This window comes from Coffea arabica, chromosome 9e (assembly GCF_036785885.1).
Source record: "Coffea arabica cultivar ET-39 chromosome 9e, Coffea Arabica ET-39 HiFi, whole genome shotgun sequence".
Classification (NCBI taxonomy): Eukaryota; Viridiplantae; Streptophyta; class Magnoliopsida; order Gentianales; family Rubiaceae; genus Coffea; species Coffea arabica.
In genome coordinates, this window is record NC_092327.1 from 23,426,841 (window position 1) to 23,498,929 (window position 72,089).

The following is a 72,089-nucleotide window of genomic DNA, read 5'->3' on the forward strand; positions in this document are numbered from 1 at the left end:
AAAAGAAAAGATAATGGCAAGACTTATCTTGGTCAAGACCTCATGGATGCATGACACTTGTCAAATTCTCCTTAATGTCTATCTTCAATTAGCTTAATTCTTTCCAATTACACTAAACTCCTTTTCTCCCACTAAATTTCTCACACACCTCACTAAATTTTGCTATAACCTCGCTTACTACTCCAAGATAAATCAATTTAAAAAAATCATGAAGACTACTAATCACGATCAAATCTTTAGACAAATATATAAATAGCCAATCAAATTAAGTATTAAATGAGTACAATAAAATGCAGTTAGAACATATAAAACATGTAAAATGGAAAAATTTTCTCTCAAGTCCTCACACTCTCTCCCCCTTAAGAGAATTTCACCCTTGAAATTCCAACCTTTGCTCGCACAAAACTTGATTCTACAGGATTTTTCCCCAACTCCTAAATAACTTCCTCTCACCTACAAAATGTTATCTTGTGGAGGATCGCACTGACGCAATGGTAAAGCTGATATATGAAGGAAGTTCAACAATGGTTTAAAATAAACAAAGGGATATAGACTTGGAGCTTGGTGAATGAAGTCGTAACTACGCAACGTATCTACCATTTGTGCTAGAAATCATACACTATGCTTTGGCAACTAGCCCACAATGTAAACTCCGATCCTTGCTACACTTGAATCACTAGACACGTACTACGCTTTCACGTCGCAAGTCCTTCATTACTAACCACAAATGAAGAATCCTCGCTTAAGCCTAAAATAATACCACTTTGTCAACAGATACAACTATTGCAGGTAAAATATCACTAATTGCTAACTTCGACTATTCAGCTAATTCACCATTGCAAAATCCATTTATTTCGGATAGTCTCTCACTTGATGTCCAAGATTGCTGCAACTAAAATATGCATTAGGTTTCTGATAACACTGTCTAGTATGCGTCTTTTCATAGCCTTCACACTTAACAACTCCATATCTTATCTTAATGTGCCTCTTCTTTCTTTGTATCGTGGGAGTTTCTGTGATACCCCAACTTTTAGGATACTATTGTTGTTTAGTTTCAAAAGGAAAAAAAATATTATGCTTCCTTTAGTTTATTTTTATTTTAAGATATTGTTTTGTTTTAAAGACTAGAAACCCTAAATTCTAGAAATAAAGTCTAATCAAAACCCTAGTTTCATTTGTGATTGACCGTTTTCTCAAATTTCTCATATTTTAACCGAAACCCTAAATTCAATTTATGGAATTGTAAAACCCCTCACGTTTTCTTAAAAATGCCCTTTTTTATTGGAAATTATAATTTTATAATAGCCCTACCACCCAATCACCCCACAATAAGTGCAAATGAACATGAAAGTAAAGGTTTTCACTTTTCGTTTTCAAGTTGGAGCAAGTTAGGGTTTTCACGTTTTTTCGTATGGTGATTCTTCGGTATGGAGTAAGGATCAAATTTGGTACTTAAGAGTGAATTTTAGGTGAGAAATAATATGTGATTAGAAGCAATGATAAAAAGTTAGTGAATAGGAAGTAAAAATCCTAGTACGTGTGATTTAAAAAAAAAACGGTGCGAACCGACGTGTACCGTGTACTACCGATTGAACGCACCACTTGACCACCACTTTCTTACCATACAAGATCATTATTATTTGAGCAAAATATCTCCTTATTTCCAGCTGGCTTTGACCGAAATTTAGGGCTAAAAATGCAAGGAAAGAAAAAGAAATTTTGGTTGGCTTTGGTGGTGACAAGTGTCACTCACCTATGGCCACTTGACCAAGCCAAAAGTCCAACCTTCTTATCCTCCATTTTGCTCCATTCCCCTTCATTTTTCTGCTGGTTGGCCGAGACAAGAGAGGAGAAAGAGAGAGCAAGAAACAACCTTCCTTCATCTTGAGTTTGAGCCATCCAAGTGAGGAGACAAAATTCTAAACCGATTAATTTGTGAGTTGTGACCTTGGGAAGCTAGGGGAAACAAAAATTTCAAGAGGAGGTGAAGTATTACTCTTGTAAGCTTCTTTTGTTGAGGTATAAGGTCTAACCATGGCTTTGGTCCTTTTATTTTTGCTTAAGTTGTTATATAACTCATATTTTGGTTAGATTAGTAGTTATCCAAGTTGTTGGGATGAATTTGAGGTGATGAATGTAAGTTAGGGTTTGATGATTTTCTACCTAAACTTGTTGTATGGATAATATATGTTGTATCTAAGCTTATATAAGAGGTTGTGGTGATGATTGGAGCAAGAAATGAAGAAAGTTTCCATTGAAAACGAAAAATTCCAGATTTCTGGAAAAATGTAGCCCTGTTCTGTCCGGTTCCATTTCGTGATATTAGAGGCCTAATTAGGCTTAGCTTAAAACATGAAAGTTGTATAGAATGATGTTTTATAGTTGCCTACAAAATTTCAACTCAATCAGAGCAACGTAGGCTGTGAAAAGACCAAAATACCCTCGCTGCCCTAGGATGTTTCCAGTGATCCGTTTTAGACAGTTCATCTAGTTGACCGTGTCCATTCACTATGATCCCTGCTGATTTAGCCATTTTCCAAAACATGAAAGTTTTATTACTCTGTCTTAGCTTTTCAAGGCCTCAAAGAAGTCCTTAAACGGACTTTGGTAGCCTGAGATATGGCCATTTAAATGTAGTACGGTTAACTAGCTAGTTAGTTGGAAGTCGGTTCTGTGAATTGGGAATTTGACTGGGTTACACTGGAAATTTGACTAAGTGATCTTCATGAAACTTGTAGACCCTCTTCTTAGCTTCGAAACGGTATAAGTTTCACCCCAATCCGATAAGCGTAGCTTCGGTTGTGTCTGTTATGCAAAACTCTATGAAATCTGTCTTTTACTAAAGCTCATTTCCGCACTTGTTATTAGTTTGATTTTTGTCCTTGTATTGTCTTGAGCCTATGGAATGGCTGTTGAAATTAGATTGTTGTGTGTGTACCTTTGGGTTTGAATGAGGAAAATAATGAAGCCATAAATGGCTAGAAATAGGAAAATACAAAGGGCATGCTGCCCAAATTTACGCTCGAGGACTAGAGAAATATACTTGTGACTTGAGTAAGGGTTAAGAATGACTGCTACTTGAATCATCTAGGATATTTGCGTCTTCTTTTACCGAGGTATATAAGTAAGGATTTGGCCGAACTTGTACCCTTGAGAAATACAACTATGACTACTAGGAATACGTTTTCCTTGTACTTTTGACTCAAATGGCATTTCCAAGTATAAATGTTACAAAGTTATATAGTTTGAAAAGCGAGCGAGTGTTTCACGAATATTCTCCAAGTGAATTTCCATGTCTTGATTCTTATTGAACGAAACGTCTACGTTTCGAACCTTAGTTGATTTTTAAAGTTCTGAAACAAAGTTTTATCGCAGATTTGGACTCCGAACCCTGAGTATAACCCAGACGTGATTACGAGGGGCACTTCATTTTGGTGAGTGCTTCCAAATACCTGATTGAACTGGACACTTGTTTCCAATACTTGATCAATATGATTAAATGGTATATGATTGGCTTGATCGGGCAAGATTGTACTTTATCGCACTTGCCCTTTTTTGATATATACTTGTTTATTGTTGAAATTGAATTGATATACTTGGTCATGTTGTGCGCACTTCCTGGAATTCCAGAAACCCTGCGGCAAGTTACTCGGGTCGAGCCGGCAAGGGCTTGGTCGATTGGGTAACGAACCCTGGGTCTCTTGATTGTCGAATGGAGTGATATCTCTTCGACTAATCGGTATACTCGAGTATTACCACCCGTGTTTATTGAGGATTTTGGGCCCAGTAGGGGGTTTGAATGGTGGACGGAGAGTAGTGTAAGTGATGTTCTACTGGATTGGTTAATTACTTGAAAGTTGACGGAGTGTCAACTATTACGTGATCAAGCTCCTGATGATGAATGGAAGTTGGCTCCTGAGAGCCATCCGTATCCTTATGCTTTGGAATGATTATTGCTTATTGGATTATTGTTTATTTTGAAAAACTTTTACACTCGCTCATTTTGAGATTGCTACTTGACGTGTTATTGCTCCCTTTTATGAACTCTTCATGCTCGTTACTTTGCTATATCGAAAACTTGTACTTATAAATAATGGTCAATTTGCTATTTGGAACCTCACTGGGCTTTTAGCTCATTCCACTCCATTTGTTTTCCTTTCAGGGGTACGAGCGAGGCGTGAGATATGTAAAGACTAGCGTAGACTAGTTGTTTTTGACTTTTGATTTGTACTCGCGCTATTACTCGAATAGAATGTTTTGTATCTGGATTGCATACACTTTGAACCAGTTTGGGTATATTGAGGTTTTGTATCTTGATTGTGCATCAATGTAAATTATAAGCTTGAATTGCGATGTTATTTATTGTCGACGGTTGTATGCACGTGATACGAGGGAGTGAGTCCTGGCGAGAGTTGGGCAGGCGGTCCGCTAAACCCTAGGGTACGCCCAGGGGGAGGTGGGGCCGTCACAGTTTCCTTCACCACTTTTAATTTTGTTGCTAGGAATGTCTAGGATGGACAACTTGAGTAGGTGAATGCACCAAAAATTTTATTTTGTACCTTATTTCGCAATTTCTCTAGTTTCCTCTCGTATTTTCCTCGCCTTTTCATGTTCTTGTTCAGTAACTCACTCTTGTTTCCATTGTCCTTCCTAGTGGTTAGCTAGTTTCTTGTAGAACTCTACTTCCTTTCAACAAACCTCTCTTTCCTCACCACTTCACTTTAACTTAAATGACAGCTTGCCAGACAGACCAAAGGATCGATAAGAGTGGCTAATCCCAAGTTGAAACTCTAGCCATGTATCTCTTAAGGTCTTTTACTTCCAAACTAGCCATTAACTAGTCTCAACTTAGATAAATGAGAAAGCAAAATGCAAGGAGGAAAATACCTCGAGATATTACGCCACTTACTCCCATTTTGGGGTCTTATACACATAATGAAGCACTGAATCATACTCCTTAGATCACAAGTTCCACACATTAACTCACTTTCCACTATACACTCATCTTCAAAAGGCATGCTCAAGAAGAAACTATGCCGTCTTACCCCCAATAGTACTTTTTCCATCCTCAATAGGAACGGTCATCCTAAGTTTACCAAGAGGCTCTATATAAGATTAAAATCCAAACCCTTTTCCTCGGAATCCCCATACAGACCCCAGAACTTGCACTCTTAGAAGGATAGGAATCAAGGCCAAATCCATATATTTCTATAGAAGAATAGGTATTAAGAGAGTATAGGTAAGAGTAGTTAATCAAGAGCCAAAATACAGTTGTCTAATATCACAGGAGTGGTAGACATACATATGAAATTGCAGTTAAGCTGTTTCAAAGTCACGTGAACACATAAAAAGTCCACACAAACATAAGAGAAGGGAAATAGGTCTATAGTGCTAGTTTTTCAAACACAAATGACAGTCTAGCCATCATTCATAGAAACCCTAGCCAAACATGTCCACTCTCCTCGATCGGTTCACTCTCAGGTCCAAGACTAGAATACTCCATGTCTTGACATTTGCCATCACAATTTACCTCAAAGGCAGTCGTGCTATTGACTCTCATCCAAATGCCCTCAACTCTTGGGTACTCGGGTACAAGAATCCAAAACTAGGGTAATTCACAACTCGAGGTGGCCACTTCCAAGTGTAAATCAACCACATTTAAGATTTCTAACTAACGTACATATCTGTCTTCCCCAATTATCATGATAAAGGTTTTACGCCTATAACATTCATGATTCACAGCTTACGCTCAAAAAGAGCACTTAACCCTTTACACTCATTCACGTAATTAGGACTATAACACCATTTGGCCCAAGCCCACATCGTGCAGAGATCACGCAAGGTGGCTCTGATACCACCTATGACGACCCCACCTCCTCCTAGGGCGTACCCAAGGGTTTGGCGGACGGTCTGCCCAACTCTTATAAAGACTCACTCACTCACCATGAAATTTACAAAATATTAACCTCAACAATAAGAGCAATAACAATTACAACCTTAGATATATACAATCATGGGCGTCAAATGCCTATACAATCTCTAAATATAGCCAAGGAATCAAACTTACAAAATAAAACCAAACAAGCCCGTTAGTGAGCGAAGGAGTGCTCACGCGAGCAACTAATAAAACTTAGACAAAGACTATGTCTGTGACGACCCCACCTCTCCCTAGGGCGTACCCCAGGATTTAACGGACCGCCTGCCCAACTCTCGCCAGGACTTACTCGCTCTCATCTTCAAGAGAACAACTTATAACTTCAAAAGTAAATGAAACAGTAGTTTACAAACTTAGAATGTACATTTATACTCATGTCTATCTCAAATGTTCCTACTTTCCCAAATATAACAAAAGTTCAAGTTCTAGATAACTTCTAACCCTAATCGAGTATTAGCGCGAGTACAGTCACAAAAGTCAAAAAAACTTGACGACACCAGCCTGTACTAGCCTTACGCCTATGCTCGTACCTCCTGTAAGGAAAACGAAAAATAATAGGGTGAGCCAAAGGTCAGTGAGGTTCCAAAACATCATGCAAACCCACGTAGCGAGTTGACCATTATATAAAATTTGAAATATCAAAGTAGCGAACAAAAGTTCATAAAAGTGAGTAATAACACTTCAAATAGCAAATCATTAGATATCCAACATTTCCAGGTAAAAGGATACAGTAGCTCTTGCAAGCTAACTCCGCCATAGCTTCACCAAGTAGTAGCTGACACTCCGTCAACTTTCAAGAGAGTAACCAGTCCAGTAGCGCACCACTTAACTCCAATATCCATCCACCATTTAAACCCCCTACCAGGCCCGAACTCCACTATAAACAGTAGTTATAATACTCGAGCATACCAATTAGTCGAAGAGATAACACTCTACCCGACAAAACAGGAGACCTAGTGATGCGGTTGAGCACGAGGCCCAAAGTGTACAAGTAGACCCTGTGAAGGTGCCCCAAGGCCCAGTGAAACGAGCACGAGCTAAGAGATTCAAGGAGTCCCTCCAAGCCTTGGTACGTGCCATCCAAACCCAAGAGAAACCGGGCATTGAAGGAATTGAGTTGGAATATCCTTGCACGACTACTAAAATGCTGCTTACAATTGAAGATGCGAGTGTTCAAGCTCCAAACGGCGGGCTGAGCCGCAGTTAAGTACCCTCGCGGAGCCGTACGGGGATCTCGCTGTCCAGTCAGCGAGTCGGGGGTCCAAGGGGGCGACGCGCCCCTGGCTTGGGGGCCCGGGGGCGCAGCGAAGCCCCCGGTGGGGGTTCGGGGGCAACGCCCCCGAAGCTTATGATCTATAGTTAGTTGGGCTAGCTTTCGGTCAAGTATAGGGGCAAGGGGCTGGCCGAACTTTCCTTGTTATTTTTCCAGTTTATTAGGTCTTAGTTACGGCTATTAATAGCCTCAAGCCGCATGTTACATTCAGTTTTTGAGAGTATTGAATAAAATTTCCAGAATTTCGTCCATTCCTTGTGGCAAATTCCCTTAGCTTGTGAAAGCTAAGTTGAACATCCTAGAGTCGATCCTAGGCTGTTCTTGACTTATCAATCAAGCACACATACTTGATTGTGGCGTCCTCTACCGTTAAATCTGTTCTTGAGTGGTCCAAGTTCGGGTTCAACTCCATCAAATCTTCATCGTGTTCCTCTAGATCCGAAGTAGCTTCCGCGTCTCGCATCAGCTGGCATCAGAGCTAGTTAGAGGTATCACGAATATCCCTTTTTATCGTTTTTAGATCTATTTTAGTCTTCTAAATTCGTAGCTCAAGTGCTCGGGTTTGTCAAGTCCGAAATCTGTCTTTGTTGTTTCCTTGTCAGAAATCTGTCTTTGTTGTTTCCTTGTCAGAAATCTGTCTTTGTTGTTTCCTTGTCAGAAATCTGTCTTTGTTGTTTACTTGTTGTCTGAAATTTTCTGTCCAGTTTTGTCTTGTGTTTATGTTCTGTTTAAATCCAAAAAAAAAAAAAAATCTCTTCTGTTGTATACCTTATTGTCATTCCCTTGAGTCGTTGCTGGAATTAATTTGCTGGGATGCTGAATCTGTTTGCACTTGTTTCTTGAACCTTTGTGTTGTTGCTTTGCAAAACTCGAACATCAAAACCTTATTGGGGAAGTCTTGAGCTTCTTGGATCAAAGAGGTTAATCTTCGCAGTCTTGAAACCTGAAATAAACCTTCAACCGTGTTCTTGTTTTCATGGAACTTTGATCCTGAAACCAAATCTGTCCAAGTTGTTTACGTTAATTGCTGTGAAATTGTGGTCTAAACTAGCTGGCTATTGTGTGAAAACACCCCAACAGAAGTCAAAAAAAAAATTCAAGAAAGACGGCTCTAGTTTCCAATTCTTGACCAGCCTTCAAGTTTTACCAAATCTGATTCAAACTTGGACTTTCAAATCTGAACAGCCCTAGTCTTGGTCAGCCTTCAAGCCACCAAATCTGATTCAAACTTGGACTTCCAAATCTGAACAACATCCAATTCTTGACAGCCTACAAGTTTACCAAATTTGGTGCAAAATCTGACTTCCAAATCTGACCAGCCCCAAAATTTCGAATTTGGACCACTTGGGACTCCCAAATCTGACCAAACTCCAAGGTTTCTAATCTTGGCAACCCCAAGTGTCCAAATCAGATCACGGACCAAAAAGACCACGGACCAGCAGCTCAACACATTCCAGAAATTTGGGTTTCGGGTAGAGTTTTCTAGGATTTTCAAAATTTCAGCATTCAAGTTAATTGTCTTACTTTCTTTCGAGTCGTTAGTTATTGTCCAGCTATATTCTGAGTCTTGAGTCGTGTCTAGGTCTTCAGTCATTCACCTCCATTTATTGCTACTAGCTTGTGTGTCACTTGTTGACTAGTCAAGAACGTACACTACGGTGACGCCTCGTTTGTTCAACTCGAGCAACTAGCAAGCCAAGGAATTGCTTGGTAAGATTATTAGAGAGTGATACACTTGAGTGAAACACGAGTGTAAGTGACCTATACATCGTATTAAAAAAAAAAAAAAAAGAGAGAGGAAATCGTTTTTGTTTATTTGTTTTGCAGGTGAACTAAATATGTCTAGTGGAGTGGGTAGCCAAACCATGGACATCAAACTACAGTTGGAAGCCATGATGGGGGAGTTCAAACGATTGCTTAAGAATGAAATTGAACCATTGCATGATCGAATTGATCAGTTGGAGAACTCGAGGCCTCCACCTACCCCGAGTAAGGGCAAAGAATCGGCATACTCAAACGATGAAGAGGAAGCGTTTGAGGGAAGGTACCAAAATGATCAAAGGTTCCAACGTCGAGGAGACGACACCATTAAAGGTGTCAAACTCAAGATTCCCTCATTCCAAGGCAAGTCGGACCCCGAGGCGTACTTGGAATGGGAACGGAAAATTGAGTTAGTCTATGAATGCCACACCTATACGGAGGAGCAAAAGGTGAAACTAGCAGCCGTAGAATTCACTGACTACGCCTCCATTTGGTGGGACCAACTTAGACTAAGCCGAAGGAGAAATCGTGAGAGACCTTTGGAAACTTGGGAGGAAATGAGGAGTCTGATGAGAAAAAGGTTCGTTCCGAGCTACTATAGTCGAGATCTACACCGTCGGCTACAAGCTCTCAACCAAGGGTCCATGTCAGTTGAGGATTATTACAAGGAGATGGAAATGGCCATCATGAAGGCGGATTTACGTGAAGATGGAGAGGCCACTATGGCTCGTTTTCTACATGGATTGAGGCCCGAGATTGCCGAAGTAGTGGAACTCCAACACTACCTCGACATGAATGAAATGCTCGAGAAGGCGGTTACAATTGAACGGCGCCTCAAGAGGAGGGGTACTGCGCGACAAAGCACTACTTATCAAGCTGGAAATTGGCGCACTTCTCAACCAAAAAGGGAGGAGAAAGCCGCAGCTCCTTCTTACCCTCCAAGGCCGAATGGCCTCCCTTCCAAGGCAACGCCCAAGCCTGACTTTGAGGCTAATAATGCAGCTACCAAACCGCGTGGTCGAGACACCAAGTGCTTTAAGTGTCAAGGATTTGGCCATATCGCTTCTCAATGCCCCAGCCAAAGGACCATGCTGATGTTGCCAAATGGGGAAATTGTATCAGATGAGGAAGAGGAGTACGAGGGGATACCGCCTCTAGAAGAGGAAGAGAATGAATCGAGTGAGGAGATACCTACGCATGAGGAGATTGGATGCCTAGTGGTTCGAAAGGTCCTCACTACCCGCGCCAAAGAGGAGGAAATGGAGGTACAACGGGACAACCTTTTCTACACAAGGTGTCATATCAAGGATAAGGTGTGTAGTGTTGTTATTGATAGTGGGAGTTGTGCCAATGTCGCTAGTCTACTCATGGTAGAAATGCTAGGGCTCCAAGTTATCAAACATCCAAGACCTTATCGCCTTCAATGGTTGAACAATGAAGGGGAAGTCCGTGTGTTTAGACAAGTAAAAGTGCCATTCCGAATTGGCAAGTATGAAGACGAGGTTACTTGTGATGTCGTGCCAATGCAAGCAAGTCACCTCATTCTTGGACGGCCTTGGCAATATGATCGCGATGCCGAATTCAAGGGAAGAGCTAATAAATATGTCTTTACTCATTGCAATAGAACGGTGACACTTGTACCTCTCACCCCAAAACAAGTGTATGAAGATCAAATGAGGCTCCAAAAGGAGTATGAGCTAGAACTTGAGAGGAAAAAGCGAGAGAAAAGTGAGGAAGAAAAAGGAGAGAGTAGGGCCGAACCCCTAGGGAAGAAAAAGGCAACAAGTGGGTCGGCTATGAGAGAAGAAAATAAGGGGAAGCTAAGCTTGCTAGCAAAAGCCAAAGATGAATTTGAGGACATATTTCTTGAGGATGTACCTGATGGACTACCACCGCTAAGGGGAATCGAGCACCAAATCGATCTCATTCCTGGAGCACCATTGCCTAACAAACCAGCCTATGTCCAACAAGCTAATAAGCACAGGCGCAAGCTTGTCTTTGAACCAGGTGATTGGGTCTGGTTACATTTGCGCAAGGACAGGTTTCCAAAACAACGGCAAAGCAAGCTGTCACCACGAGGAGATGGGCCTTTTCAAGTTATTGAGCGCATCAACGACAACGCATACCGCTTAGATCTGCCTGGTGAGTATACTGTTAGTGCTACATTCAATGTTGCTGATCTAAGTCCATTTATTGCAGGGGACGAGTACGATTTGAGGGCAAATCCTTTTCAAGAGGAGGGGAATGATGCGGTTGAGCACGAGGCCCAAAGTGTACAAGTAGACCCTGTGAAGGTGCCCCAAGGCCCAGTGAAACGAGCACGAGCTAAGAGATTCAAGGAGTCCCTCCAAGCCTTGGTACGTGCCATCCAAACCCAAGAGAAACCGGGCATTGAAGGAATTGAGTTGGAATATCCTTGCACGACTACTAAAATGCTGCTTACAATTGAAGATGCGAGTGTTCAAGCTCCAAACGGCGGGCTGAGCCGCAGTTAAGTACCCTCGCGGAGCCGTACGGGGATCTCGCTGTCCAGTCAGCGAGTCGGGGGTCCAAGGGGGCGACGCGCCCCTGGCTTGGGGGCCCGGGGGCGCAGCGAAACCCCCGGTGGGGGTTCGGGGGCAACGCCCCCGAAGCTTATGATCTATAGTTAGTTGGGCTAGCTTTCGGTCAAGTATAGGGGCAAGGGGCTGGCCGAACTTTCCTTGTTATTTTTCCAGTTTATTAGGTCTTAGTTACGGCTATTAATAGCCTCAAGCCGCATGTTACATTCAGTTTTTGAGAGTATTGAATAAAATTTCCAGAATTTCGTCCATTCCTTGTGGCAAATTCCCTTAGCTTGTGAAAGCTAAGTTGAACATCCTAGAGTCGATCCTAGGCTGTTCTTGACTTATCAATCAAGCACACATACTTGATTGTGGCGTCCTCTACCGTTAAATCTGTTCTTGAGTGGTCCAAGTTCGGGTTCAACTCCATCAAATCTTCATCGTGTTCCTCTAGATCCGAAGTAGCTTCCGCGTCTCGCATCACCTAGGGTTCGCTATCTTATCGACCAGGCCTTTGCCGGCTCGACTCGATTAACTAGCCAAAGGGTTTTTGGAATTCCAGACAATATCCAAGTCATACACATATATATATCAAGCAAATTGTAACCAGTGCACAGTAATAAGTCACATTAGGGCAAGTGAGATAGAGTATACCCTTACCCGTCCAAACAAGTCAAGTACTATCCAATCACATTAGCAAAGCATTTTATTCAAGTATCAAATTCAATCATGCACTTGGAAACACTCACCAATGATTTATTGCTTTCCAAAATCAAGCTCAGGTTCAACGCCCTGGCTAGAGTCAACTGCGATGAAATATCGTGTAACAACTTGCAATTAATTAGGGTTTCAAAACATAGGAGTTTCGCTTAAAGAAAACCAAGTAAATAGAGCTCATTTAAGTAGTATTCATAATACTTATTAAACCCTAAAAAATTCGTGCTCGCTCTTTTGGTTTCGATAAAGAAATGATTTAAACATTTTAAGTTTGTAACTTGGTGTAAGGAACTAAGAAATCATGTTTAAAGTGGTCGCTACTTTCTCCTTATAAAATATTTAGGTTTTGGCAACCCTACAAAGGGGAACTCAAATACCCTAAGCAATCTAAGTTCAAATCAACCAAGAATCATCGCTCAAGTTCCGTTTCCGCTCGCTTGGACTTCAAGAAAAAAAAGGGACAGCATTTCCTTTGTTTTTCCCCAATTTTCCAGCCATTTTCAAGGCTACATTTTCATCTCAAATCAGCCCAAATCAATACCACAAGTAATAAGATAAATTCGGTTCTCATACTAGCCATAAAACCATCCAATTAAAGCTCATTTCTAGCCTATATACATCACAATATCAAAGCTGGAAAATTCCCCATTAAAACTGAAATTGTAGAACTAAAGCTGAAATTTTCTATTTGGAAGCTAAAAAGTCACAATAAACTACCAATCATCACACAAGTCCATAACCAAGCTCAATACCAACATATCATGGATGAACAACAAAAATCAAAGATGAAAATCATAAACCCTAGGCTGAAATTTCACCAATCTTCACCAAATCTAGATTATCATCCATAATATTCCAAGTTTCAAGTCATCTTCACCATAAATTGCAAAAGTAAGAAAGAGAAAAGAAGTTGTTCAACTTATACCTTCAATCCCTTGAAGAAAGTGAAGAACCAAGGCTTTCTCTCCAAAAAAACTCTCCACTACAAGCTTCCTTGCTCCCTTGGTGCTAGTTTGTTCGGTTTAGTTTTGTGATTCCAACTCAAACAAAGCAAGAATCAAGATGAAGTTGGTGATTTTTCTTCTCTCTTTTTGTGACGCCCGAAAGAAGAAGAAAAGGGAAAGATTCTTGTGAACAGTGTTTTCTGCTCAATCCGGCCGCATATCCGGCCAGTTTCTGGCCGGATACTTGGCCGGATTGGTTGGCTCATTTGAAAAAAAATTGAGAAGCCTCTGCCTTGAATCCGGCCGACTATCCGGCTGGATATCCGGCCAGATTCTGGCCGGATTCTGTCGTGGCCAGCTTTTCTTAGCGATTAAGTCTTCACTTTTTGACTATATTTGGGGTTCAAAAACCCCCTTTTCTTCATTTCCAACTGACCGAACCTCTTGAGGAGTAAAAGGAAAGAGAGAAACTCCATTTTTCTCTTTGATTCATTCACCAAAACTTGAGGGGTTTTTTCCAATTTTGATAATCTACTCCGATTAACTTCACATGCAAGGTGATAGCAAGCTAAGGATGGAAAGTTTTGGGAAGAAAAAAGGGGTTTGTTTTGCTTGTTTCAAGGTGTAATTAGTAGAAGTTATTTCATCTTTGATTTGGTATGATGTGAATAGAAATTATAAGTGAGTTTGAAATAAGTTACAATGGCACAAACTAGAGCACATAGGACTTTGTATTGTACTCGAGACTTAACCGAAGGAGGAGATTGAAAGAATGACTTGGACTTGTCCAATAAGTGTTCGGCTAAGGTTTTGATAGATTATGGTGGTGGCCGGAATTGTTGAGAAATTTTAGTTTTTGCATCCTTCTTCTAGTCTTCCTGTTTGATTAAAGTTGCACTACCTGATTTGTAAGTGTTGGGATTTGAGATGCTTGAACTGCCTGAGACCGACTAGACTGAGCTTACTTGAGACTTGACCTTGTTTAGGCGAGTGTGCTTTTACGTACACTTAATGACCTGACTTGCCTGAATATAGGGTATCTCTTTTATGCATGAGTAAGTAGCGTGAGGCGTATGTGACCTGTGAGTGGACTTGAGTACTGTGACTCCTTGAGAATATGAACTGCTGGACATAGGTTAGGCGAGTGTGTCCTTACTCGTACTCATGCTCATTGAACTTGAACCTATGCTCTTATTCGTACTCGTGCACCATGAACCTGAAGTAATTGGCTCTGCTTTTGAACTTATTTGTTTGAACCCTGCTTTGACCCTGCTTTTGAACTTATTTGTTCTCGTGTGATTGTAGACCGGCTTCTACTCTTCGTTAGCAGTTGAACTGAACCCCTCGGGTGAGGCATTACCTGTTGTGTTTTCAAGCACCGCCATTCTTTTGGCGAGGCATGCCTGTCGCTAAGGATGAACTTCTTGAACTAAATCCTCTCTGGTGGGGTATTGCCTGTTGTGTTTTCAAGCACCGCCATTCTTTTGGCGAGGCATGCCTGTTGTGTTTTCAATCACCGCTAGGGATGAACTTCTTGAACTAAACCCTCTCTGGTGGGATATTGCCTGTTGTGTTTCCAAACACCACCAGGGATGAAATTTTGAACTAAGGTTCTTTGGCGAGGTATAGCCGTTGTGCTAACTTGTTGTGTTGTCCAGCACCGCCAGGGGTGAAAATTTGCATCTGAGGTTCTCTGGTGAAGCATAGCCATTGTGCTAGCTTGTTGTGTTGTCCCGCACCACCAGGGACAAATTCCGGAAACGTTCTGGTGAAGTATAGCTGAGTGCTAGCTTGTTTTGTTTTCAAGCACCACCAGGGGTAATTTCCGATCTGAGACCTCGCTATGTCCTGAATTTCTTCCAAATATCTGGGACTTTAAGTCCAACTTCGAGTCTTTTGCATGTTTTATCTAGCTACTCGATTAACTACCTCTTGGATCGTGATTATTTGATCAGTTGGATTGAGGTGCTTCTTAGTACTTGAATGTGATAAGTGGGATTAGAGTGATTCTTGGTACGTGACTGACTTTTGAGGGCTATTTTGATTTGATTAGTGCAAGTTGGAATGTCGAGGATGATATTTTTTTAAGGAGGGGAGTTTGTGACGCCCGAAAGAAGAAGAAAAGGGAAAGATTCCTGTGAACAGTGTTTTCTGCTCAATCCGGCCGCATATCCAGCCAGTTTCTGGCCGGATACTTGGCCGGATTGGTTGGCTCATTTGAAAAAAAATTGAGAAGCCTCTGCCTTGAATCCGGCCGACTATTCGGCTGGATATCCGGCCAGATTCCTGTCGTGGCCAGCTTTTCTTAGCGATTAAGTCTTCACTTTTTGGCTATGTTTGGGGTTCAAAAACCCCCTTTTCTTCATTTCCAACTGACCGAACCTCTTGAGGAGTAAAAGGAAAGAGAGAAACTCCATTTTTCTCTTTGATTCATTCACCAAAACTTGAGGGGTTTCTTCCAATTTCGATAATGTACTCCGATTAACTTCACATGCAAGGTGATAGCAAGCTAAGGGTGGAAAGTTTTGGGAAGAAAAAGGGGTTTGTTTTGCTTGTTTCAAGGTGCTGGAAGGTATAATCCTTAGAGGCCTTCTTTTATGCTTTAAATCTTGTGATTAAGCTATTGATCTTGATAATTTATGGATATTCTTGTGATTTGGAAGTGGGATGATGATATTTGCTAATTTCTAGATTTTATTTAAGTTATTTCATCTTTGATTTGGTATGTATGTGATTAGTAGAAGTTATTCTAGTGTTAAGGTTGATTAGCGATGTTATATATCCTATTTTGTGGATGATTTCATGATTTTAAGTAGAGTTGGACCAATTTCTGATTTATTAGTGAATTTTCTGATTTTATATGATAATTGTTGATTACTCTTGGAATGATAGCTTGAGATAGTGTAAAATGGAGCCTTTGTGTGTTGGTTGTGGTTAATTGCGGAAAATTTTAGATTTTGTGTGGAAATTTCAGTTCTAGGGGTTTAAAATGGGGCATTCTTGTGATTAGTATTGGAGCTCTTAATTGGCTGATACGTTCCTCGATCAACACGTTTCGAGACACGTAGCACGTTTGCCCAAGGATCTAGCGACGATGTCCAACGCTTGGAATTGCGGGATCTAGAACCAAACGGACGACACGATTTGATTCAAGACGGTAGACGACACTCCAATGAAGGTGAATACTCCAGGGAAATAGGTCGGTAGAACAATCTAGGACAGGACGCAAGACTGCTCAAAACCCTTGCCAAAGCAAGTAAAGGGGGTCGAATCTCTCTCTCAAGAAGAATCGAAAATATGCAAAACTTTATTGATAAAACGTCTACCCTAAAACCTTACAAAGCAAGCCTATTTATAGGCTAAAGTGACTGAAACCCTAAAGGGACTAGGAAAGGGAAAAGTCGGCCCATGGTCTTGGGACAAGATGGGCCGGCCCATGCTCTTACTTAAACACTAATCAATTGCTAAATAACTACTAAGGCCTAAGGCCCTATTCGGCCAACTCATTTGGAGGCCCACTTGACTCTTCATGGGCTTGGGTCATGGTGTAGATAACTCGATTAAAATCCTTCAAGCCTTCAATATCTCTATGGACTCCATGTTGGTTTTGGACAATTCGAACAAGGGCTTGGAGGGATTCTTTGAAGAGCTTGGCTCGTGCGCGTGTGACTGAGCCCAATGGAACTCGGACTGGGTCATTACTTGGGCTAAGGTCCGTGCACACATCAGTCCCCTCCACTTGAGTAGGATTTGTCCTCAAATCTGGATGGAAGTGAATGGCACGAACAAGGGTTGGTATCATGGCTCCAGTGCCTCCTCTTGTTCGTATCATTCCCCCCCTCTTGAAAGCAATTTGCCCACAAATTGAAGCACGAATGGTGACAAGACGAGTTACATGCCTTCGACTCAATCTTGTTATGATGGCTACAGATGGCATCCAATGCAAAGCCCATTGGCTAAGTTGGAACATAACCCTTGTCGAACCTTAAATCTCACAAACCATCTTCAATGTATGCTCAACTTGATCGTTTGTGGTCATAAGGTAAGGGTCCTCAAAGTGGTATGAAGTGTATCCTATGAAATCGAACTCCGGTTCGAACACACTTGCAAGGCACCAAGGCGGATTTGGTGATGTTGGAGCTTCATGTGGACTAAGAGCAAGACGAAAATCATAATGGTCATTGAGGTACTTGTTCTTTAAACGAACCCTTGGTACACAACAATCCCCAAAATGTGGAGTGTTCCCTTCAAGACGAGCTCGAATCAACTCCCCTTTGGTGTGGACTGATTTGAGTTGACATTGTTCCATGAATGGATACCAACGGGGTTTAACTCTTGGAGTGCCAACATCATGGAGGCTTGCAAAGTCTACAATTGATTTTGGAATGGAACACACCAAGATCAACTCAACTCGCCTTTGCTTGATCTGTATAAAAGTAGAAACACTAAACAAAGCGAAAGTAAGTTCGTTAGGAAAATAATAGGCCTTCACCGGGTTGCTCAAGATCAGCCCATTTTCTCTCTTTTCTTCCTTTTTACCACCCATCTCATTAGATTTTTTCATCTCTTTTTCTAGTTCAACAGCTGACCCTTTCATCTCATTACTTTCAACTCCCTCGGCTTTTACCTCTTCAGGCACAATTCCCTCATCTAGTTTTTTCTCCATTCTATAACGCTCAAGCTCACTTTTCATGCATGCTAGATCAATACAAAGTTGGTCATAAGTAAGTGATACAAGTGCAAGACGACGACTATTAAATAAGAAGGAATACTTATTAGTATGTCCGTCATATTTAATTTCTCGCCTCGACATCCATGCTTTGCCCAACAACACATGTGTCACTTGAATTGGGACTACATCACACAACACCTCATCCACATATTTGCCGATGTGAATAGGTACAAGTGTGTGCTTAGTAACCCAAACATCACCATGAGTGCTCGTCAACTTGTACGGTTGAAGATGATCAATGGTTGGAAGATTTAATTTCTCAACCATGATAGCGCTTGCAAGGTTGACTTCACAACTCCCATCAATGGCCAAGCTACAAATTTTATCTTTGACACCGCAACGAGTATAAAACCAACCAAGCAACTGAGATTTGACGAGGTCCAATTGCTCATCTACACCACGTAATGCCACTTCTTTGACTCCCTTAGGATCAGGAAGACAATGTTGTGGGCTAGCTTTTATGCGTCTTGTATTCGCCATGACGTATGAGGGACCCTGCAAAAAGTTAGCAACGAAACCGAAGATATTGCCTTTCACGCTCCCTTACGTGTATCCACTCGCACTCGTGTATATGGATGTCACTCTAATGGACTTACCAAATACCTTTACCTGTTGGGTTAGGTAGTTGAGAAAGGCCGCTTAAGTCCAATAATTGTCACCAACTTTTTCCACAAGAGTAACCAAGAAGGTAAGACACAAATATGGGTGCAAAATGAAGTGGAAATGGACGACTTTGAAAGGCCAATAATGGCGGACAGAAATGGAAGTGCGCCAATGGGGACACAAAAGAAAGAAACCCTAGCTTCCTAAAATGTAGGAGTGGGTTCCTAGAATGTAGGAGAGTATTCCTAAAATGTAGGAGAGAATGTAGGAGAGTGTTCCTAAAATGTACGCGAGAATATAGGAGAAAATGTAGGAGAGTGTTCCTAAAATGTAGGAGAGAATGTAGGAGAAAATGTAGGAGAGTGTTCCTAAAATTTAGGAGAGAATGTATGAAAGTATTCCTAAAATGGATGAGAGATTATAGGAGAGTTTCCTAAAATGTAGGAGAGAATTTAGGAGAGTGTTCCTAAAATGTAGGAGAGAATGTAGGAGAGTGCCCCAAAATATAGGAGAGTGTCCAAGTGAAACAAAGAAACCCTAGCCGCAAGTAGACATCCTAGCCGCAAGTAGAAAACCCTAGCCGCAAGGATAACCCTAGCAAGAGAAGGAAACCCTAGCAAGATAAGGAAACCCTAGCAGCCGTCACGTTATTGTTCTTGCTGCCCAAGCGACAACCAATTAACGAGACAGATTGTGAGGACCCGCAAAATTCTCCTTGTTTTATTTTATTTTATTCTATTTTATTTTTCCGCGTGTATTTTCCTTGCTTTCAATCAATTAATCATTTAATTTTCAGAGATTTTATAAGTGAGTATCGTTTTTAAATCATTTATTTTAGTATAAGTGCGTACATGTTAAATTTGAGGTGCATTATGGATGTGAGATCCTGGATTCCAAATTGTCTCAAATAAATTAAATATGGATATTTATAGTAGCTATTGTGTGAAAAATATATTTTACCATGTGTTTTAATTTTCACAGAGTATTTTACATACCAAAAGTGAAAAATTTAATTGAATCATTAAAATCCTACTTTCAAAACTAAACCGTTAAGTTTAAATTAAATTCAACCAATTAATATTTTCGTGATTGTATGTGCATCCATGCATGTTTAGTACGGTGGTTTGAGTGATTAGTACCTTGGGTTGGTGGGCTTAAGTTAGTTTTAATTAAACTAAGTAAACCAATGGGTTAATTACATTGGATCAAGTAGAGTTTTAGTGTTGGGCCTTTAAGTTTTAATTTCATTAGAAGCCTAAGCCATAAACCCATTAATTACCCAAGCCCATGACCCATCTCTTGTTTTGCTTTACTATTAATAGACTTAGCTATTAAGTTAGGAGGACATAAGACAAAACAAACAAAGCCAACACCAAGAACAAGCTACCGTGAGCTTGGAGAAGAAGAAAGGCAGCATCGGGTGAGCTAGGAGAAGAGAGAAAAAAAAAAAGAAAAAAAAGAAAGGGAACTTTGTTGGAGAGTTGGAGCTCAAGGATACATCTCCTCAAAGAATCGGCCAGCTAGGGGGTATGCTTAAGGATTTGAGGTAAACCAATTTCCTAACTCTTGATTCTTGTGGTAAAACATATGATTGATGATTGGAAGTTGAATCTAACTAGCTAGGAACTGATTTGAACGGCTGGAAATTCGTTTGATTGGGTGGAATTTAAATGAACTTCAAGTGTTCCTTTTCTGTCAAGATTTCTGTCCGAAATTAGTCTGAAAATTCGAACATGTTGGGAGCTGATTTGGCCTTAGTCCAAAACATGAAAGTTGTAGGGAATGATGTTTTATAGGTGCCTGCAAAATTTCAGCTCAATCGGAGTAACGTAGGACATGAAAAGTCCAAAATACCCTTACTATTTTAAGTATTTCCCAAGCAGTCCGTGTGATCAGTTAAGTCCAGTTTATCACATTTTTCGACTAGGATCCATTCTGATTTAGCTTTTTACCAAAACATCAAAGTTGTAGTATTCTGAATTAGCTTTCAAATGCCTCTAAGAACACCTGATTCGGACTTGTGTACTCTGAGATATGTCCATTACAGTGTTCTGCATTTAAACAGCCGACGAATTGGTTTCTGGTTTAGTAATTTGAGAATTTGACTAAGTTATATTAGGAACTGGACTAAGTGACCTTCATTAATGTTGTAGCTCTGTGTCTTAGCTTCGAAACGGCATAGGTTTCGTCTCAATCCGATAAGCGTAGCTTCGGATATGTTAATTCCGCATTCGTACGTCAAATTTGTCTTGTGCTAAGTTGAATTTCTGCACTTGTGATTGTTGTAATTCTTATTCTTATGATATTGTGAGCCTATGGAACGGCTCTTGACTTGAATTGCTTATGTGTGATGTTGGGCTGTGGTTGAGGAAAAATAATGAAGCCAAAATGGCTGGAAAATTAGGTAAACACAAAGGGCGTGCTGCCCAAATTTTCGCTCGAGGGCTAGGTTTCTATTTGAACTTGTATACTTTTGTTTGGCCAATACCATGACCGGTTTTCCATTTCAAAACATGATTTTTCATCCTGGGGTTCAAACAACCCTCTTCTTACTTGAAAGTCATCTTTACACGTTTTACTCCTAATTAGTCGGGTTTCTTTGTTTCCCTTAAATGTTTTGCTCGATAAACTGTAATATGTTCTCTTGTTCAACCTTAGGTTTCATTGGTGACTAAGGGCAATATCCGGAAGGATATTTTGCACGTTATTTTGCATATCTAGGTGAGTGTTCCTTATTTGACTTTATGGCTTGTTGTTATCATTTGCTAATGTGTTAATTGCTTTTAATGATTTCCAAAACGAGCTTTCTAGGCGAGTGTGTACTTTATCGCACTCGACCTAAATAACTGTGTAATTTTCAAGGATTTAATAATTGAAATGTTACTTGCGCATGAATGTAAGCCTTTTGGGCTGAACTGGCCATTGCCCTTGTTACCGGTCGTCTCGAGCCAGAAGCGGACTCGGTCGGGCGATTAGGGACTTGGGTGAACGTTTGGTATACTCGAGTATTACCCTGTAGGTTGGTGGAGACTGGCCAACGGCCAGGACGGGAGTGAACGAACGAACGAACGAACGAGGGTTTATTGATAAACGAAAAATGCATTTTCAAATGATTGGAGGAATAAGGGGAAATGTCAGGAGAACGAATGAACGAATGAACGAATTGCTCCTTGTGAGCCGTATCCTTTTAATGAATGTTACTATTGCTTTCCATTGTAAATGTTTCTTGAATTATTGATACTCCATGTTTAATGTATTGAATTGATTGTTTGATTGTTTGATTATCTGTTTGGAACCTCATTGAGCCTTTAGCTCACCCCTTTAGTTTTGTTTTCCTTAACAGGGGACGGCGAGCAAGATGAGAGCATAGACTAGCCTAGTCTAGGTCTTTTGTTTCTTTTGTAATGGTTCTCGCCCTAGTGCTTGGCACGGGCTAGTTGTATGGTGAAGTGAGAACCTTTGTACATTTGATGGTTGTACTTTCTTTTGAGATAGCAATGTATATAAGTTCCACTTTAAGTTTGGATTGCCGCCCTATTTATTCTTGTGATTTGTTCTGGATTTGATTAAAGAACGACTGAGTCCCGGCGAGAGCCGGGCAGGCGGCCCGCCGAACCCTCTGGTACGCCTTAGGGGGAGGTGGGGTTGTTACAAGTGGTATCAGAGCTTAGGCTTCAGATCTCTATAGTGTATCCTAGATTAAAGATTAGGATACCGGACTGTGGGATTTGATTGGACTTGAAAGTTAAGCGATTGAGGGATAAAATTTATAGTTGCTTCGCGTGGTTTCTACGTGGAGTGACCCTGGGCTAAGTGGTGAATAAGTATGAGGGACTAAGTGAAGCTATGAATTGCGAATGTTATAGGCCTTAAATCTTTCTAATAGTATCTGAGGACCATAGATAGGTATGTCAGGTAGGAATTCCGATTGTAGATAGTTTACTCTTGGGACTGCAGCTCGAGATGTGAATTATCTTATTTCGGATTCTCGTGCCTGAGTACTCTATAGTTGAGGTGCTGCTAAATACTTGAGACTTACATTTTGGGAACATGAACAGGCTTTATCTGATTAGAATGAGCACAAGAGATCAGGGACATTTAGTTTGGATAGTAAGTGACGTAAGAGACCAGACGGGGTTATTCAACTGAAACTAGGACGATATCGCCTTTTCTTTTGATTTGTCCTTATATTATTATTACATGACGTTAGTTGGTGTATTTGTGCATATGATTATCTGTCTAATTTAATGTGCCTTTGTGTATTTCATCTGTCTTCTTGATCTATGGTGTGTTATGTGCGTATATGTTATTTGTATATTTAGTATGCTGGAATTTGTTACTTTAGTCAATTTAATTACCTTTTTGGGGGGAAAAGAAAAGGAAAGAGAGAGGGAAAACATATATATGGACGGGAGACATAGTCGTGGCCGTGGACGTGGCCGTGGGAATAAACGAGGTCAAGGGGCAAGAGAGGAAAGGGAAACAACAGCTGCACAAGAGCAAGGACCGAGGGTTGAAGCCGGGGACCAAATGGCGATGGCAATTCAACAAATGACAAACATCTTAACAAGGTTGGTGGACCAACAAGGTCAAATACTTGTGAATCAACCTCCGAACCCTGAAATAGGTGAAGATCGGGCTCTTGAGAGATTTCAGAAGTTTGCTCCTCCGAAATTCCTTGGAGGGTCTGATCCGGATGTAGCCGAACAGTGGCTGGAGGCCATGATCAATATCTTCGCAGCTTTGAACTATACCGAACAAAGGCAAGTGAACTTTGCGGTATTTCAATTTGAAGGACCGGCTCGAGCATGGTGGAACGTAATTAGAGCAAAATGGGAAAGGGAACAGACTGTATGGACCTGGGCGAACTTTATAAGAGAATTTAACGAGAAGTACCTCCCACCTTTAGTCCAAGAAAGGAGGGAGGACGAATTTATTGGACTACGCCAGGGGACCTTAAGTGTGGCTGAATACGAAACGAAATTCACCAAACTATCCAAGTTTGCTTCCGAATTAGTAGCCACGGAACCGAGAAGAGTGAGACGGTTTATACAGGGACTAAATTTGGACATCCAAGAGGCGTTAGCAGCAGCGCAAGTGAATACGTTTACGGAGGCCCTTGAGAGGGCTCAACGAATCGAGAATGCAAAGGCACAAGTAAAAGCCTCTCAAACTCGGAAAAGATGTGCAGCTGGTAGTACGAGTGAGGAACCAAGTGAATCGATAGCCCCTTCCAAAGTGCAGAAAGTGAATTTTTTGTCCCACCCACCATGGACAAGAGGGGCGTCAGATGAACGATCTACAAAAGGAAGTCAAGTAGGCCATGGGGAGATTTTTCAAAAAAGCCAACAAGTGGCTTCTTCCTTGACTTGTGGCTACTGTGGAAAGGCCAATCACACTGAGAGTGATTGTTGGAGGAGAGGGCGGAAGTGTTTGATTTGTGGAAGTGGTGACCACCAGGTTAGCAACTGTCCGAGGAAACAGTCACGTGAACATAGTACCCAGCAACTGGAGGGCACTAAATCAAAACAAGCGAATGAAAGAGGGAACCGAACAAAAGTACCGGCAAGGATATATGCTTTAGACAACCAACAAACTCCTGAGCCATCTGAAGGTAAAAATTTCGAGGACGAAATTTCTTAAGGGGGAGAGATTGTGAGGACCCGCAAAATTCTCCTTGTTTTATTTTATTTTATTCTATTTTATTTTTCCGCGTGTATTTTCCTTGCTTTCAATCAATTAATCATTTAATTTTCAGAGATTTTATAAGTGAGTATCGTTTTTAAATCATTTATTTTAGTATAAGTGCGTACATGTTAAATTTGAGGTGCATTATGGATGTGAGATCCTGGATTCCAAATTGTCTCAAATAAATTAAATATGGATATTTATAGTAGCTATTGTGTGAAAAATATATTTTACCATGTGTTTTAATTTTCACAGAGTATTTTACATACCAAAAGTGAAAAATTTAATTGAATCATTAAAATCCTACTTTCAAAACTAAACCGTTAAGTTTAAATTAAATTCAACCAATTAATATTTTCGTGATTGTATGTGCATCCATGCATGTTTAGTACGGTGGTTTGAGTGATTAGTACCTTGGGTTGGTGGGCTTAAGTTAGTTTTAATTAAACTAAGTAAACCAATGGGTTAATTACATTGGATCAAGTAGAGTTTTAGTGTTGGGCCTTTAAGTTTTAATTTCATTAGAAGCCTAAGCCATAAACCCATTAATTACCCAAGCCCATGACCCATCTCTTGTTTTGCTTTACTATTAATAGACTTAGCTATTAAGTTAGGAGGACATAAGACAAAACAAACAAAGCCAACACCAAGAACAAGCTACCGTGAGCTTGGAGAAGAAGAAAGGCAGCATCGGGTGAGCTAGGAGAAGAGAGAAAAAAAAAAAGAAAAAAAAGAAAGGGAACTTTGTTGGAGAGTTGGAGCTCAAGGATACATCTCCTCAAAGAATCGGCCAGCTAGGGGGTATGCTTAAGGATTTGAGGTAAACCAATTTCCTAACTCTTGATTCTTGTGGTAAAACATATGATTGATGATTGGAAGTTGAATCTAACTAGCTAGGAACTGATTTGAACGGCTGGAAATTCGTTTGATTGGGTGGAATTTAAATGAACTTCAAGTGTTCCTTTTCTGTCAAGATTTCTGTCCGAAATTAGTCTGAAAATTCGAACATGTTGGGAGCTGATTTGGCCTTAGTCCAAAACATGAAAGTTGTAGGGAATGATGTTTTATAGGTGCCTGCAAAATTTCAGCTCAATCGGAGTAACGTAGGACATGAAAAGTCCAAAATACCCTTACTATTTTAAGTATTTCCCAAGCAGTCCGTGTGATCAGTTAAGTCCAGTTTATCACATTTTTCGACTAGGATCCATTCTGATTTAGCTTTTTACCAAAACATCAAAGTTGTAGTATTCTGAATTAGCTTTCAAATGCCTCTAAGAACACCTGATTCGGACTTGTGTACTCTGAGATATGTCCATTACAGTGTTCTGCATTTAAACAGCCGACGAATTGGTTTCTGGTTTAGTAATTTGAGAATTTGACTAAGTTATATTAGGAACTGGACTAAGTGACCTTCATTAATGTTGTAGCTCTGTGTCTTAGCTTCGAAACGGCATAGGTTTCGTCTCAATCCGATAAGCGTAGCTTCGGATATGTTAATTCCGCATTCGTACGTCAAATTTGTCTTGTGCTAAGTTGAATTTCTGCACTTGTGATTGTTGTAATTCTTATTCTTATGATATTGTGAGCCTATGGAACGGCTCTTGACTTGAATTGCTTATGTGTGATGTTGGGCTGTGGTTGAGGAAAAATAATGAAGCCAAAATGGCTGGAAAATTAGGTAAACACAAAGGGCGTGCTGCCCAAATTTTCGCTCGAGGGCTAGGTTTCTATTTGAACTTGTATACTTTTGTTTGGCCAATACCATGACCGGTTTTCCATTTCAAAACATGATTTTTCATCCTGGGGTTCAAACAACCCTCTTCTTACTTGAAAGTCATCTTTACACGTTTTACTCCTAATTAGTCGGGTTTCTTTGTTTCCCTTAAATGTTTTGCTCGATAAACTGTAATATGTTCTCTTGTTCAACCTTAGGTTTCATTGGTGACTAAGGGCAATATCCGGAAGGATATTTTGCACGTTATTTTGCATATCTAGGTGAGTGTTCCTTATTTGACTTTATGGCTTGTTGTTATCATTTGCTAATGTGTTAATTGCTTTTAATGATTTCCAAAACGAGCTTTCTAGGCGAGTGTGTACTTTATCGCACTCGACCTAAATAACTGTGTAATTTTCAAGGATTTAATAATTGAAATGTTACTTGCGCATGAATGTAAGCCTTTTGGGCTGAATTGGCCATTGCCCTTGTTACCGGTCGTCTCGAGCCAGAAGCGGACTCGGTCGGGCGATTAGGGACTTGGGTGAACGTTTGGTATACTCGAGTATTACCCTGTAGGTTGGTGGAGACTGGCCAACGGCCAGGACGGGAGTGAACGAACGAACGAACGAACGAGGGTTTATTGATAAACGAAAAATGCATTTTCAAATGATTGGAGGAATAAGGGGAAATGTCAGGAGAACGAATGAACGAATGAACGAATTGCTCCTTGTGAGCCGTATCCTTTTAATGAATGTTACTATTGCTTTCCATTGTAAATGTTTCTTGAATTATTGATACTCCATGTTTAATGTATTGAATTGATTGTTTGATTGTTTGATTATCTGTTTGGAACCTCATTGAGCCTTTAGCTCACCCCTTTAGTTTTGTTTTCCTTAACAGGGGACGGCGAGCAAGATGAGAGCATAGACTAGCCTAGTCTAGGTCTTTTGTTTCTTTTGTAATGGTTCTCGCCCTAGTGCTTGGCACGGGCTAGTTGTATGGTGAAGTGAGAACCTTTGTACATTTGATGGTTGTACTTTCTTTTGAGATAGCAATGTATATAAGTTCCACTTTAAGTTTGGATTGCCGCCCTATTTATTCTTGTGATTTGTTCTGGATTTGATTAAAGAACGACTGAGTCCCGGCGAGAGCCGGGCAGGCGGCCCGCCGAACCCTCTGGTACGCCTTAGGGGGAGGTGGGGTTGTTACAAGTGGTATCAGAGCTTAGGCTTCAGATCTCTATAGTGTATCCTAGATTAAAGATTAGGATACCGGACTGTGGGATTTGATTGGACTTGAAAGTTAAGCGATTGAGGGATAAAATTTATAGTTGCTTCGCGTGGTTTCTACGTGGAGTGACCCTGGGCTAAGTGGTGAATAAGTATGAGGGACTAAGTGAAGCTATGAATTGCGAATGTTATAGGCCTTAAATCTTTCTAATAGTATCTGAGGACCATAGATAGGTATGTCAGGTAGGAATTCCGATTGTAGATAGTTTACTCTTGGGACTGCAGCTCGAGATGTGAATTATCTTATTTCGGATTCTCGTGCCTGAGTACTCTATAGTTGAGGTGCTGCTAAATACTTGAGACTTACATTTTGGGAACATGAACAGGCTTTATCTGATTAGAATGAGCACAAGAGATCAGGGACATTTAGTTTGGATAGTAAGTGACGTAAGAGACCAGACGGGGTTATTCAACTGAAACTAGGACGATATCGCCTTTTCTTTTGATTTGTCCTTATATTATTATTACATGACGTTAGTTGGTGTATTTGTGCATATGATTATCTGTCTAATTTAATGTGCCTTTGTGTATTTCATCTGTCTTCTTGATCTATGGTGTGTTATGTGCGTATATGTTATTTGTATATTTAGTATGCTGGAATTTGTTACTTTAGTCAATTTAATTACCTTTTTGGGGGGAAAAGAAAAGGAAAGAGAGAGGGAAAACATATATATGGACGGGAGACATAGTCGTGGCCGTGGACGTGGCCGTGGGAATAAACGAGGTCAAGGGGCAAGAGAGGAAAGGGAAACAACAGCTGCACAAGAGCAAGGACCGAGGGTTGAAGCCGGGGACCAAATGGCGATGGCAATTCAACAAATGACAAACATCTTAACAAGGTTGGTGGACCAACAAGGTCAAATACTTGTGAATCAACCTCCGAACCCTGAAATAGGTGAAGATCGGGCTCTTGAGAGATTTCAGAAGTTTGCTCCTCCGAAATTCCTTGGAGGGTCTGATCCGGATGTAGCCGAACAGTGGCTGGAGGCCATGATCAATATCTTCGCAGCTTTGAACTATACCGAACAAAGGCAAGTGAACTTTGCGGTATTTCAATTTGAAGGACCGGCTCGAGCATGGTGGAACGTAATTAGAGCAAAATGGGAAAGGGAACAGACTGTATGGACCTGGGCGAACTTTATAAGAGAATTTAACGAGAAGTACCTCCCACCTTTAGTCCAAGAAAGGAGGGAGGACGAATTTATTGGACTACGCCAGGGGACCTTAAGTGTGGCTGAATACGAAACGAAATTCACCAAACTATCCAAGTTTGCTTCCGAATTAGTAGCCACGGAACCGAGAAGAGTGAGACGGTTTATACAGGGACTAAATTTGGACATCCAAGAGGCGTTAGCAGCAGCGCAAGTGAATACGTTTACGGAGGCCCTTGAGAAGGCTCAACGAATCGAGAATGCAAAGGCACAAGTAAAAGCCTCTCAAACTCGGAAAAGATGTGCAGCTGGTAGTACGAGTGAGGAACCAAGTGAATCGATAGCCCCTTCCAAAGTGCAGAAAGTGAATTTTTTGTCCCACCCACCATGGACAAGAGGGGCGTCAGATGAACGATCTACAAAAGGAAGTCAAGTAGGCCATGGGGAGATTTTTCAAAAAAGCCAACAAGTGGCTTCTTCCTTGACTTGTGGCTACTGTGGAAAGGCCAATCACACTGAGAGTGATTGTTGGAGGAGAGGGCGGAAGTGTTTGATTTGTGGAAGTGGTGACCACCAGGTTAGCAACTGTCCGAGGAAACAGTCACGTGAACATAGTACCCAGCAACTGGAGGGCACTAAATCAAAACAAGCGAATGAAAGAGGGAACCGAACAAAAGTACCGGCAAGGATATATGCTTTAGACAACCAACAAACTCCTGAGCCATCTGAAGGTAAAAATTTCGAGGACGAAATTTCTTAAGGGGGAGAGATTGTGAGGACCCGCAAAATTCTCCTTGTTTTATTTTATTTTATTCTATTTTATTTTTCCGCGTGTATTTTCCTTGCTTTCAATCAATTAATCATTTAATTTTCAGAGATTTTATAAGTGAGTATCGTTTTTAAATCATTTATTTTAGTATAAGTGCGTACATGTTAAATTTGAGGTGCATTATGGATGTGAGATCCTGGATTCCAAATTGTCTCAAATAAATTAAATATGGATATTTATAGTAGCTATTGTGTGAAAAATATATTTTACCATGTGTTTTAATTTTCACAGAGTATTTTACATACCAAAAGTGAAAAATTTAATTGAATCATTAAAATCCTACTTTCAAAACTAAACCGTTAAGTTTAAATTAAATTCAACCAATTAATATTTTCGTGATTGTATGTGCATCCATGCATGTTTAGTACGGTGGTTTGAGTGATTAGTACCTTGGGTTGGTGGGCTTAAGTTAGTTTTAATTAAACTAAGTAAACCAATGGGTTAATTACATTGGATCAAGTAGAGTTTTAGTGTTGGGCCTTTAAGTTTTAATTTCATTAGAAGCCTAAGCCATAAACCCATTAATTACCCAAGCCCATGACCCATCTCTTGTTTTGCTTTACTATTAATAGACTTAGCTATTAAGTTAGGAGGACATAAGACAAAACAAACAAAGCCAACACCAAGAACAAGCTACCGTGAGCTTGGAGAAGAAGAAAGGCAGCATCGGGTGAGCTAGGAGAAGAGAGAAAAAAAAAAAGAAAAAAAAGAAAGGGAACTTTGTTGGAGAGTTGGAGCTCAAGGATACATCTCCTCAAAGAATCGGCCAGCTAGGGGGTATGCTTAAGGATTTGAGGTAAACCAATTTCCTAACTCTTGATTCTTGTGGTAAAACATATGATTGATGATTGGAAGTTGAATCTAACTAGCTAGGAACTGATTTGAACGGCTGGAAATTCGTTTGATTGGGTGGAATTTAAATGAACTTCAAGTGTTCCTTTTCTGTCAAGATTTCTGTCCGAAATTAGTCTGAAAATTCGAACATGTTGGGAGCTGATTTGGCCTTAGTCCAAAACATGAAAGTTGTAGGGAATGATGTTTTATAGGTGCCTGCAAAATTTCAGCTCAATCGGAGTAACGTAGGACATGAAAAGTCCAAAATACCCTTACTATTTTAAGTATTTCCCAAGCAGTCCGTGTGATCAGTTAAGTCCAGTTTATCACATTTTTCGACTAGGATCCATTCTGATTTAGCTTTTTACCAAAACATCAAAGTTGTAGTATTCTGAATTAGCTTTCAAATGCCTCTAAGAACACCTGATTCGGACTTGTGTACTCTGAGATATGTCCATTACAGTGTTCTGCATTTAAACAGCCGACGAATTGGTTTCTGGTTTAGTAATTTGAGAATTTGACTAAGTTATATTAGGAACTGGACTAAGTGACCTTCATTAATGTTGTAGCTCTGTGTCTTAGCTTCGAAACGGCATAGGTTTCGTCTCAATCCGATAAGCGTAGCTTCGGATATGTTAATTCCGCATTCGTACGTCAAATTTGTCTTGTGCTAAGTTGAATTTCTGCACTTGTGATTGTTGTAATTCTTATTCTTATGATATTGTGAGCCTATGGAACGGCTCTTGACTTGAATTGCTTATGTGTGATGTTGGGCTGTGGTTGAGGAAAAATAATGAAGCCAAAATGGCTGGAAAATTAGGTAAACACAAAGGGCGTGCTGCCCAAATTTTCGCTCGAGGGCTAGGTTTCTATTTGAACTTGTATACTTTTGTTTGGCCAATACCATGACCGGTTTTCCATTTCAAAACATGATTTTTCATCCTGGGGTTCAAACAACCCTCTTCTTACTTGAAAGTCATCTTTACACGTTTTACTCCTAATTAGTCGGGTTTCTTTGTTTCCCTTAAATGTTTTGCTCGATAAACTGTAATATGTTCTCTTGTTCAACCTTAGGTTTCATTGGTGACTAAGGGCAATATCCGGAAGGATATTTTGCACGTTATTTTGCATATCTAGGTGAGTGTTCCTTATTTGACTTTATGGCTTGTTGTTATCATTTGCTAATGTGTTAATTGCTTTTAATGATTTCCAAAACGAGCTTTCTAGGCGAGTGTGTACTTTATCGCACTCGACCTAAATAACTGTGTAATTTTCAAGGATTTAATAATTGAAATGTTACTTGCGCATGAATGTAAGCCTTTTGGGCTGAACTGGCCATTGCCCTTGTTACCGGTCGTCTCGAGCCAGAAGCGGACTCGGTCGGGCGATTAGGGACTTGGGTGAACGTTTGGTATACTCGAGTATTACCCTGTAGGTTGGTGGAGACTGGCCAACGGCCAGGACGGGAGTGAACGAACGAACGAACGAACGAGGGTTTATTGATAAACGAAAAATGCATTTTCAAATGATTGGAGGAATAAGGGGAAATGTCAGGAGAACGAATGAACGAATGAACGAATTGCTCCTTGTGAGCCGTATCCTTTTAATGAATGTTACTATTGCTTTCCATTGTAAATGTTTCTTGAATTATTGATACTCCATGTTTAATGTATTGAATTGATTGTTTGATTGTTTGATTATCTGTTTGGAACCTCATTGAGCCTTTAGCTCACCCCTTTAGTTTTGTTTTCCTTAACAGGGGACGGCGAGCAAGATGAGAGCATAGACTAGCCTAGTCTAGGTCTTTTGTTTCTTTTGTAATGGTTCTCGCCCTAGTGCTTGGCACGGGCTAGTTGTATGGTGAAGTGAGAACCTTTGTACATTTGATGGTTGTACTTTCTTTTGAGATAGCAATGTATATAAGTTCCACTTTAAGTTTGGATTGCCGCCCTATTTATTCTTGTGATTTGTTCTGGATTTGATTAAAGAACGACTGAGTCCCGGCGAGAGCCGGGCAGGCGGCCCGCCGAACCCTCTGGTACGCCTTAGGGGGAGGTGGGGTTGTTACACAGATTTGGGAGCAACGTTGAAACACCAACAACCAGAATTTTTGATGCACAAACAACTCAAACGCAAGAAACAAGTTGTGGACAGAAATTATCAACAAACTAGACACAACACAAAGGAGATAACACACTAACAGATTTTGTGTTCGGATGAACAGTACCGAATGAACAGTAGCGGTGAACAGTACGATGAACAGTACGTTTTTTTTTTTTTTTTTTTTGTAAAACAAGGTAGCGGAAAGTACTAAGAATTCTACGACACAACTACGCAAAATATGGATATAACGAAAGATACCTCTACCAAAGCTCTGAAGCCAACTGATACGTTCCTCGATCAACACGTTTCGAGACACGTAGCACGTTTGCCCAAGGATCTAGCGACGATGTCCAACGCTTGGAATTGCGGGATCTAGAACCAAACGGACGACACGATTTGATTCAAGACGGTAGACGACACTCCAATGAAGGTGAATACTCCAGGGGAATAGGTCGGTAGAACAATCTAGGACAGGACGCAAGACTGCTCAAAACCCTTGCCAAAGCAAGTAAAGGGGGTCGAATCTCTCTCCCAAGAAGAATCGAAAATATGCAAAACTTTATTGATAAAACGTCTACCCTAAAACCTTACAAAGCAAGCCTATTTATAGGCAAAAGTGACTGAAACCCTAAAGGGACTAGGAAAGGGAAAAGTCGGCCCATGGTCTTGGGACAAGATGGGCCGGCCCATGCTCTTACTTAAACACTAATCAATTGCTAAATAACTACTAAGGCCTAAGGCCCTATTCGGCCAACTCATTTGGAGGCCCACTTGACTCTTCATGGGCTTGGGTCATGGTGTAGATAACTCGATTAAAATCCTTCAAGCCTTCAATATCTCTATGGACTCCATGTTGGTTTTGGACAATTCGAACAAGGGCTTGGAGGGATTCTTTGAAGAGCTTGGCTCGTGCGCGTGTGACTGGGCCCAGTGGAACTCGGACTGGGTCATTACTTGGGCTAAGGTCCGTGCACACATCATTGGCTCAAGTGTAAGGGTATTGTAGCCCTAATTAGATGTGTTTTATAGTCTATGTTTTGTATGTGTAATTGTGATTGAATTGAGATGTGATTGGTAATGTATTGTAGGAGGGAAAATAAGGAAAGTTAGGGGAAATGCTGTCCAATCTTTGAGAGCATTTGATAGTTGTGTTATATGAAATATTGATGTTATATGTGCTAGTTTCACTTGCCTTCGGAAATTCCTGCTTGTGTAGGTCAATATTCATGTTAGGGTTTATAATTGGTTTTGGGAGCTATCTATTGGGTCAATTGAAGGGGCATTGTGGCCTCATTAGTTATGTGGTATATCTTATGATTAGTAGGTGTAATTGTGGTAGATACAAAGGTTGGTTTAAAAGAGTAATTTCCGTTTTACCTTGTTTCTGGACCTAATTTGGACTGCCAATTTCTCTATGATTTAGACCGAAACGGCTTGTGGACAAAACATGAAAGTTATACATATGTGAGTTAGCTATCTACCTGCAAAATTTCAGACCGTTTGGATCACTGTAGCCTATGCAATGACCGAAATACCCTTGACTGCCATAGACTCTGTTTCGCGGATAGTTTGCCACTTTCTCTGAGATTTCGATATTTGACCATGAAAATGTATGATTTGGCCTCAGAGATCTTCATAAGAAATGTTTGTATATGTCTTAGCTTCAAAACGCCATAAGATTCATCTCAATCCGATAAGTATAGCTTCTGTTGTGTTTAAAATGCCGAAAGGTGTGTGGAACCTGATGTTTTTAGAATTCCTTTCGTTTGACATGATAATTGTGGTCTAGGGCTTGGACTTGAGCAAGGCAATGATGTGTAATGGATGAGATGCATGAGCCGTGGTTGGTGAGTGATCCCTCAACTACTTCCAAAGTTACTTTCGAGCTAATTCTTGCATTGGTTGTTCGATTGCGTATCATTTGTGTATGTGCGTGTGCCATGACATAATTTGGCTCCAATGAGCTCTTCGAAAATCTTGTGCTTAGAACCAACATCTCCACTACTGTCTACACGTTCTTTGGACCACGATGGCTCCTTATCTCTGTTCATCTGTTACCTGATCTAAATGAGCGTTGGATATTTAAGTACAAGAACTTTACTGGCTCACATGGGCAATAAATGTACACACGATTACTGCATCATGACATCATCTAAATGCTTTATTATGAAATATTCTTGATTGTTGATTTTACTGGACACTCGCTGAGCTTCTAGCTCACCCCCAATTGTTTTCTTCTCCCCACAGGGATCGAGGCAAAGGAAGCACGTGTAATGAGTTGCTAATGTATCTGGAAGATTATCTTATGTATATTTTGTTTTTGATTCACTTGTGGTATTTATATTCGTGGAACTTGGGAAAATGTTATTTCGTTTATTATTGAGCTTGTACCCTAGGTTATTGGATGTGATGATTCATCTTGTGTAATTTTGGGCTTGTTTAAATATTTGGAATTGAATCGGATGTATATATGTGTTCCACGCTTGGGAATTAGTTTCCGCTTCGCTTATGAGATGTAATTCTTGGAGAATTTGATGTATTATTTGAGATGTACCTTGTAATTTGTTTGAGGACTGTAGTGAGTGAGTGAGTCCTGGCGAGAGTTGGGCAGGTGGTCCGCTAAACCCTTTGGTTCGCCTTAGGGGGAGGTGGGGCGGTCACAGTTGGTATCACAGCTTAGGTTTCAGATCTCTGTAGCGTATCCTAGGCTTAAAGTTTAGGATGCCTGACCGTGGGATTAATTTGAATAATATGTGAACGAGGATCTATTGGATCCTAAGGGCTAAAGAAATTGATTGACTGAGAGTTTCTTACTTGGGACTTGTAGAAATAAAATTGAGGAATTAGGTGATGTTATATTGAAGGAAAATATGGGATGAGAGCTTAGTAGTGAAAGATTGGACGAATTTGAATTATCATTATACTCGTCAGTGTGTAAAGAATTGAGGTAATTATTAGTACTGGCTATGGAGGATAAGAGACCGAGATTTGATGGTCAAACTCCATGTATGATGATTTTGAACCAAGATAAAAGAGTACCAAAGGAATAAAATGCATTTTCCCGCCCATTTACCTCCTAGAGAATTTCTGCTTTGAAATTCTAAAGAAAAACTGGGATGTACTAGTTTATTTTCAAACGATGATTGGAAATAATATATATATTCTTTAAGAATGTATAATTTTCCGATTTTGGTAAATATGTGAATTTTACTTGAATTTCAAATTTGAAAATTTGTGAATAACCGATGAGTTGAATTTTGTATATGATGGGCTGATACAAGGTTAAAATTTTCTAAACAAAGTTTTTCCCCCTTGATAGTACACTGGTGTATTCTCACACTTGAATTTGTCTATGCTTTATATTATGTTTTAAAATCCTTGGTTTTCACGACGAATGAGCCTATCTTTAGGTGCACGGACTGAGGGAACTTTGAGATATAGAGTAACCGCATTCAAGAGCACGAAGTTAGTGTGAATTGATTTGGTTTCCATTTGACACGTAAGTTAGCAAGTTGTACTTATTTCTTGGGTTTGAACTTGGAGCTTGAGACTTTAACTATAAAATCCTAAGACTGGTTATTCGTGGAGATAATGGTGCTCTGGCTGGTGGGTTGTTTATTAAAGATTTTGAACATCGAATGGATAACCTTTGGTATCAGCTTGTGTTATGGTTTGATCTGATTGAAATTAGTGATATTTACACTAATATTGAAAGTGGTACGCGAAATATATGGCTTTGATTTTCGTTTAGGAGCGTACAGTATGAGTCGTGAAGTTTCTTAGTTTGAATTCTTGCACTTGAGTACTCGATACTTTTCCTGAGGAAATGCTCGTGAATTTTGGACGGAACGTGGTTTAATGTATGATGATGTGAATAGAAATTATAAGTGAGTTTGAAATAAGTTACAATGGCACAAACTAGAGCACAGAGGACTTTGTATTGTACTCGAGACTTAACCGAAGGAGGAGATTGAAAGAATGACTTGGACTTGTCCAATAAGTGTTTGGCTAAGGTTTTGATAGATTATGGTGGTGGCCGGAATTGTTGAGAAATTTTAGTTTTTGCATCCTTCTTCTAGTCTTCCTGTTTGATTAAAGTTGCACTACCTGATTTGTAAGTGTTGGGATTTGAGATGCTTGAACTGCCTGAGACCGACTAGACTGAGCTTACTTGAGACTTGACCTTGTTTAGGCGAGTGTGCTTTTACGTACACTTAATGACCTGACTTGCCTGAATATAGGGTATCTCTTTTATGCATGAGTAAGTAGCGTGAGGCGTATGTGACCTGTGAGTGGACTTGAGTACTGTGACTCCTTGAGAATATGAACTGCTGGACATAGGTTAGGCGAGTGTGTCCTTACTCGTACTCATGCTCATTGAACTTGAACCTATGCTCTTATTCGTACTCGTGCACCATGAACCTGAAGTAATTGGCTCTGCTTTTGAACTTATTTGTTTGAACCCTGCTTTGACCCTGCTTTTGAACTTATTTGTTCTCGTGTGATTGTAGACCGGCTTCTACTCTTCGTTAGCGGTTGAACTGAACCCCTCGGGTGAGGCATTACCTGTTGTGTTTTCAAGCACCGCCATTCTTTTGGCGAGGCATGCCTGTTGTGTTTTCAATCACCGCTAAGGATGAACTTCTTGAACTAAATCCTCTCTGGTGGGGTATTGCCTGTTGTGTTTTCAAGCACCGCCATTCTTTTGGCGAGGCATGCCTGTTGTGTTTTCAATCACCGCTAGGGATGAACTTCTTGAACTAAACCCTCTCTGGTGGGATATTGCCTGTTGTGTTTCCAAACACCACCAGGGATGAAATTTTGAACTAAGGTTCTTTGGCGAGGTATGGCCGTTGTGCTAACTTGTTGTGTTGTCCAGCACCGCCAGGGGTGAAAATTTGCATCTGAGGTTCTCTGGTGAAGCATAGCCGTTGTGCTAGCTTGTTGTGTTGTCCCGCACCACCAGGGACAAATTCCGGAAACGTTCTAGTGAAGTATAGCTGAGTGCTAGCTTGTTGTGTTTTCAAGCACCACCAGGGGTAATTTCCGATCTGAGACCTCGCTATGTCCTGAATTTCTTCCAAATATCTGGGACTTTAAGTCCAACTTCGAGTCTTTTGCATGTTTTATCTAGCTACTCGATTAACTACCTCTTGGATCGTGATTATTTGATCAGTTGGATTGAGGTGCTTCTTAGTACTTGAATGTGATAAGTGGGATTAGAGTGATTCTTGGTACGTGACTGACTTTTGAGGGCTATTTTGATTTGATTAGTGCAAGTTGGAATGTCGAGGATGATATTTTTTTAAGGAGGGGAGTTTGTGACGCCCGAAAGAAGAAGAAAAGGGAAAGATTCCTGTGAACAGTGTTTTCTGCTCAATCCGGCCGCATATCCAGCCAGTTTCTGGCCGGATACTTGGCCGGATTGGTTGGCTCATTTGAAATAAAATTGAGAAGCCTCTGCCTTGAATCCGGCCGACTATTCGGGTGGATATCCGGCCAGATTCCTGTCGTGGCCAGCTTTTCTTAGCGATTAAGTCTTCACTTTTTGACTATGTTTGGGGTTCAAAAACCCCCTTTTCTTCATTTCCAGCTGACCGAACCTCTTGAGGAGTAAATGGAAAGAGAGAATCTCCATTTTTCTCTTTGATTCATTCACCAAAACTTGAGGGGTTTCTTCCAATTTCGATAATGTACTCCGATTAACTTCACATGCAAGGTGATAGCAAGCTAAGGGTGGAAAGTTTTGGGAAGAAAAAAGGGGTTTGTTTTGCTTGTTTCAAGGTGTTGGAAGGTATAATCCTTAGAGGCCTTCTTTTATGCTTTAAATCTTGTGATTAAGCTATTGATCTTGATAATTTATGGATATTCTTGTGATTTGGAAGTGGGATGATGACATTTGCTAATTTCTAGATTTTATTTAAGTTATTTCATCTTTGATTTGGTATGTATGTGATTAGTAGAAGTTATTCTAGTGTTAAGGTTGATTAGCGATGTTATATATCCTATTTTGTGGATGATTTCATGATTTTAAGTAGAGTTGGACCAATTTCTGATTTATTAGTGAATTTTCTGATTTTATATGATAATTGTTGATTAGTCTTGGAATGATAGCTTGAGATAGTGTAAAATGGAGCCTTTGTGTGTTGGTTGTGGTTAATTGCGAAAAATTTTAGATTTTGTGTGGAAATTTCAGTTCTAGGGGTTTAAAATGGGGCATTCTTGTGATTAGTATTGGAGCTCTTAATTGGGTCAAGTGTAAGGGTATTGTAGCCCTAATTAGATGTGTTTTATAGTCTATGTTTTGTATGTGTAATTGTGATTGAATTGAGATGTGATTGGTAATGTATTGTAGGAGGGAAAATAAGGAAAGTTAGGGGAAATGCTGTCCAATCTTTGAGAGCATTTGATAGTTGTGTTATATGAAATATTGATGTTATATGTGCTAGTTTCACTTGCCTTCGGAAATTCCTGCTTGTGTAGGTCAATATTCATGTTAGGGTTTATAATTGGTTTTGGGAGCTATCTATTGGGTCAATTGAAGGGGCATTGTGGCCTCATTAGTTATGTGGTATATCTTATGATTAGTAGGTGTAATTGTGGTAGATACAAAGGTTGGTTTAAAAGAGTAATTTCCGTTTTACCTTGTTTCTGGACCTAATTTGGACTGCCAATTTCTCTATGATTTAGACCGAAACGGCTTGTGGACAAAACATGAAAGTTATAGATATGTGAGTTAGATATCTACCTGCAAAATTTCAGACCGTTTGGATCACTGTAGCCTATGAAATGACCGAAATACCCTTGACTGCCATAGACTCTGTTTCGCGGACAGTTTGCCAATTTCTCTGAGATTTCGATATTTGACCATGAAAATGTATCATTTGGCCTTAGAGATCTTCATAAGAAATGTTTGTATATGTCTTAGCTTCAAAACGACATAAGATTCGTCTCAATCCGATAAGTATAGCTTCTGTTGTGTTTAAAATGCCGAAAGGTGTGTGGAACCTGATGTTTTTAGAATTCCTTTCGTTTGACATGATAATTTTGGTCTAGGGCTTGGACTTGAGCAAGGCAATGATGTGTAATGGATGAGATGCATGAGCCGTGGTTGGTGAGTGATCCCTCAACTACTTCCAAAGTTACTTTCGAGCTAATTCTTGCATTGGTTGTTCGATTGCATATCATTTGTGTATGTGCGTGTGCCATGACATAATTTGGCTCCAATGAGCTCTTGGAAAATCTTGTGCTTAGAACCAACATCTCCACTACTGTCTACACGTTCTTTGGACCACGATGGCTCCTTATCTCTGTTTATCTGTTACCTGATCTAAATGAGCGTTGGATATTTAAGTACAAGAACTTTACTGGCTCACATGGGCAATAAATGTACACACGATTACTGCATCATGACATCATCTAAATGCTTTATTATGAAATATTCTTGATTGTTGATTTTACTGGACACTCGCTGAGCTTCTAGCTCACCCCCAATTGTTTTCTTCTCCCCACAGGGATCGAGGCAAAGGAAGCACGTGTAATGAGTTGCTAATGTATCTGGAAGATTATCTTATGTATATTTTGTTTTTGATTCACTTGTGGTATTTATATTCGTGGAACTTGGGAAAATGTTATTTCGTTTATTATTGAGCTTGTACCCTAGGTTATTGGATGTGATGATTCATCTTGTGTAATTTTGGGCTTGTTTAAATATTTGGAATTGAATCGGATGTATATATGTGTTCCACGCTTGGGAATTAGTTTCCGCTTCGCTTATGAGATGTAATTCTTGGAGAATTTGATGTATTATTTGAGATGTACCTTGTAATTTGTTTGAGGACTGTAGTGAGTGAGTGAGTCCTGGCGAGAGTTGGGCAGGTGGTCCACTAAACCCTTTGGTTTGCCTTAGGGGGAGGTGGGGCGGTCACAGTTGGTATCACAGCTTAGGTTTCAGATCTCTGTAGCGTATCCTAGGCTTAAAGTTTAGGATGCCTGACCGTGGGATTAATTTGAATAATATGTGAACGAGGATCTATTGGATCCTAAGGGCTAAAGAAATTGATTGACTGAGAGTTTCTTACTTGGGACTTGTAGAAATAAAATTGAGGAATTAGGTGATGTTATATTGAAGGAAAATATGGGATGAGAGCTTAGTAGTGAAAGATTGGACGAATTTGAATTATCATTATACTCGTCAGTGTGTAAAGAATTGAGGTAATTATTAGTACTGGCTATGGAGGATAAGAGACCGAGATTTGATGGTCAAACTCCATGTATGATGATTTTGAACCAAGATAAAAGAGTACTGACGGGTTTTTACTTTAAGTGCAAGTTTAATTCCGAATTTACACCCGTTGGACTGCAAGTATACAGGTCGCAATTGTAGTACGAGATGTGTATCGGGTCGATCCCACGAGGAGCAATTTAAAACAATTATTAGATACTAATTTACTCTATTATTTAGACTCACAATTAATTTGAGCAGAAACTTCAGATTTTAATTCAACTACAAAAATTCTTAAATAGATAAATGCAATATCTCAAGGGGAGTAGAATTCACTAAATATTAAGATCTAGGGATGTAGATTCCACTTATGACACAAAAGATCTAAAATGAATTAATTCAACACTTGTTACTGCTCTTGTTTAACCAAGGATTCATTTCCAGAAATACCAAAATCACATTCTCATGATAATAATGGGTTAAAACAGATTAGTTTGTCCTAATCTCTTGGTAAATACTAAATCTGTTCTTATTCACACATGAAATGCAGATTTCATCCACTTGAACGTATTTCTATTCTCATGAATATACTACTCAAGCTCTACTTGTGTCATTCCATTATTTTTACCATTTCTCAATGAATAAAAATAACTATAAACCTGCTATTGGTGATCAAGCAACAACAAGTAATCCAACATACACAAGTAGATAAGTTAATACAAGACATAACAAGAATGAATAACAATCACTTCATATCATTTGGCCATAAGCTTCATCTACTCCCTAGATAAAGAAAATTAGCTACTCATGAATGATAAAACACTCATAACTTCATTAATGTAAATCATCATGAATTACAAATACAAACAGAGTAAAGAAAGTCTTAGCCAAGATATGGTGAAGCCTTCCAAAAATCTCCTTTGTCTTGAACTTAGATGATTACAAGATGAAATCCCAATTGCCCCTTGCAAGTCCTAGGTAGAGAGAATATGTTTTTCTGTAAGAAGCTAAGCTACGAATGGATCTCCAGACCTCCCTCAATGTCTCTGCATAAAAACTACTCAAAGGCTTATTTTTCCAAGTCAAATTCCAACTTTTGATTCCCCAAATCTAACTTTGTTATAATTGTCAATAACCAATATTTTTGACTTGAAAATAAGCCACTTTTCTTGCCATTTTGTCTTCTGAAGCATGTGCACCGAATTCCCTTGCATCTTATAGCTGGAAAGTGGTGTGAACACAAGAGAATTGGCTGAGTCAAATTGCAGAATTTCGGCTATAAAACGCGCCTACACAAAACGCGGCATAACTCGCGTTTTGTATACTCGCGTTTTCACTCTGGCCTTATTTCAACTGCGATTTTCTCATTGATAAAGGCCAAAATAGCTTTTGTGCAAAACACAAAAGTTGTAGCCCTTTGTGTTAGATTTCCAATGCTTCAAGAATCATCCAAATCGGAGCTTTGTAGCCTGAGATATGATCGAAATACTGTCACCTGTTCAAACCTCTGTTTTAACTTCCGACCACAGAATGCAGCTTCTGTATTCCAACGTTTTGCCCATGAAGATGGCAGAAATGGATTTCGATGTATTCATACGAATTGTAGGTCTCTTTCTTAGCTTTAAAATGGTATAAAGATCACCTCAATCCGATAAGTGTAGCTCCAGATATGGTCAAAATACTGAAGAGTGTCAAAACTGACTTGTATTGCATTTCCTCACTTGAACGTTTTTCACTTCATTCTTCTTGTTGCCACTTGAATTCATCACCAAATCTCTATTTTTACCTCATTTGACATCCTTTGGTGATTGAATCATCATTCCTGCATAAAAATGAAGTTTTTACCATTAAAATCAATAGAAATGCAATATTATCCACTTTTACCAAAAATATATAATTTTACCAAAAACCTCTTTATTTTATTTATAAAACTAAATAATCAACTCAAAATTAACTAATAAAATGCACTTAAAAATACGTAAAATAAACTCTTATCAAATACCCCCACACTTGAATCATTGCTTGTCCTCAAGCAATATAAAATTCTAACCATCAATGATCCAAAAATTGAAAATAAACATATGTAGTATTTCAACTCCATTTCCTTGAATCAAGGTAAATAACCCTTATGTGATCTTTCCATTAAGTTCAAGTACTCATAATATCAAGCAAAGAAGAGCCAAGTATACCATAATTTTACCAATTAAACTCAACTTCTTATTTTTATCCAATTTCGCAAGCAAGCAACTCCTATAGTCAATAAAGATGCTAACTAATCTCATGATCAACTTCTTATTTTTCTTAAAGAGGGATTTAATTAATTTATTTATTTATTTTTTATTTTTTATTTATTTATTTTAAGGGTTAAATATTACTTAAGTTGTGAAAAATGCCTTTTGACGCGAAGATCAACATTTTTAGATGCAGATCCCCGGTTACTCAACATTTCACATACTCAAGTTGCTTTGCATACTCTTAATTCAAGTACCTTTTTACGCGAATGTCGACATTTGTAGATGCCAACCCCCGGTTACTCGGTATGAGAATCATTGGAGTAGAATAACCCCTTCTTTTTTTTTTTTGATATATATATATATATATAATAAAATTCCCTCTAAGAGTAATCATGAGAAGAGTATGACACTTATTAACCATATTTGATGTGTGCACGGACCTTAGCCCAAGTAATGACCCAGTCCGAGTTCCATTGGGCCCAGTCACACGTGCACGAGCCAAGCTCTTCAAAGAATCCCTCCAAGCCCTTGTTCGAATTGTCCAAAACCAACATGGAGTCCATAGAGATATTGAAGGCTTGAAGGATTTTAATCGAGTTATCTACACCATGACCCAAGCCCATGAAGAGTCAAGTGGGCCTCCAAATGAGTTGGCCGAATAGGGCCTTAGGCCTTAGTAGTTATTTAGCAATTGATTAGTGTTTAAGTAAGAGCATGGGCCGGCCCATCTTGTCCCAAGACCATGGGCCGACTTTTCCCTTTCCTAGTCCCTTTAGGGTTTCAGTCACTTTAGCCTATAAATAGGCTTGCTTTGTAAGGTTTTAGGGAGACGTTTTATCAATAAAGTTTTGCATATTTTCGATTCTTCTTGAGAGAGAGATTCGACCCCTTTACTTGCTTTGGCAAGGGTTTTGAGCAGTCTTGCGTCCTGTCCTAGATTGTTCTACCGACCTATTCCCCTGGAGTATTCACCTTCATCGGAGTGTCGTCTACCGTCTTGAATCAAATCGTGTCGTCCGTTTGGTTCTAGATCCCGCAATTCCAAGCGTTGGACATCCTCGCTAGATCCTTGGGCAAACGTGCTACGTGTCTCGAAACGTGTTGATCGAGGAACGTATCAGTTGGCTTCAGAGCTTTGGTAGAGGTATCTTTCGTTATATCCATATTTTTCGTAGTTGTGTCGTAGAATTCTTAGTACTTTCCGCTGCCTTGTTTTACAAAAAAAAAAAAAAAAAAGTCACTGTTCATCCGACACTGTTCACCTCTACTGTTCACAGCTAGTGTTCATCCGGCACTGTTCACGTTACTGTTCATCCGAACACAAAAATCTGTTGGTGTGTTATCTCCTTTGTGTTGTGTCTAGTTTGTTGATAATTTCTGTCCACAACTTGTTTCTTGCGTTTGAGTCGTTTGTTGCATCAAAAATTCTGGTTGTTGGTGTTTCAATGTTGCTCCCAAATCTGTCTCGTTAGTTGGTTGTCGCTTGGGCAGCAAGAACAATAACGTGACGGCTGCTAGGGTTTCCTTATCTTGCTAGGGTTATCCTTGCGGCTAGGGTTTTCTACTTGCGGCTAGGATGTCTACTTGCGGCTAGGGTTTCTTTGTACTCACTTGGACACTCTCTCACCTACCTTTTTAGGAAACTTTCCCAAACTCTCTCATCCATTTTTTTTTGGAAACTTTCCTAAATTCTCTCATCCATTTTTTAGGAAACTTTCCTAAACTCTCTCATCCATTTTTTTTGGAAACTTTCTTAAAGTCTCTCATTTATTTTTAGGAAACTTTCCTAAATTCTCTCATCCATTTTTTTTTGGAAACTTTCCTAAATTCTCTCATCCATTTTTAGGAAATTTTCCTAAACTCTCTCATCCATTTTTTTTGGAAACTTTCCTAAATTCTCTCATCCATTTTTAGGAAACTCACCTAAAATTCTCTCATCCATTTTTAGGACCTTTCCTATATTCTCTTCCTAGATTTTAGGAACACTCTCCTACACTTTCTCCTATATTTTCTCCTAGTTTTTAGGAACACTTCCCTACACGTTCTCCTACATCTCCGTGATTACTCTTGAGGAAGAAGTTGGTGACATTTATTGGACTTGAGCGGCCTTTCTCAACTACCTAACCCAACAGGTAAAGGTATTTGGTAAGTCCATTAGAGTGAGTAATTGTGAGTGATACACGAGTGTCGAGAGAAAACACGTCAGGGAACGTGAAAAACAATATCTTCGGTTTTGTTACTAACTTTTGCAGGTTCCCTCATACATTCATGGCGAGTACAAGACGCATAAAAGTTAGCTCACCACATTGGCTTCCTGATCCTAAGGGAGTCAAAGAAGTGGCATTACGTGGTGTAGATGAGCAATTGGACATCGTCAAATCTCAGTTGCTTGGTTGGTTTTATACTCGTTGTGGTGTCAAAGATAAAATCTGTAGCTTGGCCATTGATGGGAGTTGTGAAGTCAACCTTGCAAGTGCTATCATGGTTGATAAATTAAATCTTCCAACCATTGATCATCTTCAACCATACAAGTTGACGAGCACTCATGGTAATGTTTGGGTTACTAAGTACACACTTGTACCTATTCAAATCGGCAAATATGTGGATGAGGTGTTGTGTGATGTAGTCCCAATTCAAGTGACACATGTGTTGTTGGGTAAAGCATGGATGTCGAGGCGAGAAATTAAATATGACGGACATACTAATAAGTATTCCTTCTTATTTAATAGTCGTCGTCTTGCACTTGTATCACTTACTTATGACCAACTTTGTATTGATCTAGCATGCATGAAAAGTGAGCTTGAGCGTTATAGAATGGAGAAAAAGCTAGATGAGGGAATTGTGCCTAAAGAGGTAAAACCCGAGGGAGTTGAAAGTAATGAGATGAAAGGGTCAGCTGTTGAACTAGAAAAAGAGATGGAAAAATCTAATGAGATGGGTGGTAAAAAGGAAGAAAAGAGAGAAAGTGGGCTGATCTTGAGCAACCCGGTGAAGGCCTATTATTTTCCTAACGAACTTACCTTCGCTTTGTTGAGTGTTTCTACTTTTATACAGATCAAGCAAAGGCAGGTTGAGTTGATCTTGGTGTGTTCCATTCCAAAATCAATTGTAGACTTTGCAAGCCTCCATGGAGTTGGCACTCCAAGAGTTAAACCCCGTTGGTATCTATTCATGGAACAATGTCAACTCAAATCAGTCCACACCAAAGGGGAGTTGATTCGAGCTCGTCTTGAAAGGAACACTCCACATTTTGGGGATCGTTGTGTACCAAGGGTTCGTTTAAAGAACAAGTACCTCAATGACCATTATGATTTTCGTCTTGCTCTTAGTCCACATGAAGCTCCAACATCACCAAATCCGCCTTGGTGCCTTGCAAGTGTGTTCGAGCCGGAGTTTGACTTCATGGGATACACTTCATACCACTTTGAGGACCCTTACCTCATGACCACAAACGATCAAGTTGAGCATACATTGAAGATGGTTTGTGAGATTCAAGGTTCGACAAGGGTTATGTTCCAACTTAGCCCATGGGCTTTGCATTGGATGCCATCTGTAGCCATCATAACAAGATTGAGTCGAAGGCATGTAACTCGTCTTGTCACCATTCGTGCTTCAATTTGTGGGCAAATTGCTTTCAAGAGGGGGGGAATGATACGAACAAGAGGAGCCACTGGAGCCATGATACCAACCCTTGTTCGTGTCATTCATTTCCATCCAGATTTGAGGACAAATCCTGCTCAAGTGGAGGGGACTGATGTGTGCACGGACCTTAGCCCAAGTAATGACCCAGTCCGAGTTCCATTGGGCCCAGTCACACGTGCACGAGCCAAGCTCTTCGAAGAATCCCTCCAAGCCCTTGTTCGAATTGTCCAAAACCAACATGGAGTCCATAGAGATATTGAAGGCTTGAAGGATTTTAATCGAGTTATCTACACCATGACCCAAGCCCATGAAGAGTCAAGTGGGCCTCCAAATGAGTTGGCCGAATAGGGCCTTAGGCCTTAGTAGTTATTTAGCAATTGATTAGTGTTTAAGTAAGAGCATGGGCCGGCCCATCTTGTCCCAAGACCATGGGCCGACTTTTCCCTTTCCTAGTCCCTTTAGGGTTTCAGTCACTTTAGCCTATAAATAGGCTTGCTTTGTAAGGTTTTAGGGAGACGTTTTATCAATAAAGTTTTGCATATTTTCGATTCTTCTTGAGAGAGAGATTCGACCCCTTTACTTGTGCTTTGGCAAGGGTTTTGAGCAGTCTTGCGTCCTGTCCTAGATTGTTCTACCGACCTATTTCCCTGGAGTATTCACCTTCATTGGAGTGTCGTCTACCGTCTTGAATCAAATCGTGTCGTCCGTTTGGTTCTAGATCCCGCAATTCCAAGCGTTGGACATCCTCGCTAGATCCTTGGGCAAACGTGCTACGTGTCTCGAAACGTGTTGATCGAGGAACGTATCAATATTAATTTCTTATCTTATAAAATTAGATAAAAAGAAGAATTTTCATCAAATATACAAAATGTAGGCATAATTTTCTCCACTTTACTAGATATACTTTCCTATAGATAAAAATTATAATCACATAAAAATCATTTCCAAATTTCATGAGAAAAGAAGTATCAAAACCGCATATATTTATTTTAAAAGTATAAGTGACAACATTTTATTTATTTATTATAGTTAATAACATATATGTGTATAAGGTTTTGGAAAAATTTTGACAGAATCTCCCCTTAAAAGTGGACTAAAACTCCCTGCCAGCAACCACAAGAAACACAATTTAAACACAAGAATTATATCGAACACAACTAAAACCACAAATACTACACATATTTCTCCCCCCCACACTTAAAATACACATTGTCCTCAATGTGTAAGGAAAGAAAAGAAAAGAAACAAAAGAAAGGAATAAGTGACTCCCCAAGTGAGATGACTGCGGTCCAGTGAAGCCTTGAATCATGAGTCATCGACCGCTCAACCATCTACAGTCAACGATCTACTAGTTACTGCCACAAGTTCCAATATTCAAAATAAAGAATGTAAGTTAACATTTTTTCAAACAAAAGATAAAAATAACAAGCAAACAAGCAAACAAAAGAAAAGCCAGCCAAAGGACAGCCTCAATCATCCTCTTCATCGTCATCTTCATCATCATTGATGGGAGGTGGGTGTGTGCCTAAATGATCTTCAATTCGGTCCAGGCGAGTATCCATTCTGGCTAAGCGATGATCGATGTCATCTAAACGACCAAAGAGCCGCTGCCAGTTGGTTTGTGGCGGAGGAGGAGGTGGTGCTGCAGTAGATGGTCCAGCTCCATCGTGACCATGTCTAGCCTTTTGTCTCCGCTCCTGAACAGGGCGTGGAATGTCTCCCGTGCCAATACCAAGGCGGCGAAGAGTAGTGATAGTCATCTCAGCACGTGGTGGAACATACTCCCGCCGCATGCCTTCCAACGGAACTTCAAAACGGGGGAAGATTAAAGTCAGTAGACGAGGAAATGAAAGTTTGAAGGAAGTTGTCTTACGCCTCGCCGTAGACCTAATGTGGCTGATGATGATGTTAGGCAATGAAATCCGAGCATATGGAGATGTCCGGTTATGGAACATGTAATCCAAGAAGTAGATATCGCTCTTACGGACCTCCGTGTGCCCCGTCTTCTTTGGGATGACATTGTGAGCCATCATGTAAATGATAAGACGATGACGAGGTTCGAATACATTCGCCAATATGGTCTCCTTTCTGGTAGAGCGAAAAGGTTGGTACTCGAGACCAAACCTAGCCATGGCCAATGAAGGATCCCACCTCCTATTCGGGGGAACAAACTCCTTCTTCAAGTCTACTGGACGTCCGTCATCCATACACCCCAAAATAGCAGCCAAATCTTGCCGTGACAAGGTGATTCGTCTTCCACGCACCCAGGACTCAACTATTTCTCCACTATGGCGCGCCTTACTTTCAATGTTGGCGTAAAACTCGCGCACCAAGTCTGGGTAGTAATGGTTTGGAAGGGTGAGAATCGGAGCCCATCCTAGCTGAGCAAAAGCCTCTGAGATGTTGTACATCATCTCAACTGGTGGACTAACGTGCATTTCAAACAAAAATTCCAAATTAGCACGCGCCTCATGCCACTCCTGATTCCTGCGAGTGTTGAACCGAGTACTGTCAAATACGGACATTCCCGCTCCACGAGAAGTGCCCTCACCAGGTTGACGACTGGCTGGCGGAGGAGAAGGTGAACTCTCCTCTTCAGATACTTCCATTTGTTCATTTTCCTCCCTCTCCTCACTGCTAGAGGACGAGGTTATCACACGTCTTCCCCTTGGCATAGTACCTATTAGAAAATATTGCAATTAACCACCTGTAATTGGACACAATTAAAAATTTAGCCATGAATATCCTAAAATGATCCAAATAATCTCCCATTTATTCCTTCAAGTGATAACACGTCCAATAACTAATATATAAGACCAAATAAGCAGAACCAAAATTTATGCCCAAAAATTACTCAAAATCACCAATTGAAACAAGATATGCAATAATTATAACCCAATCAGTGAAATTAGCAACAATTATGATTATAACTATTGAGAATTTCAATAATAATATGCTTTTAGTTATAATCATGCTTAGGCAAAAATTAAGCCAATTAACTCACCAAATCAACCAAATTACTCACTATACACAATGCACATGTTTAAACATCATCAAATTACCATTTTTAACCATAATTTAACATCACCAATGGCTCAAAAACATCCTAGTTCCTTTTTCCAATTTCATCTAAATATAGCAATTGTGAATTTTAAAGTACTTGAAAACCAATAAATTGCTACATTTAAACATGCTTAAACAATCATAATAATCATGAATAAAATCAAAAATAGCCATGAACCTCATCAAATTTTCGAAATTAAAAGATGTCAGATAGCTCAGGATAAAAAATATGAACTTCTAAAATCAAAAGATTTGATGAAGAAACTTACCTCAATCACGTAGAAGGATGTTTGGTGATGCTAAAAATGCAAAAAGCCCTATGAAACAACCTCCAATTGACCTCCAATTGAAGAAATTAGAGTTTAAGAACCCTAACCTTCAATCCCTCAAAAACCTGATTTTAGGTGTTTTTCTTGGATTTTAATCGGTTAAAAAGGTTGTATGAAGCTCAAAAGGTGTTGGGGTGATGATTTCTAGCAAGATTATGGAGTATAAATGAAGATTTGTGAGTTGGGTAGAAGGAAGAGGGAAAAACGTGGCTGGAAAAATTGGAGAAGTGAAGAAGAAAGGCTGAAATCGCGTTTCTGAAGGCTATATTCAGACACAGAAAACGCGACTAAAAACGCGCCTTCAACTCGCGTTTTTGAAGTCGCGTTTCCTGCACAAATCTTGCAGGAATGAAAACGCGACTGTGTTGGAAAACGCGACTTCGAGTAAGGGTATTGTAGCCCTAATTAGATGTGTTTTATAGTCTATGTTTTGTATGTGTAATTGTGATTGAATTGAGATGTGATTGGTAATGTATTGTAGGAGGGAAAATAAGGAAAGTTAGGGGAAATGCTGTCCAATCTTTGAGAGCATTTGATAGTTGTGTTATATGAAATATTGATGTTATATGTGCTAGTTTCACTTGCCTTCGGAAATTCCTGCTTGTGTAGGTCAATATTCATGTTAGGGTTTATAATTGGTTTTGGGAGCTATCTATTGGGTCAATTGAAGGGGCATTGTGGCCTCATTAGTTATGTGGTATATCTTATGATTAGTAGGTGTAATTGTGGTAGATACAAAGGTTGGTTTAAAAGAGTAATTTCCGTTTTACCTTGTTTCTGGACCTAATTTGGACTGCCAATTTCTCTATGATTTAGACCGAAACGGCTTGTGGACAAAACATGAAAGTTATAGATATGTGAGTTAGCTATCTACCTGCAAACTTTCAGACCGTTTGGATCACTGTAGCCTATGAAATGACCGAAATACCCTTGACTGCCATAGACTCTGTTTCGCGGATAGTTTGCCACTTTCTCTGAGATTTCGATATTTGACCATGAAAATGTATCATTTGGCCTTAGAGATCTTCATAAGAAATGTTTGTATATGTCTTAGCTTCAAAACGCCATAAGATTCGTCTCAATCCGATAAGCATAGCTTCTGTTGTGTTTAAAATGCCGAAAGGTGTGTGGAACCTGATGTTTTTAGAATTCCTTTCGTTTGACATGATAATTTTGGTCTAGGGCTTGGACTTGAGCAAGGCAATGATGTGTAATGGATGAGATGCATGAGCCGTGGTTGGTGAGTGATCCCTCAACTACTTCCAAAGTTACTTTCGAGCTAATTCTTGCATTGGTTGTTCGATTGCATATCATTTGTGTATGTGCGTGTGCCATGACATAATTTGGCTCCAATGACCTCTTGGAAAATCTTGTGCTTAGAACCAACATCTCCACTACTGTCTACACGTTCTTTGGACCACGATGGCTCCTTATCTCTGTTTATCTGTTACCTGATCTAAATGAGCGTTGGATATTTAAGTACAGGAACTTTACTGGCTCACATGGGCAATAAATGTACACACGATTACTGCATCATGACATCATCTAAATGCTTTATTATGAAATATTCTTGATTGTTGATTTTACTGGACACTCGCTGAGCTTCTAGCTCACCCCCAATTGTTTTCTTCTCCCCACAGGGATCGAGGCAAAGGAAGCACGTGTAATGAGTTGCTAATGTATCTGGAAGATTATCTTATGTATATTTTGTTTTTGATTCACTTGTGGTATTTATATTCGTGGAACTTGGGAAAATGTTATTTCGTTTATTATTGAGCTTGTACCCTAGGTTATTGGATGTGATGATTCATCTTGTGTAATTTTGGGCTTGTTTAAATATTTGGAATTGAATCGGATGTATATATGTGTTCCACGCTTGGGAATTAGTTTCCGCTTCGCTTATGAGATGTAATTCTTGGAGAATTTGATGTATTATTTGAGATGTACCTTGTAATTTGTTTGAGGACTGTAGTGAGTGAGTGAGTCCTGGCGAGAGTTGGGCAGGTGGTCCACTAAACCCTTTGGTTCGCCTTAGGGGGAGGTGGGGCGGTCACAGTTGGTATCACAGCTTAGGTTTCAGATCTCTGTAGCGTATCCTAGGCTTAAAGTTTAGGATGCCTGACCGTGGGATTAATTTGAATAATATGTGAACGAGGATCTATTGGATCCTAAGGGCTAAAGAAATTGATTGACTGAGAGTTTCTTACTTGGGACTTGTAGAAATAAAATTGAGGAATTAGGTGATGTTATATTGAGGGAAAATATGGGATGAGAGCTTAGTAGTGAAAGATTGGACGAATTTGAATTATCATTATACTCGTCAGTGTGTAAAGAATTGAGGTAATTATTAGTACTGGCTATGGAGGATAAGAGACCGAGATTTGATGGTTAAACTCCATGTATGATGATTTTGAACCAAGATAAAAGAGTACCAAAGGAATAAAATGCATTTTCCCGCCCATTTACCTCCTAGAGAATTTCTGCTTTGAAATTCTAAAGAAAAACTGGGATGTACTAGTTTATTTTCAAACGATGATTGGAAATAATATATATATGCTTTAAGAATGTATAATTTTCCGATTTTGGTAAATATGTGAATTTTACTTGAATTTCAAATTTGAAAATTTGTGAATAACTGATGAGTTGAATTTTGTATACGATGGGCTGATACAAGGTTAAAATTTTCTAAACAAAGTTTTTCCCCCTTGATAGTACACTGGTGTATTCTCACACTTGAATTTGTCTATGCTTTATATTATGTTTTAAAATCCTTGGTTTTCACGAGGAATGAGCCTATCTTTAGGTGCACGGACTGAGGGAACTTTGAGATATAGAGTAACCGCATTCAAGAGCACGAAGTTAGTGTGAATTGATTTGGTTTCCATTTGACACGTAAGTTAGCAAGTTGTACTTATTTCTTGGGTTTGAACTTGGAGCTTGAGACTTTAACTATAAAATCCTAAGACTGGTTATTCGTGGAGATAATGGTGCTCTGGCTGGTGGCTTGTTTATTAAAGATTTTGAACATCGAATGGATAACCTTTGGTATCAGCTTGTGTTATGGTTTGATCTGATTGAAATTAGTGATATTTGCACTAATATTGAAAGTGGTACGCGAAATTTATGGCTTTGATTTTCGTTTAGGAGCGTACAGTATGAGTCGTGAAGTTTCTTAGTTTGAATTCTTGCACTTGAGTACTCGATACTTTTCCTGAGGAAATGCTCGTGAATTTTGGACGGAACGTGGTTTAATGTATGATGATGTGAATAGAAATTATAAGTGAGTTTGAAATAAGTTACAATGGCACAAACTAGAGCACAGAGGACTTTGTATTGTACTCGAGACTTAACCGAAGGAGGAGATTGAAAGAATGACTTGGACTTGTCCAATAAGTGTTTGGCTAAGGTTTTGATAGATTATGGTGGTGGCCGGAATTGTTGAGAAATTTTAGTTTTTGCATCCTTCTTCTAGTCTTCCTGTTTGATTAAAGTTGCACTACCTGATTTGTAAGTGTTGGGATTTGAGATGCTTGAACTGCCTGAGACCGACTAGACTGAGCTTACTTGAGACTTGACCTTGTTTAGGCGAGTGTGCTTTTACGTTCACTTAATGACCTGACTTGCCTGAATATAGGGTATCTCTTTTATGCATGAGTAAGTAGCGTGAGGCGTATGTGACCTGTGAGTGGACTTGAGTACTGTGACTCCTTGAGAATATGAACTGCTGGACATAGGTTAGGCGAGTGTGTCCTTACTCGTACTCATGCTCCTTGAACTTGAAATTGAACTTGAACCTATGCTCTTATTCGTACTCGTGCACCATGGACCTGAAGTAATTGTGTGAGGCCCCAGTCCGATCGTAAGTCGATATTAGGGTTATTTGATATTCGGTATGGACAATAGGGTTTTATGGCTAGGAAGGAAACCCTAATTCGGTTAAGTTTGAAAATCCTAGTTTACGTATTATTATTCTAAGGTTCAAGCTATAATTTATATTCGGTATTCTAGTGTGTGCCTTGACGTAAGTAAATATAGGATTTGTTTTAATTACAAAGGTTTAGTAAGTTTGAATGATTAGCAAACCTCTAGTGTTACAATATTAGAAAGTTTAAGTGGAAGATTATTTATCGCCCGCCTTTTCTACATTTTCTTCATTAGAAAAATTTCCAGGATAATTTTATGAGTAAATATGGGTTTTAGATGATTTTTCAAGTATCGGTTAGCTTTTGAGAAAATAAGAACGTATATCGGATGTGGGACCCACTAGTGCGGTAAGTTCGGAAAAATTCGGCCAATTAGGTTAAATTCTGGATACTGTGTCAAATTTATCGGGTGCTAAGAGATAAGTAGAGGCTGTGAAGTGATTGATGTGAGAGGATAAAGAAAAGATAAGATTGCATTTAAGGAGTGACAAGTGTCAACCTTTTATTGGATTTAACTTATGGAACACTATTCATGTTTTTGACTTTTGACCCAATTAGTTAAATATCTTAAAAATTACCACAAAAATTCACTCTTTCTTACCTCCTTATGGCCGGCCCTCTCTAGCAAGAAGAAAGAAAAAACTCTTCAAAGTTTAGCTACTACTTAGCTCAAATCAACCAAAACAAGTGCTTAAGTTAGTTTCCACTCCATAAAAACCTTCTCTTTGGTGTTAGTGAGTGATTTGGTGAAGATTTCTTGGAAAGCTAAGGTGTCCTACAACTTCCCCTCTCTTGTTTACTAGGTAAGTGATGCTTAAACTTCCTCCTATACTTAATGATGTTTAATTTGTGCCTAATGGGAGCTAAAGTGATGGATTATGTGATTTATTTCTTGGTTTGTGATGAATTGGTGAAGTTTTTATTTTTTTGAGGAATTTTCTGGTTTAATGTGATCATGGTGTTGTGGTTGTTTATGATGGTTGATAATGAGGGGTTATGACTCTAGTAGGTGTGAATTATTGATAAATGTAACCAATTTTGGGTTTGGTTTGAAATGGGAAAAGTTAGGGTTTCATAACCCCTTTTCTGTCCGGTTTTGGATCATGTGGTTAGAGGCCGAATTGGTCTTTGCTTAAAACATGAAAGTTGTAGGTATTGATGTGTTTGAGGTGTCTGTAAAATTTCAGGTCATTTGGATTAGTGTAGAGTGAGATATGTCGATTTTACTGTTGCTGTTCTGGGTTGATCAGAATGTGCGAACTGTGTTTGAAATGGGTTGTTTTGACTGGTATTTCTTTGGATTTGGATGTTGGTGTCTTCTGATGAAATGTAACTGGATGTCTTAGCTATCATATTCCTTTGGAATTTCTGGATTTGGACTTGTGTAGGCTGAGTTATGATGTTTGTACTAGAATACGGTTTGTGATCCTGTTTTGCGATTCTGGTATAGTGTCTTGCATTTTTGACCTTGTTACATTCAAAATTGGACAAAGTTTCCTTCTTCAACATTGTAGCCCCTTAAGTCCTGGATATCTCTGTAAATTTTCAGGTTAAACGGATTAGTATATCCTGAGTTATAAACGCAATACTCAGACCTGTTGTGACCGTCAAATTCTGTTACGTTTTTGGAAAGTTTCTGACCGTGACTTTTTTCGATTTTGATAGAGTATGATCTGGGTGTCGACTTCTTCATAAGAAATGTAGATCTTGGCCACAGATTTGAAACGCTTTAAAGTGCGTCAAAATCCGAGTCCCGTAGCTCTAGTTATGGTCGAAATAAAAATGCATGTCAGAACTGTCTTTATACCCGGACAGTTTACGACCGGAACTTTGGCTTCACATTTGACTAGGTTACAAGCTGTTTGGGCTTGCGACCAAAACACCAAACTTATAGCCCTATATCAGAGCTTTCTAACGCCCTTGGAAATTCATGAATCAGATTTATGAAACCTGAGATATAGCCGAGCAAACAAGGCCTGCCCGTGAAAATGACCATTTTCTGGTCAGATCTGTTTTGGTCCTGATGACCAATTTCCGTTCCGAATTTGGATTGCCGACCTTCACGAAAGTTGTTCCATTTGGAATGAACCATCTAACTACCAATTTTCAGCTCGTTTGACCATGTGTAGCATAGAAAACAGTTTGCACTCAAAACTGACCATTTGTGCATTGGCCAGATTTCGTAAGTGATTGTGTTTGGTTCATTTGGGACTGAAGCCTCCAGTTTCAGTTCTGGATGTCTTCATAACAGTTGTTGTTCATCCTTTAAGCTTCGATATGGCATCTCATACGCCTTAATCCGATATTCGTAGCTCAACTTATGAGTAAACTAGAAACGAGTGTCAAATCTGCCGGTTCCGCTAACGGCCGTTTCCGTTTCCGTCCGTCATATTGACGTGCGCGCGTGTCGTTTTTGCCGTTTTGCTTGTTTTAGGCACGATAGTAGCCGTTTACGATATTATGTGACACATTCTTCTATTTCAGACGGTGGTGAGCTGGGCGAAACTGGTGGGGCCCACTACTAGCTGTTCATTTCGATCCGACTTCGTGTTTTTGCTATTTTAGATTCTGAGTAAGTATTCAGGCCAGTTTGGTGTGTTTTCTTTGCTATGTGTTTGAGATGTGTGAAAAGGGTACTTAGGCGTGGGTGTACTTTATCGCACTCGACCTAAACCCTAATTTGAATGTATAATTGTACTTGGCATATATATATGAACCTTTTGGAACCAAAACCCTTGAGCTTGTGGCTCGGGGCGACTTTCGAGTAAAGTTTGTGAAGTTTACAAAGTTTGTGAGTTCGTGGGCCCGATCTAAGACCTGTATGGACTATTCGAGCCGGTTAGGGCTTGGTCGAAGTCAGTCCAACTTAGTCTGAGGTCACCAAGTTTGTAGGTTCATGTTATGAACCAATTTTGTGAATCCGGTTCACCGAGAAGGTGACCAAGTTTGTGAACCGAGCTTGCGCCGCAAGTTCAATTTCGTTCGCTCGAGCAAGTTTGTGAGGTGACTGGCCAGTGAGGGTGATAAGGTGCTCGGTGGGTGTACAAGCGGGGTTCTACGGACTATTATTTGCGGTCGACGGAGTGTCGGCAGGAGATCACGCATGGCATATGAATTGGCTTTGGAGCCACCTGTATCCTTATTATGTGATGTTACTTTTCTGCTTTTGCTTTACTCCTACTGTGTGACTGTTGTTACGTGAAATTTATGCTTTCGCCTCTGTTTACTTACTAAGCATATAGCTTACCCCTTTCCTTTTGTTTTCCTTAGCAGGGGCCGACGCGGGGACTCTTGTCACTTACACTAGTGTAGTTAAGTTTGCGTTTGATTGTAATAGTTGGACTTATAGTATGTCTGTTTTGGTTTTAGTTTTGGTGGTTTGTATAAGGACCCTCCTTAGGGTCTATGTTTTGGTTTTGGTAGTAATTATAAGGATGTAGTAGTGTGAGCAGGTACTTTTGAGAATCTAATTATAACTCTTTTGGGATTGTATATAGAAATCTTTTGCAGTTTCTGGCTTTTATTGTTTTAAGTTTTGAGTCCTGGCGCGAGCTAGGAAGGCGGCCCGCCGATACCCTTGGGTTCGCCCTTGGGAGAAGTGGGGTCGTCACAAATTGGCTCTGCTTTTGAACTTATTTGTTTGAACCCTGCTTTGACCCTGCTTTTGAACTTATTTGTTCTCGTGTGATTATAGACTGGCTTCTACTCTTCGTTAGCGGTTGAACTGAACCCCTCGGGTGAGGCATTACCTGTTGTGTTTTCAAGCACCGCCATTCTTTTGGCGAGGCATGCCTGTTGTGTTTTCAATCACCGCTAAGGATGAACTTCTTGAACTAAATCCTCTCTGGTGGGGTATTGCCTGTTGTGTTTTCAAGCACCGCCATTCTTTTGGCGAGGCATGCCTGTTGTGTTTTCAATCACCGCTAGGGATGAACTTCTTGAACTAAACCCTCTCTGGTGGGATATTGCCTGTTGTGTTTCCAAACACCACCAGGGATGAAATTTTGAACTAAGGTTCTTTGGCGAGGTATAGCCGTTGTGCTAACTTGTTATGTTGTCCAGCACCGCCAGGGGTGAAAATTTGCATCTGAGGTTCTCTGGTGAAGCATAGCCGTTGTGCTAGCTTGTTGTGTTGTCCCGCACCACCAGGGACAAATTCCGAAAACGTTCTGGTGAAGTATAGCTGAGTGCTAGCTTGTTGTGTTTTCAAGCACCACCAGGGGTAATTTCCGATCTGAGACCTCGCTATGTCCTGAATTTCTTCCAAATATCTGGGACTTTAAGTCCAACTTCGAGTCTTTTGCATGTTTTATCTAGCTACTCGATTAACTACCTCTTGGATCGTGATTATTTGATCAGTTGGATTGAGGTGCTTCTTAGTACTTGAATGTGATAACTGGGATTAGAGTGATTCTTGGTACGTGACTGACTTTTGAGGGCTATTTTGATTTGATTAGTGCAAGTTGGAATGTCGAGGATGATATTTTTTTAAGGAGGGGAGTTTGTGACGCCCGAAAGAAGAAGAAAAGGGAAAGATTCCTGTGAACAGTGTTTTCTGCTCAATCCGGCCGCATATCCAGCCAGTTTCTGGCCGGATACTTGGCCGGATTAGTTGGCTCATTTGAAAAAAAATTGAGAAGCCTCTGCCTTGAATCCGGCCAACTATTCGGCTGGATATCCGGCAAGATTCCTGTCGTGGCCAGCTTTTCTTAGCGATTAAGTCTTCACTTTTTGACTATGTTTGGGGTTCAAAAACCCCCTTTTCTTCATTTCCAACTGACCGAACCTCTTGAGGAGTAAAAGGAAATAGAGAAACTCCATTTTTCTCTTTGATTCATTCACCAAAACTTGAGGGGTTTCTTCCAATTTCGATAATGTACTCCGATTAACTTCACATGCAAGGTGATAGCAAGCTAAGGGTGGAAAGTTTTGGGAAGAAAAAGGGGTTTGTTTTGCTTGTTTCAAGGTGTTGGAAGGTATAATCCTTAGAGGCCTTCTTTTATGCTTTAAATCTTGTGATTAAGCTATTGATCTTGATGATTTATGGATATTCTTGTGATTTGGAAGTGGGATGATGATATTTGCTAATTTCTAGATTTTATTTAAGTTATTTCATCTTTGATTCGGTATGTATGTGATTAGTAGAAGTTATTCTAGTGTTAAGGTTGATTAGAGATGTTATATATCCTATTTTGTGGATGATTTCATGATTTTAAGTAGAGTTGGACCAATTTCTGATTTATTAGTGAATTTTCTGATTTTATATGATAATTGTTGATTAGTCTTGGAATGATAGCTTGAGATAGTGTAAAATGGAGCCTTTGTGTGTTGGTTGTGGTTAATTGCGGAAAATTTTAGATTTTGTGTGGAAATTTCAGTTCTAGGGGTTTAAAATGGGGCATTCTTGTGATTAGTATTGGAGCTCTTAATTGGCTCAAGTGTAAGGGTATTGTAGCCCTAATTAGATGTGTTTTATAGTCTATGTTTTGTATGTGTAATTGTGATTGAATTGAGATGTGATTGGTAATGTATTGTAGGAGGGAAAATAAGGAAAGTTAGGGGAAATGCTGTCCAATCTTTGAGAGCATTTGATAGTTGTGTTATATGAAATATTGATGTTATATGTGCTAGTTTCCCTTGCCTTCGGAAATTCCTGCTTGTGTAGGTCAATATTCATGTTAGGGTTTATAATTGGTTTTGGGAGCTATCTATTGGGTCAATTGAAGGGGCATTGTGGCCTCATTAGTTATGTGGTATATCTTATGATTAGTAGGTGTAATTGTGGTAGATACAAAGGTTGGTTTAAAAGAGTAATTTCCGTTTTACCTTGTTTCTGGACCTAATTTGGACTGCCAATTTCTCTATGATTTAGACCGAACCGGCTTGTGGACAAAACATGAAAGTTATAGATATGTGGGTTAGCTATCTACCTGCAAAATTTCAGACCGTTTGGATCACTGTAGCCTATGAAATGACCGAAATACCCTTGACTGCCATAGACTCTGTTTCCCGGATAGTTTGCCACTTTCTCTGAGATTTCGATATTTGACCATGAAAATGTATGATTTGGCCTTAGAGATCTTCATAAGAAATGTTTGTATACGTCTTAGCTTCAAAACGCCATAAGATTCGTCTCAATCCGATAAGTATAGCTTCTGTTGTGTTTAAAATGCCGAAAGGTGTGTGGAACCTGATGTTTTTAGAATTCCTTTCGTTTGACATGATAATTGTGGTCTAGGGCTTGGACTTGAGCAAGGCAATGATGTGTAATGGATGAGATGCATGAGCCGTGGTTGGTGAGTGATCCCTCAACTACTTCCAAAGTTACTTTCGAGCTAATTCTTGCATTGGTTGTTCGATTGCATATCATTTGTGTATGTGCGTGTGCCATGACATAATTTGGCTCCAATGAGCTCTTGGAAAATCTTGTGCTTAGAACCAACATCTCCACTACTGTCTACACGTTCTTTGGACCACGATGGCTCCTTATCTCTGTTTATCTGTTACCTGATCTAAATGAGCGTTGGATATTTAAGTACAAGAACTTTACTGGCTCACATGGGCAATAAATGTACACACGATTACCGCATCATGACATCATATAAATGCTTTATTATGAAATATTCTTGATTGTTGATTTTACTGGACACTCGCTGAGCTTCTAGCTCACCCCCAATTGTTTTCTTCTCCCCACAGGGATCGAGGCAAAGGAAGCACGTGTAATGAGTTGCTAATGTATCTGGAAGATTATCTTATGTATATTTTGTTTTTGATTCACTTGTGGTATTTATATTCGTGGAACTTGGGAAAATGTTATTTCGTTTATTATTGAGCTTGTACCCTAGGTTATTGGATGTGATGATTCATCTTGTGTAATTTTGGGCTTGTTTAAATATTTGGAATTGAATCGGATGTATATATGTGTTCCACGCTTGGGAATTAGTTTCCGCTTCGCTTATGAGATGTAATTCTTGGAGAATTTGACGTATTATTTGAGATGTACCATGTAATTTGTTTGAGGACTGTAGTGAGTGAGTGAGTCCTGGCGAGAGTTGGGCAGGTGGTCCGCTAAACCCTTTGGTTCGCCTTAGGGGGAGGTGGGGCGGTCACAGTTGGTATCACAGCTTAGGTTTCAGATCTCTGTAGCGTATCCTAGGCTTAAAGTTTAGGATGCCTGACCGTGGGATTAATTTGAATAATATGTGAACGAGGATCTATTGGATCCTAAGGGCTAAAGAAATTGATTGACTGAGAGTTTCTTACTTGGGACTTGTAGAAATAAAATTGAGGAATTAGGTGATGTTATATTGAAGGGAAATATGGGATGAGAGCTTAGTAGTGAAAGATTGGACGAATTTGAATTATCATTATACTTGTCAGTGTGTAAAGAATTGAGATAATTATTAGTACTGGCTATGGAGGATAAGAGACCGAGATTTGATGGTCAAACTCCATGTATGATGATTTTGAACCAAGATAAAAGAGTATCAAAGGAATAAAATGCATTTTCCCGCCCATTTACCTCCTAGAGAATTTCTGCTTTGAAATTCTAAAGAAAAACTGGGATGTACTAGTTTATTTTCAAACGATGATTGGAAATAATATATATATGCTTTAAGAATGTATAATTTTCCGATTTTGGTAAATATGTGAATTTTACTTGAATTTCAAATTTGAAAATTTGTGAATAACTGATGAGTTGAATTTTGTATACGATGGGCTGATACAAGGTTAAAATTTTCTAAACAAAGTTTTTCCCCCTTGATAGTACACTGGTGTATTCTCACACTTGAATTTGTCTATGCTTTATATTATGTTTTAAAATCCTTGGTTTTCAAGAGAAATGAGCCTATCTTTAGGTGCACGGACTGAGGGAACTTTGAGATATAGAGTAACCGCATTCAAGAGCACGAAGTTAGTGTGAATTGATTTGGTTTCCATTTGACACGTAAGTTAGCAAGTTGTACTTATTTCTTGGGTTTGAACTTGGAGCTTGAGACTTTAACTATAAAATCCTAAGACTGGTTATTCGTGGAGATAATGGTGCTCTGGCTGGTGGCTTGTTTATTAAAGATTTTGAACATCGAATGGATAACCTTTGGTATCAGCTTGTGTTATGGTTTGATCTGATTGAAATTAGTGATATTTGCACTAATATTGAAAGTGGTACGCGAAATATATGGCTTTGATTTTCGTTTAGGAGCGTACAGTATGAGTCGTGAAGTTTCTTAGTTTGAATTCTTGCACTTGAGTACTCGATACTTTTCCTGAGGAAATGCTCGTGAATTTTGGACGGAACATGGTTTAATGTATGATGATGTGAATAGAAATTATAAGTGAGTTTGAAATAAGTTACAATGGCACAAACTAGAGCACAGAGGACTTTGTATTGTACTCGAGACTTAACCGAAGGAGGAGATTGAAAGAATGACTTGGACTTGTCCAATAAGTGGTTGGCTAAGGTTTTGATAGATTATGGTGGTGGCCGGAATTGTTGAGAAATTTTAGTTTTTGCATCCTTCTTCTAGTCTTCCTGTTTGATTAAGTTGCACTACCTGATTTGTAAGTGTTGGGATTTGAGATGCTTGAACTGCCTGAGACCGACTAGACTGAGCTTACTTGAGACTTGACCTTGTTTAGGCGAGTGTGCTTTTACGTACACTTAATGACATGACTTGCCTGAATATAGGGTATCTCTTTTATGCATGAGTAAGTAGCGTGAGGCGTATGTGACCTGTGAGTGGACTTGAGTACTGTGACTCCTTGAGAATATGAACTGCTGGACATAGGTTAGGCGAGTGTGTCCTTACTCGTACTCATGCTCCTTGAACTTGAAATTGAACTTGAACCTATGCTCTTATTAGTACTCGTGCACCATGGACCTGAAGTAATTGGCTCTGCTTTTGAACTTATTTGTTTGAACCCTGCTTTGACCCTGCTTTTGAACTTATTTGTTCTCGTGTGATTGTAGACCGGCTACTACTCTTTGGTAGCGGTTGAACTGAACCCCTCTGGCGAGGCATTACCTGTTGTGTTTTCAAGCACCGCCATTCTTTTGGCGAGGCATGCCTGTTGTGTTTTCAATCACCGCTAGGGATAAACTTCTTGAACTAAATCCTCTCTGGTGGGGTATTGGTTGTTGTGTTTTCAAGCACCGCCATTCTTTTTGCGAGGCATGCCTGTTGTGTTTTCAATCACCGCTAGGGATGAACTTCTTGAACTAAACCCTCTATGGTGGGGTATTGCCTGTTGTGTTTCCAAACACCACCAGGGATGAAATTTTGAACTAAGGTTCTTTGGCGAGGTATAGCCGTTGTGCTAACTTGTTGTGTTGTCCAGCACCGCCAGGGGTGAAAATTTGCATCTGAGGTTCTCTGGTGAAGCATAGCCGTTGTGCTAGCTTGTTGTGTTGTCCCGCACCACCAGGGACAAATTCCGGAAACGTTCTGGTGAAGTATAGCTGAGTGCTAGCTTGTTGTGTTTTCAAGCACCACCAGGGGTAATTTCCGATCTGAGACCTCGCTATGTCCTGAATTTCTTCCAAATATCTGGGACTTTAAGTCCAACTTCGAGTCTTTTGCATGTTTTATCTAGCTACTCGATTAACTACCTCTTGGATCGTGATTATTTGATCAGTTGGATTGAGGTGCTTCTTAGTACTTGAATGTGATAAGTGGGATTAGAGTGATTCTTGGTACGTGACTGACTTTTGAGGGCTATTTTGATTTGATTAGTGCAAGTTGGAATGTCGAGGATGATATTTTTTTAAGGATGGGAGTTTGTGACGCCCGAAAGAAGAAGAAAAGGGAAAGATTCCTGTGAACAGTGTTTTCTGCTCAATCCGGCCGCATATCCAGCCAGTTTCTGGCCGGATACTTGGCCGGATTGGTTGGCTCATTTGAAAAAAAATTGAGAAGCCTCTGCCTTGAATCCGGCCGACTTTTCGGCCAGATATCCGGCCAGGTTCCTGTCGTGGCCAGCTTTTCTTAGCGATTAAGTCTTCACTTTTTGACTATGTTTGGGGTTCAAAAACCCCCTTTTCTTCATTTCCAACTGACCGAACCTCTTGAGGAGTAAAAGGAAAGAGAGAAACTCCATTTTTCTCTTTGATTCATTCACCAAAACTTGAGGGGTTTCTTCCAATTTCGATAATGTACTCCGATTAACTTCACATGCAAGGTGATAGCAAGCTAAGGGTGGAAAGTTTTGGGAAGAAAAAGGGGTTTGTTTTGCTTGTTTCAAGGTGTTGGAAGGTATAATCCTTAGAGGCCTTCTTTTATGCTTTAAATCTTGTGATTAAGCTATTGATCTTGATGATTTATGGATATTCTTGTGATTTGGAAGTGGGATGATGATATTTGCTTATTTCTAGATTTTATTTAAGTTATTTCATTTTTGATTTGGTATGTATGTGATTAGTAGAAGTTATTCTAGTGTTAAGGTTGATTAGAGATGTTATATATCCTATTTTGTGGATGATTTCATGATTTTAAGTAGAGTTGGACCAATTTCTGATTTATTAGTGAATTTTCTGATTTTATATGATAATTGTTGATTAGTCTTGGAATGATAGCTTGAGATAGTGTAAAATGGAGCCTTTGTGTGTTGGTTGTGGTTAATTGCGGAAAATTTTAGATTTTGTGTGGAAATTTCAATTCTAGGGGTTTAAAATGGGGCATTCTTGTGATTAGTATTGGAGCTCTTAATTGGCTCAAGTGTAAGGGTATTGTAGCCCTAATTAGATGTGTTTTATAGTTTATGTTTTGTATGTGTAATTGTGATTGAATTGAGATGTGATTGGTAATGTATTGTAGGAGGGAAAATAAGGAAAGTTAGGGGAAATGCTGTCCAATCTTTGAGAGCATTTGATAGTTGTGTTATATGAAATATTGATGTTATATGTGCTAGTTTCCCTTGCCTTCGGAAATTCCTGCTTGTGTAGGTCAATATTCATGTTAGGGTTTATAATTGGTTTTGGGAGCTATCTATTGGGTCAATTGAAGGGGCATTGTGGCCTCATTAGTTATGTGGTATATCTTATGATTAGTAGGTGTAATTGTGGTAGATACAAAGGTTGGTTTAAAAGAGTAATTTCCGTTTTACCTTGTTTCTGGACCTAATTTGGACTGCCAATTTCTCTATGATTTAGACCGAACCGGCTTGTGGACAAAACATGAAAGTTATAGATATGTGAGTTAGCTATCTACCTTCAAAATTTCAGACCGTTTGGATCACTGTAGCCTATGAAATGACCGAAATACCCTTGACTGCCATAGACTCTGTTTCGCGGATCGTTTGCCACTTTCCCTGAGATTTCGATATTTGACCATGAAAATGTATGATTTGGCCTTAGAGATCTTCATAAGAAATGTTTGTATATGTCTTAGCTTCAAAACGCCATAAGATTCGTCTCAATCCGATAAGTATAGCTTCTGTTGTGTTTAAAATGCTGAAAGGTGTGTGGAACCTGATGTTTTTAGAATTCCTTTCGTTTGACATGATAATTGTGGTCTAGGGCTTGGACTTGAGCAAGGCAATGATGTGTAATGGATGAGATGCATGAGCCGTGGTTGGTGAGTGATCCCCCAACTACTTCCAAAGTTACTTTCGAGCTAATTCTTGCATTGGTTGTTCGATTGCATATCATTTGTGTATGTGCGTGTGCCATGACATAATTTGGCTCCAATGAGCTCTTGGAAAATCTTGTGCTTAGAACCAACATCTCCACTACTGTCTACACGTTCTTTGGACCACGATGGCTCCTTATCTCTGTTTATCTGTTACCTGATCTAAATGAGCGTTGGATATTTAAGTACAAGAACTTTACTGGCTCACATGGGCAATAAATGTACACACGATTACCGCATCATGACATCATATAAATGCTTTATTATGAAATATTCTTGATTGTTGATTTTACTGGACACTCGCTGAGCTTCTAGCTCACCCCCAATTGTTTTCTTCTCCCCACAGGGATCGAGGCAAAGGAAGCACGTGTAATGAGTTGCTAATGTATCTGGAAGATTATCTTATGTATATTTTGTTTTTGATTCACTTGTGGTATTTATATTCGTGGAACTTGGGAAAATGTTATTTCGTTTATTATTGAGCTTGTACCCTAGGTTATTGGATGTGATGATTCATCTTGTGTAATTTTGGGCTTGTTTAAATATTTGGAATTGAATCGGATGTATATATGTGTTCCACGCTTGGGAATTAGTTTCCGCTTCGCTTATGAGATGTAATTCTTGGAGAATTTGATGTATTATTTGAGATGTACCTTGTAATTTGTTTGAGGACTGTAGTGAGTGAGTGAGTCCTGGCGAGAGTTGGGCAGGTGGTCCGCTAAACCCTTTGGTTCGCCTTAGGGGGAGGTGGGGCGGTCACAGTTGGTGTCACAGCTTAGGTTTCAGATCTCTGTAGTGTATCCTAGGCTTAAAGTTTAGGATGCCTGACCGTGGGATTAATTTGAATAATATGTGAACGAGGATCTATTGGATCCTAAGGGCTAAAGAAATTGATTGACTGAGAGTTTCTTACTTGGGACTTGTAGAAATAAAATTGAGGAATTAGGTGATGTTATATTGAAGGAAAATATGGGATGAGAGCTTAGTAGTGAAAGATTGGACGAATTTGAATTATCATTATACTTGTCAGTGTGTAAAGAATTGAGGTAATTATTAGTACTGGCTATGGAGGATAAGAGACCGAGATTTGATGGTCAAACTCCATGTATGACGATTTTGAACCAAGATAAAAGAGTATCAAAGGAATAAAATGCATTTTCCCGCCCATTTACCTCCTAGAGAATTTCTGCTTTGAAATTCTAAAGAAAAACTGGGATGTACTAGTTTATTTTCAAACGATGATTGGAAATAATATATATATGCTTTAAGAATGTATAATTTTCCGATTTTGGTAAATATGTGAATTTTACTTGAATTTCAAATTTGAAAATTTGTGAATAACTGATGAGTTGAATTTTGTATACGATGGGCTGATACAAGGTTAAAATTTTCTAAACAAAGTTTTTCCCCCTTGATAGTACACTGGTGTATTCTCACACTTGAATTTGTCTATGCTTTATATTATGTTTTAAAATCCTTGGTTTTCAAGAGAAATGAGCCTATCTTTAGGTGCACGGACTGAGGGAACTTTGAGATATAGAGTAACCGCATTCAAGAGCACGAAGTTAGTGTGAATTGATTTGGTTTCCATTTGACACGTAAGTTAGCAAGTTGTACTTATTTCTTGGGTTTGAACTTGGAGATTGAGACTTTAACTATAAAATCCTAAGACTGGTTATTCGTGGAGATAATGGTTCTCTGGCTGGTGGCTTGTTTATTAAAGATTTTGAACATCGAATGGATAACCTTTGGTATCAGCTTGTGTTATGGTTTGATTGGATCTAATTTCGTAAAGGCATGTGATCTGATTGAAATTAGTGATATTTGCACTAATATTGAAAGTGGTACGCGAAATATATGGCTTTCATTTTCGTTTAAGAGCGTACAGTATGAGTCGTGAAGTTTCTTAGTTTGAATTCTTGCACTTGAGTACTCGATACTTTTCCTGAGGAAATGCTCGTGAATTTTGGACGGAACATGGTTTAATGTATGATGATGTGAATAGAAATTATAAGTGAGTTTGAAATAAGTTACAATGGCACAAACTAGAGCACAGAGGACTTTGTATTGTACTCGAGACTTAACCGAATGAGGAGATTGAAAGAATGACTTGGACTTGTCCAATAAGTGTTTGGCTAAGGTTTTGATAGATTATGGTGGTGGCCGGAATTGTTGAGAAATTTTAGTTTTTGCATCCTTCTTCTAGTCTTCCTGTTTGATTAAAGTTGCACTACCTGATTTGTAAGTGTTGGGATTTGAGATGCTTGAACTGCCTGAGACCGACTAGACTGAGCTTACTTGAGACTTGACCTTGTTTAGGCGAGTGTGCTTTTACGTTCACTTAATGACCTGACTTGCCTGAATATAGGGTATCTCTTTTATGCATGAGTAAGTAGCGTGAGGCGTATGTGACCTGTGAGTGGACTTGAGTACTGTGACTCCTTGAGAATATGAACTGCTGGACATAGGTTAGGCGAGTGTGTCCTTACTCGTACTCATGCTCCTTGAACTTGAAATTGAACTTGAACCTATGCTCTTATTCGTACTCGTGCACCATGGACCTGAAGTAATTGTGTGAGGCCCCAGTCCGATCGTAAGTCGATATTAGGGTTATTTGATATTCGGTATGGACAATAGGGTTTTATGGCTAGGAAGGAAACCCTAATTCGGTTAAGTTTGAAAATCCTAGTTTACGTATTATTATTCTAAGGTTCAAGCTATAATTTATATTCGGTATTCTAGTGTGTGCCTTGACGTAAGTAAATATAGGATTTGTTTTAATTACAAAGGTTTAGTAAGTTTGAATGATTAGCAAACCTCTAGTGTTACAATATTAGAAAGTTTAAGTGGAAGATTATTTATCGCCCGCCTTTTCTACATTTTCTTCATTAGAAAAATTTCCAGGATAATTTTATGAGTAAATATGGGTTTTAGATGATTTTTCAAGTATCGGTTAGCTTTTGAGAAAATAAGAACGTATATCGGATGTGGGACCCACTAGTGCGGTAAGTTCGGAAAAATTCGGCCAATTAGGTTAAATTCTGGATACTGTGTCAAATTTATCGGGTGCTAAGAGATAAGTAGAGGCTGTGAAGTGATTGATGTGAGAGGATAAAGAAAAGATAAGATTGCATTTAAGGAGTGACAAGTGTCAACCTTTTATTGGATTTAACTTATGGAACACTATTCATGTTTTTGACTTTTGACCCAATTAGTTAAATATCTTAAAAATTACCACAAAAATTCACTCTTTCTTACCTCCTTATGGCCGGCCCTCTCTAGCAAGAAGAAAGAAAAAACTCTTCAAAGTTTAGCTACTACTTAGCTCAAATCAACCAAAACAAGTGCTTAAGTTAGTTTCCACTCCATAAAAACCTTCTCTTTGGTGTTAGTGAGTGATTTGGTGAAGATTTCTTGGAAAGCTAAGGTGTCCTACAACTTCCCCTCTCTTGTTTACTAGGTAAGTGATGCTTAAACTTCCTCCTATACTTAATGATGTTTAATTTGTGCCTAATGGGAGCTAAAGTGATGGATTATGTGATTTATTTCTTGGTTTGTGATGAATTGGTGAAGTTTTTATTTTTTTGAGGAATTTTCTGGTTTAATGTGATCATGGTGTTGTGGTTGTTTATGATGGTTGATAATGAGGGGTTATGACTCTAGTAGGTGTGAATTATTGATAAATGTAACCAATTTTGGGTTTGGTTTGAAATGGGAAAAGTTAGGGTTTCATAACCCCTTTTCTGTCCGGTTTTGGATCATGTGGTTAGAGGCCGAATTGGTCTTTGCTTAAAACATGAAAGTTGTAGGTATTGATGTGTTTGAGGTGTCTGTAAAATTTCAGGTCATTTGGATTAGTGTAGAGTGAGATATGTCGATTTTACTGTTGCTGTTCTGGGTTGATCAGAATGTGCGAACTGTGTTTGAAATGGGTTGTTTTGACTGGTATTTCTTTGGATTTGGATGTTGGTGTCTTCTGATGAAATGTAACTGGATGTCTTAGCTATCATATTCCTTTGGAATTTCTGGATTTGGACTTGTGTAGGCTGAGTTATGATGTTTGTACTAGAATACGGTTTGTGATCCTGTTTTGCGATTCTGGTATAGTGTCTTGCATTTTTGACCTTGTTACATTCAAAATTGGACAAAGTTTCCTTCTTCAACATTGTAGCCCCTTAAGTCCTGGATATCTCTGTAAATTTTCAGGTTAAACGGATTAGTATATCCTGAGTTATAAACGCAATACTCAGACCTGTTGTGACCGTCAAATTCTGTTACGTTTTTGGAAAGTTTCTGACCGTGACTTTTTTCGATTTTGATAGAGTATGATCTGGGTGTCGACTTCTTCATAAGAAATGTAGATCTTGGCCACAGATTTGAAACGCTTTAAAGTGCGTCAAAATCCGAGTCCCGTAGCTCTAGTTATGGTCGAAATAAAAATGCATGTCAGAACTGTCTTTATACCCGGACAGTTTACGACCGGAACTTTGGCTTCACATTTGACTAGGTTACAAGCTGTTTGGGCTTGCGACCAAAACACCAAACTTATAGCCCTATATCAGAGCTTTCTAACGCCCTTGGAAATTCATGAATCAGATTTATGAAACCTGAGATATAGCCGAGCAAACAAGGCCTGCCCGTGAAAATGACCATTTTCTGGTCAGATCTGTTTTGGTCCTGATGACCAATTTCCGTTCCGAATTTGGATTGCCGACCTTCACGAAAGTTGTTCCATTTGGAATGAACCATCTAACTACCAATTTTCAGCTCGTTTGACCATGTGTAGCATAGAAAACAGTTTGCACTCAAAACTGACCATTTGTGCATTGGCCAGATTTCGTAAGTGATTGTGTTTGGTTCATTTGGGACTGAAGCCTCCAGTTTCAGTTCTGGATGTCTTCATAACAGTTGTTGTTCATCCTTTAAGCTTCGATATGGCATCTCATACGCCTTAATCCGATATTCGTAGCTCAACTTATGAGTAAACTAGAAACGAGTGTCAAATCTGCCGGTTCCGCTAACGGCCGTTTCCGTTTCCGTCCGTCATATTGACGTGCGCGCGTGTCGTTTTTGCCGTTTTGCTTGTTTTAGGCACGATAGTAGCCGTTTACGATATTATGTGACACATTCTTCTATTTCAGACGGTGGTGAGCTGGGCGAAACTGGTGGGGCCCACTACTAGCTGTTCATTTCGATCCGACTTCGTGTTTTTGCTATTTTAGATTCTGAGTAAGTATTCAGGCCAGTTTGGTGTGTTTTCTTTGCTATGTGTTTGAGATGTGTGAAAAGGGTACTTAGGCGTGGGTGTACTTTATCGCACTCGACCTAAACCCTAATTTGAATGTATAATTGTACTTGGCATATATATATGAACCTTTTGGAACCAAAACCCTTGAGCTTGTGGCTCGGGGCGACTTTCGAGTAAAGTTTGTGAAGTTTACAAAGTTTGTGAGTTCGTGGGCCCGATCTAAGACCTGTATGGACTATTCGAGCCGGTTAGGGCTTGGTCGAAGTCAGTCCAACTTAGTCTGAGGTCACCAAGTTTGTAGGTTCATGTTATGAACCAATTTTGTGAATCCGGTTCACCGAGAAGGTGACCAAGTTTGTGAACCGAGCTTGCGCCGCAAGTTCAATTTCGTTCGCTCGAGCAAGTTTGTGAGGTGACTGGCCAGTGAGGGTGATAAGGTGCTCGGTGGGTGTACAAGCGGGGTTCTACGGACTATTATTTGCGGTCGACGGAGTGTCGGCAGGAGATCACGCATGGCATATGAATTGGCTTTGGAGCCACCTGTATCCTTATTATGTGATGTTACTTTTCTGCTTTTGCTTTACTCCTACTGTGTGACTGTTGTTACGTGAAATTTATGCTTTCGCCTCTGTTTACTTACTAAGCATATAGCTTACCCCTTTCCTTTTGTTTTCCTTAGCAGGGGCCGACGCGGGGACTCTTGTCACTTACACTAGTGTAGTTAAGTTTGCGTTTGATTGTAATAGTTGGACTTATAGTATGTCTGTTTTGGTTTTAGTTTTGGTGGTTTGTATAAGGACCCTCCTTAGGGTCTATGTTTTGGTTTTGGTAGTAATTATAAGGATGTAGTAGTGTGAGCAGGTACTTTTGAGAATCTAATTATAACTCTTTTGGGATTGTATATAGAAATCTTTTGCAGTTTCTGGCTTTTATTGTTTTAAGTTTTGAGTCCTGGCGCGAGCTAGGAAGGCGGCCCGCCGATACCCTTGGGTTCGCCCTTGGGAGAAGTGGGGTCGTCACAAATTGGCTCTGCTTTTGAACTTATTTGTTTGAACCCTGCTTTGACCCTGCTTTTGAACTTATTTGTTCTCGTGTGATTATAGACTGGCTTCTACTCTTCGTTAGCGGTTGAACTGAACCCCTCGGGTGAGGCATTACCTGTTGTGTTTTCAAGCACCGCCATTCTTTTGGCGAGGCATGCCTGTTGTGTTTTCAATCACCGCTAAGGATGAACTTCTTGAACTAAATCCTCTCTGGTGGGGTATTGCCTGTTGTGTTTTCAAGCACCGCCATTCTTTTGGCGAGGCATGCCTGTTGTGTTTTCAATCACCGCTAGGGATGAACTTCTTGAACTAAACCCTCTCTGGTGGGATATTGCCTGTTGTGTTTCCAAACACCACCAGGGATGAAATTTTGAACTAAGGTTCTTTGGCGAGGTATAGCCGTTGTGCTAACTTGTTATGTTGTCCAGCACCGCCAGGGGTGAAAATTTGCATCTGAGGTTCTCTGGTGAAGCATAGCCGTTGTGCTAGCTTGTTGTGTTGTCCCGCACCACCAGGGACAAATTCCGAAAACGTTCTGGTGAAGTATAGCTGAGTGCTAGCTTGTTGTGTTTTCAAGCACCACCAGGGGTAATTTCCGATCTGAGACCTCGCTATGTCCTGAATTTCTTCCAAATAT